Below are 65536 nucleotides of genomic sequence, written 5' to 3'. Positions count from 1 at the left end.
ATGGGGTGAGGTTATGTTTGTGCCTTTACTTTCCGTCTTCCTTGCTTAAAATCTATCTATGATCATTTTATTTTTACCACATATCTAGTTCTCTTCATCACAAATCTATCTATATATGAAAAGATTTTTTTAACTATATTGTTGGTGCGAAAGTATTTACCGATTTTGTTCATGATTGATCTCTATCGTAAAATTTAGTTAACCATATTTAGTGTGTCTCTTCTATTTACGGGATGAAAAATACTTAAATGGTCAAGTGTTTGGTCAGAATATTTGGTCACACTTACATAAAAATAAATATTATTTAATTATTTAAAAAATACATATTATTTAAATTTATTTCAATTTTGTGAGAGTGATGAAATCAAGTGAACACCAAAAAATTTCTCCTTAATTTTGAGTCAGATCAATGGAATGTTGATTTATATGAATAGATATATGCTTGAGTTTAGGTAAATATTTGAAGCATATAATTGAGTTATATATTAGCTACTTACAAATTATCCTTTCCTTTGGTAAAATAAAATATTTATAATTAACCATCCTATATATTTGACTTGGTAAATATATAGTAGGATTATTATATTGCATTGTAGACTTATCAAAATAATATTACATTATATTGTTGTAATATAAAAAACTGATAAATTTTGGAATAGATGTGGAGAGGAATTCCTTGTATGCAGCAATTCTTTGAAATCTATTACTATTTGACTTAATAAATAAGCAATTGAAGAAAGCTTATCACAAGGAATTTCTTTACTTTCACTCTCCCCCAACATTATTATTGTTCACAACAAGTTGGGCTACTAGCAATACTAGTTATAAATTGACATTAATTAGATTCAGAAAAGTAAAAAATTATTATATTGAATTGAATTAATATGTAGCTAAGCTTAGCTGTATTCGGCTGTAACATATATGACTTTGTTTGGTCTTTTCAAAGAATGTATATTCCCTGAGTTCCAAACCATCCATGACAAAATAAATTATAATTTACGCAAGGACAGAAAAAGACATGCAAGTTGCAGCATAATAATAATAATAGTTGTATAGTACTATATTTTGCTGTTGTTCAGCCACATACATAGGGTTTATTTAATTCAATAATATGTAGAGAGAGAGTGTTGTATAGAATCAAAGGCAATATCAAAGAAAAAAATGTCGTCCAGCATGGGTTTGTTTGAATAAATCAGTGGTACGTCTTCGTCAGTTTATGCAAGTTGATGAGCAAGTTGGAGGGAGAGAGAAAAAAAAATATGAGAAATGCCTCTTCATGATCCTCGTGCTGTGTAGTTTTTAGTTTCTACCCCACTTTTATTGGAAGTGGATTGAGTGCGATCAATTCATATCCAGTCAAGTTGAGGTTATCATATTTGCTAAAAAGTTAGTCAAATAAAATTAAAATATTTAGATAAATTTAACTTTTGTAAAATAACATAAAATTACATGATTAGGGGTAATTAAAAGTACAAAAGAAATTGTGTAAAAAAAAAAGTATAAAAGAAATAAAGAAATAATAAATGAGAATAATAAGGGTAAACATTAGATTAAATTAAATGTAAAAAATTATAAGCTCATACGCAAGCTACTTAAAATAATATCTCAAAAAATACTACTAAACAGTTCAATTTTTATCAAACAAGCTTAGACCATCTCCAATGGTGTAGTACTTATTAAGTACTTATTAGGTAAAAACTCTCTCTCCTATTGGATCCATCTTATTTTTCATTAAAATATTTTTTTTATGAGACCCACTTTATTTTATATATTCAATTTGAATTAATGGATATTTATACCAAAACATAATATTTTTTTGGTACATCACAAAAACACAATTTTTGAACATGGTCTTGTCGAGCATATTTGACAACGTTTTGGGCATGATGATCAACAAAATTAAGAGTTTAATTTGTATGCACTGTCAGTGTAATATTTTTTTACACATGCACCCAATGATGTGTTGCCACATCATTTAATGAATGTGACACATCATGTGTTTTTAAACACCATACATGATGTGTTGATATATTATTGGACGCATGTATAAAATAACTTTACACTGACAATGTATATAAATTAAATTCTAAAATTAATTGTTTTTAAAATTATGTAATGTTATTTTAACTTATTTTTAATTATGTAATTCTTAAAATTTGGCAATATTATTTTAAATTAAATTTCAAATTTTAATTATTTTTTCGAATTATAAAAAAATAGTACATACTAAGTTTTTAATTTTATCATTCAATCAATTTATATTATAAAATAGATAATTAAATAATAAATTATTGTACACAAAAAATTCATTTTCGATTACCATATCGCTCCCAACAATGGTGAATACACAACACCCGTGGAATCGATACGACAAATCAATGGCGAACTATGCAACCATTTACACGAAAACGAAGAAAAATTAAAACAACAAAAAATGTAAAAAAAATGAAAGAATATGAGAGAATGTGTGAACTTTTTTTTCCACACAAATGATCCTTTTTTTATAGAATTCACCATGAATTTTGATTGGCTGAAGCTATGTTACAACCACACACGAATGTCTCCACAAATGTCTCGACAATTTGACTGCATGAGAAACTGTTTATTTTATTGCCGACAGGTCCGCTTCCTAAAATGCAAATTCCGGTGTATGCAACAAACACTTTTTTTAATTTATTTATTTTTATCAAATTTTATAATTTTACACACTCGGTGCCTAATCAACGAGGAGAATAAAATTGAAAACTCGAGACTCAAGAGATACGCGAAAAACTCAGGGAGCACAAAAAGAAGAACTCAAGTTGTTAATGTGTATCATTTATGACACTTTATGTGAAAGTTTAGCATGTTGGATCCTCTCGGCCATGGAAGTGGCATTTTGATGTTGGCCTTTTGTTAACTTAAGTTGGATTTCGGATTTGGGCCTATGCTGAGATAATTTTCTCAATGATATTTTCTCTTTAGGCCCTTCATGGTTCTTTTTCACCCTCTGAATTTTACTTTTTTGCCCTTCAATAAAAACTTTGGTTTCTACGAACCGAATTTTTTTTGCCTTGAAAAAAAAATCGGTTTCTGTTAACCGAAATTTTCCTGAATTTGAACTAGAAAAAACTTCGGTTTCTACGAACCGAAGTTTTTATCAAGGGCAAAATTGGAATATTGGGGGGTATAAAAGATATATGGGGGGCCCGGAGAGAAAATATCTTTCTCAATTTGTCCCGAAAAAGTTTATTGGAAACATGCTTACGGTGTATTTTAATAAATTTGAGCATGTATAGACTAGTTTTTTCTCCATAAACTTAACTCAGTTGATAGAGATCATATATTATATGTCGAATCAAAGTTTGAACCTCAAACTTTACTTTTTTTTAATCTCCAGATATTACATTATCGATGGGTGTTAAATATGTTTTTAAGCTTAGACATTAAGGGTCAAATTATAACTATTAGGCTACTCGATAAAAAGAAATGGCTAGTTTACGTGACAAATTGTTGGGTCTTGAATATGTTTCTAAGCCTCAATTGTTGAACTTGACAAAGAAATTATTATTGTTATGATGAAAATATTCTCTCAAGTGAAATATAAAACCATAAGAATATGTACCAAAAAAAAAAAACCATAAGAAAAATAAAAGGGGACATGACCAAAAATAAATAAATAAATAAAGGGGGAAATTAAATAATATGTAAAAACAAGATTATGAATTTATTATTTGAAGTGACAATCATTACTAGAAATTCTCTCATATAAATGTGAAACAATGTTTGCATTTATTGATTGAATTTTACTGACTGAATTGTGGGAATTGATTCTCGATAGAAAAAACATGAGAGATTCACAATAAAAAAATAACTTTGTTTGAGTGGAATTTTTTATTTTTTTCAATCAAGGTAATTTTTTTTTTGTCCATAATTAACTAATTTCTTTTAACCAATATCTATGTGTTCCCTCGTTTGATAGTAGTCATTCAAGTAGTATAAACTAATTTATCTTCGGAAAATGTTAAACAATGCTCCATAACACTTTTTTTTTTGACTTAAAGATGCTTAACATTTCATTCATAATAATAAGGTTGTTACATGTCGGTACATCAATGAAAATATTAGAGCTAGCTAAAGATGTGACTATCCTCGCAAGAGCATGAACTGCATCATTTGTTTGTCTCCTATTAAACTCAACATGAGAGTTTTCAAAATACAAACTAAAAACACGTTTACATTCGTGACACTTGTTAAGCATATGAAAATTTTGTCTTGAAAATTATGCTTTCAATGTCTTAAGGGTGCGTTTGATTCATAAAACAGCAAGAACTAGACAGAACAATACATGACAGAACAAAATAATACAGGACAAGACAAAACTGTACCGAAGAGATATATGGCGATAATATTTTTATATTCGAAAATAAAATGGGTATTTTTGTATTTTTATAGTTGTACTGTGGACAAAAAGTTGTTCTGTGGTTCAGTGAGAGACAAAAAATCTTGTTTTTGTCCTTCCCATGCTGCATAATTTGTCCAGTCCCATCACCGATTTCAAATCAAACAGGGTACAACAAAAATTATCCAGTCCAGTTCCCTAATTTTTAGCAGATCAAACGCACATCATCATTAATTTAGTCTTGTATTTCCTTTTCTAGTATACTTAACAAATGCTCTTAAAGCACCATTTACCACGACCTTTTATCTTTATCATGTGAATTTCGTAGGTAAATTACTCTTGTTCAGGGGTCCTCTTTGTATATATAAGTTAGCTTATTATATTAGCGCTTATTTTATTTTTTTTCACAAAAGCTTATTATATTAACTTATAAATTTGTTTGATAAAAAGGTGTTTGGTAACAACTAACAAACTTTTTTCATTATAGTAACTTATAACTTTTCTCATATACTATATTTTAAGGTCCCGTTTGACCCTACTTATTTTCTACTTTTCTATTCTCCTTAAAAGAAATAGAGAAGTAGAAATTTGTATTTGACCTTATTTTTTCTTAAAAGAATTAGAGAAATAAAGTAAAGAAGTAGAAAATAAGGAGAAGTTGGGTCAAACATAATTTTTTATCTCTTTACTACTTTTAAGGAGAAGAAAAAAAAATAGAAAATAAGTAGGGAAAAACGGACCCTAAATAGCGTTTGAGTTTATAGCTTATAGTTTTTCATAATCCAATTTTAACCTTATTATTTTAAATTCTTTATTATTTTAAATAAAAAACTATCTACTCACCAAAATAACTATCCACTCACATAAAATAAACATCTACTAAGTTAGCTTATAGCTTATTATATTAGGTTATAAGCTTGTTTCATAAAATCAAAGGTGTTTGATAACAAGCTTTTTTCACTTTTTTCAGATGCTATTTTAAATAGCATTTAAGCTTCATAGTTTTTTACCTTTCATTCTAATTTTAACCTTACTATTTTAATTTCTTCGATTTTTTTAATATAAAAAAACTACTCACTCATAAAATAATTATCGACTCACATAAAATAATAATGTACTTTTATGTCATTTTGTACTTGCTACAACTAAATTTACTAAACACTTTAATTTTACTCTACTAGCTAATTTTTCAGCTATCTGCTAAAAATTAGCTTATCAGTTATCAACTAACTAGCTAGTAGCTTTTCAACTATGATAGTTTCTAATATAAAATTATACACAAAGAAAAACAAAATTCAATTAGCCTTTTAACCCATCCGAAGAGAACAAGTAAATCAACCTAAAATCTAAAAAAAAAGTAAAATTAGGCAAAATCATTAAAGAAATCTAAACGATGATATCGAATGCGAAAAACCGTGAAATTCAAATGCAATGAACCGTGAAATCCAAATGACGATAAATTGATGAAATCCGAATGCGACAAACCATGAATCTAAAGTAGTGGTTCACGAAATAGCTTAGAGATGGGAGTGAGAGAGAGGTAAAAATCGATTATGCAGAAAATTAAGAGTGAAAGTTTTGGTCGTTGAAGAGTGACGGTTATGAAAATTGAGAGAGCAAATGTTTTACAAAATTGAGAGTGAAAAGTGAAGGTTTAGGAAAGTGGGAGTATAAATAGAACGAAGAGGAAGAATGAAAAAAATAACGGAGAAAATCAGATTACTTTAGCCACGGTTAAACCGTGACCCATTATCTTTACCTCTGTTCAATTTAACCGTGGTTAATTAAAATACCGTGTGTGTGGCTAAACAGCGAATATTTGTAGTGATGCAACGATCTTTTATATCATTGATAATAATGGAAATTCTAATTTACAAAGCAAAGTAATAATAATTATATAGTCTAAGTTTTATCGCGTCTTTCTAAAAATATTGTTTATATTTAGACTGCAAAATTTTAATAATTGATTTTGTGTTATAAAATATAAGTAATAGTAATAATATATAAGTATAGAGGAGAGAAGAAGAGAAGAGAGAAAGAATAGAATTAGTCTGATTGACCAAGTGAGTAGTTTACATTAGTCATAGGTTCTATTTATAGGCAAATGTAATGGGCCAATAACATGGGTAAGAACCTATATGGACATCCACTAAATATTCATAACACTCCCCCTTGGATGTCCATCGAGGATATGCCTCATTAAAACCTTACTAGAAAAAAACCCAGTGGGAAAAAATTCTAGTGAAGGAAAAAGAGTACAATCCTTTTACAATATATTTATTTCTCCCCCTCAACTAGACAATTTCAGCATTTCCATCACCTTCTGCAGCTAAGTTAATTTCAGCATCAAGGGCCCAAGCCAAACAATTTTTTCCAAATATCAATTTTTTCCTTACGGATCGTCTTGGTACAATTTTTTCCAAATATCAATTTTTTCCAAATATATATCAATGTTCCCAAATATAACAAGTGTGCAGTAATGAGCTTAAAACTGCTCTGCAGAACAACAACTGCCACCGGCAGAACAACAACTGCCACCGGAACCACCAGATAAAGGAGGAAGTGGCAACGGATCTAATATTGATAAGGTGCATGAAAAAAGAGAGATGATATCCTTTAGGGATAAAGTGTTAGGGAAACAAGCTGTTATCGCAAGGGAACGTGTGGATCTATTAGCTAATAAGTTGGCTAAGGTTGAACTGGTAAAAGGAAATCGTTTAATGCCGATGCTCCACGTTGAAGGGAAAGTTATAGAAGAATTGAGTATACCATGGAAGGATGCTTTGGTGATTAAATTATTGGGAAAGAAGTTAGGATACAACACGATGAAGAATAAATTGGAAACTACATGGAAACTAGTAGGAGGCATAGAGTTGATGGATATTGGTAATGCTTTCTACATGGTGAAGTTTGATGGAGAAGATGACAAGAACAAGGTGATAAATGGGGGTCCTTGGATGATCTATGATCACTACTTGGCCGTTAGTCAGTGGTCTCCAACTTTCAACGCGGCTACTGCAACGATCGACAAGACGATGGTGTGGATCCGGGTTCCAAGCCTGAACCTTGTTTATTATGATGAAAGTTTACTTTGGGCCCTGGCATCAATGGTTGGCAATCCTGTAAAGGTTGACCTTCACACGCTGCGAGTAGAACGGGGAAGATTCGCTAGAATGTGCGTTGAAATTGATCTCACAAAGCCGGTAGTTGGTCGAGTAGGAGTCAACGGCGAATGGTATCAAGTTCAATATGAAGGGTTACACATCATATGCACTCAATGTGGATGTTATGGTCACCTTCTAAAAGACTGTGCACAGACAAAAAAGAAGCCAGTTACAGAGGTTGCGAAAACCGCCAATAGTCCCGCAACAGAAGGCACTCCGGTGACACCTCCACAAACTCAAATCGAGGCTAAAATTACGGAGGAGAGCGCTTGGAATATGGTTTCCAACAGAGAGGAAGGAGATCCAGATTTTTTGCACGGTGATTGGATCAGAGTGGAGAGAAAGAAACGGGGAAATAAATTTAATGCTAGCAATAATAGTGGGATTCCGTTTCCTACCAACGTGCAAAATCACAGCAAGCAGCTAAACAAGCCTGTAATTGAACACAATAATGGAAATCATGTTAATGCAAGTCAACGGTCTGAAGCTGGGCCCAATCAAAATTCAAAAAGGAAATTTAAAAAGAAGAGGCCTAGATATGACACCACTGGTACAAATAAAATTAGTCAGCATGTAACTTCCAAGGTAGATGTTTCTACATCAATGGGAGTATACAATGGTGGACATAATACAATAAATGCCAAGGTTACTCAAATTCCAAACCATATACAAATGGAAAAGAATGCTAGCCTAATTAAGAGTGGAATTCCAAACGTGGAAAATATTCATGGAGCTTCCACTAGTATTGCACAAAAGCATCACAAGGATTATGATATTGGGAATGGTAGTGTAAAACAAAACATTTCAAAATCCACACATGTTGACATAGCTTCAGCAACAATAGTGGGTGCTGCGCAAAATATGTCACCTGAGGAAATGAAGAGCAGTTTTGGTGCTGCGGAGGATACAAGCATGCATCTAAATTAATGGGTTTTATTGCTTTTAACTTAGTGTGTTTTATTTATTATTTTTTTATTTATCTTTTAATGATATTGATAAATTGGAATTGTAGAGGTGCTCAAGGAAAAATTTTCCGTCGAGCACTAAATAATTTCTGCAGGAAAAACAAAGTCGATATGGTAGCTTTGCAAGAGACTCGATGTAGTGGCAACACTGCCATTAACACCATAAGAAAGCTCGGTTTTAAAAACCATTTTCTTGCTGAAGCTAGGGGGTTCTCCGGCGGAATATGGCTTATGTGGAATAGAATGGATATTAAAGTCCATTTAATTAAAAATGATTTTCACTTTCTTCATGTGCAGGTGAATGAGCAAAATACGGAACCATGGTTGCTCACTGTGGTCTATGCTAGTCCTCGAGAACAGGAGAGGGAGGGTACTTGGCAACAACTGCGAAATATGGCTGATACCACTACTGAGCCTTGGCTTATGATGGGTGATTTTAATGAGATAGCTAGTCCAGATGAAAAAAAAGGAGGCGCTCAGTTAGATATTAGTAAATGTCAAAAATTCAATTGTTGGATTAATGAGTGCAAATTGATGGAAGTTACTACTGCAGGTACCAGATTTACTTGGAGAGGGCCTAAGTGGAATGGGAGAGATAGAGTCTTCAAGAAGCTTGATCGAGTTCTCTGCAATGTCGAGTGGAGACTTAGATACCAAGAAGCGTTCGGCAGGGTCCTACCTCGTGTGCAGTCTGATCATCATCCCATTATGATTCTTACGGAGGGTGAATCTAATATTAGTAGGAATCGCCCTTTTCGTTTCGAGGCTGCGTGGACTACTCATGCTGATTTTCATCACTTCCTTAAAGATAAATGGAGACGAGACAATAACTTGGTGGAGCAACTTCATCAACTCACTCCCCTTCTGAAGGAATGGAATAAGGATACTTTCGGTAATATTTTCAGAAGAAAGAAAGAGTTACTTGCTAGATTGAATGGTATTCAGAATAGCTCCAGTTATGGTTATAGTGCTTTTTTGGATTCACTTGAAAAAGAGCTTCAAGAGAAACTAGCCATTACTTTATACCAAGAGGAGTGCTTATGGTTTCAAAAATCTAGAGGTAAGTGGATCTCAGATGGTGACCGTAATACCAAGTATTATCACTCGAAAACCATTATCCGAAGAAGAAAGAATAAAATTATTTCCTTGCGTAACGAGGCGGGAGATTGGGTGGAAGATTCTGAGACACTTAAAGATATGGTGCGAAATTTCTATATTGACTTATACAAAGAAGAGCAACCAATCAGGGAACCATTGGTTTCTTCGTCTACTTATCCTATGAATCTTGAGGCGAATCAGATTAGATTGAGTGCTCTGGTTAGTTTTTCAGAGTGCAAACGCACTTTGTTTGATATGGGACCCCACAAGGCGCCGGGTGAAGATGGCTATCCAGCCATGTTCTTCCAACAATGTTGGGATACGATAGCAAATTCTCTCTATCAGTATGTGAACCAGGTTTGGTCTAACCCTTCTCTTTTATCTTTTATTAATAATACTCTTATTGTGATGATCCCCAAAGTTGATAAGCCGGAGTCTGTCTCTCAATTTCGTCCGATTGCCCTGTGTAATGTGACTTATAAAATTATTACTAAGGTTATTGTTAACAGACTCAAGCCTTTGCTGGATGGCATTATTTCCCCTTATCAATCTAGCTTTATTCCAGGACGTACCATTCACCACAACATCATTGTGGCTCAAGAGATGGTACACTCCATGGCTAAGATGAAAGGTAAACGAATGTTCATGTCTATAAAAATTGATCTAGAAAAAGCTTATGATCGTCTCAATTGGAACTTTATTGAAAATTGTATGACAGAGTGTAAGTTTCCCTCTAAACTTATTAGCATAATTCATTATTGCATTACTTCTCCCTCCTTTAGAATTTTGTGGAATGGGGACAAGACGGATAATTTCTCTCCTACGAGAGGCATTCGTCAAGGAGATCCATTATCACCATATTTATTTGTTATTTGTATGGAACGACTCTCCCATATTATTGCTGATCAAGTGGAGGCTAACTACTGGAAGCCAATGCGAGCAGGTAAATCTGGCCCTCAAATTTCACACCTCCTTTTTGCTGACGATCTTCTTCTTTTTGCAGAGGCTTCGATTGAACAAGCTCATTGTGTGATGCATTGCCTTGACCAGTTTTGCCAAGCGTCAGGTGTAAGACCCCGATATTTTACACGGATTTTATTTTGAAATATTTTATCGTTGTGGAAATTAAATTATTATATTTTATAATTTATTGGGTTAGAATATTATTTTATAATATGGTCTAATGTATTTGTTTTAATTAGAAGGAAAAATAAATTAGATGTATCGATAGTAAAAAAATAATATGTGGAGCATATATAATGAGTTAAGGATTTACTAGTAAGTAGTATATTTAGCTAACAAAAACTAAGAATCAATCCCTATATCTGTACTCCAACGTGAAGATAGAAACCACTCAAACATATTACTTCTTGTTTAATTTTTAATATTAAAAATTGATATAGTATGGGTAGACATGAAACATATATAGGTACACGGCTGAAGAAAATAAGATTTTATGTTTTGAAAATAAATTGTAACTTCTTTTCCCCTATTTACATGATCACAATACCACTTTCCACTATGTAGTATAATACCATTTATTTAGGAAAAAGTTAGTGGGAGGATTATCACCTATTTAAGTAACCATCGGTTCTCTCTCCTTTGGATTATTCTTTCCCTTACTGGTTCTATTACGCTTAGAAAATAGAGAGAAAATTTAGAGACGGTGAAACTATAAAATTAGAGACTTAATGGCGAAAGGAGGACGAGCGGAAGGTCAACTAAGAATTAGCAAATAGGTTTTGTCACCAAGTGTGAGCTTATAGTGGAGCATGTGTTGATTAGGAGTTGCTGCTATTAAGGTTAGAGGGTCCTCCGTTGCTTGTTTATTTTAATTATACATATGCTTATGTGATCTTTATGGTGTGCGTAAATGATATATGAATTCTTGTGATGCATAGTTTATTTCCTTGTTGTTAACGTGATTTATTATGTCTTCTGATTTGGTGATTTGGGTTAACAACGGTGTCTTTGGTTGGTGATTGGGGTTATCATTGGAGAGGTCTTGTCTCTAAACCGGTGTTAGAACAAGACTGTTTTGATTAATTGCTCGGCGGAGTAATTTTTTTGGTGTGACTAACTTAGCGGTGATAGGGGGTTCATTTCCTTTTTGGTGTGGTTTGGAATAATACCCAACGGTGGGGTACCGAACCATAATACCCAACGGTGGGGTATTGTGTCCAACGGTGGGACACTGTCCAATGGTGGGACAAATTACTCTGCGGAGCAGTGATATCCGGATCATATAAGGTGCATTAGAATGACATGTAGACTAACCTTTAGGATTTGGTGAAACATTGGAGAATGTAACTATGGTGTTGTGTGGTAAGTGATTAATAACTACTTACTTTATTGTTGGTAAATTATGAGTTTTCCATATGTATATATGCATGCTTAATTGATGTTTTCCTATGTTTTGGAGCGACCCTCATGTATAAATTTGGCCAGGTTACTAAATCAGTAGATCAGAGTTGCGCAGCAGAAACGTGGTGACATGTAGTTGAGGCTCCGAAATTCGTGGACATCGGTGCTAGTCTTGTCGAGAGAGATTCTCACAAGCATCCGGAGTTATGACCAGCTATAGATTAAGTGTTTGGGTAGTAAAAGGCCAATAGTGTTGGTTTAGAAATTTATTTTGAGTTAAAGAGAAATTCAATCTTTTGAAATTACATTACTCTAAATTATTAATTTGGAGAAATCTATTATTATAATACTAAATAATACTAAATATTTAGCATTATGAGTTTATTTTATTCTTTTAAAAAAAAATGGTTCATCGTTTTGGTTAAAATTTAGTTAATTAACGTCCCAAAAATTTGGGATGTTACATCAGGCCAGAGGATTAATAATCAAAAGACTCAAATATTTTTCTCCAAAAATGTTGACCAACAGCTCAAAGGTGACATCTTGCAGCATACAGGATTCACACAAGTTGATAGTCTTGGCAAGTATTTGGGGGCTAATATTGCTCCCGGGAGAACAACAAGAGGGAAGTTTGAACATATTATAAGCAAGATGCAAAACAGGTTAAGTGGGTGGAAACATCAATGTCTGAGTTTTGCTGGTAGACTTACTCTGACAAAATCTGTGTTGAGCTCTATACCGTACTATCATATGCAATATGCTAAGATCCCTAAAACTCTTTGTGATGAGATGGAGAAAATTCAGAGAGGTTTTTTGTGGGGAGACACTGAACAGAAGCGTAGACCTCATCTGATTAGTTGGGATGTTTGTTGCTTGCCAAAGAAAGCTGGAGGACTCGGAATTAAAAGTCCTCATCAAATGAATGATGCCTTCCTTATGAAAATTCTTTGGAACATGATCAACAAACCTGATAACCTTTGGTGTAAGGTCCTTTACAATAAGTATGGTAGGAAGAAGGATTTCCGACATGCTATTAGTTCTCAACCATACGACTCCCCTCTATGGAAATCCCTTGCTTGCATTTGGGACCAGTTCCAGAACCATACTGTGTGGCAACTAGGAGATGGGAAAAATATAAATTTTTGGTTGGACAAATGGGCTCCTTGTGGTTCATCGCTGATGTTGAATGCTACCCAACAGTTTGTTGACACAACTCTCACTGTCAAAGATGTCGTGACGATTAATGGTCATTGGAATATTGACTTCATAAAGGCACATCTACCCCCTGACAAGGCTAATCAGGTGTTGGCCATTCCTGCGCCCATGGAAGCTGATGGTCCTGACTCTCTTGGATGGAAAGGAACTAGTACTCGCCACTTCACAGTTCAAAGCGCCTATGAACTTCAGTGTCAAAATTTAAACCATATTGAAGGGGATTGGCAAAAGATATGGGACTGGAAGGGTCCCCACAAACTCCAAAATTTCATGTGGATAGCGGCACATGAACGTCTCCTAACTAACTATCGCCGAAGCAGATGGGGGATTGGAGTTTCACCCATTTGCCCTAGTTGTGGGAATGGTGACGAAACACTTTTACATGTTTTGCGAGATTGTGTTTACGCAACCCAGGTATGGATCAAGTTAGTTGCCTCAATTCATATTACTAATTTCTTTTCTTTGAATTGCAGGGACTGGATCTTCAAGAACCTCGCCAATCAAGTGTATGGAACACGCAAAGAGGAGTGGCGATCTATATTCATGGTGACCTGTTGGAATCTCTGGACGTGGAGGAACAAATCTATTTTTGAGGAAGACTTTCATCGGCCTACTGATCCTATTCGGGTCATTCTTGATTTGGTTCAAGCTATTGATAGGGGCGGACATCTTCACCTAATAAGAGGGTCGAGACGTATTGACACTATCTACATTGGCTGGAAGAGACCACAAGGAGGTTGGGTTAAACTTAATTGTGATGGAGCCTATAAGGAGTCCTTGGATCTTGCAGGATGTGGGGGCCTTATTCGAGACTGCGACGGTCAATGGCGAACAGGTTATACTCGAAAGATCGGAACATGTGATGCTCTTCATGCTGAGATGTGGGGAATGTATGAGGGGTTAAAGATAGCTAGACGCCAAGGTTTTTCACATATAATTGTGGAAAGTGACTCTAAATTGCTAGTGGACATGGTTACAAATAATTGCCAGATTAATGGGGCTACTCCCGTTCTGATTCGTCGAATCCGAGATCTTATTAATCTTTCTTGGCATGTTCAGGTTAACCATACCTTGCGAGAAGGCAACAGATGTGCTGATTGGTTAGCTTCATATAGTCTAACAAATGATTCATTTTTTCCCATTGTTTTAGAGGCCCCACCGAGGGAGCTGCAGAGTATCTTGTTTGATGACATTTCAGGGGCTTGCATGCCTAGAAATGTTCGTCTAATTTCGTAGTTTTTTTTTTCTTTATTTGGGCTTGTTGCCCTCTTTATGTACCAAAAAAAAAAAAATAACAAGTGTGCAATTTTTATTTTTTTCGGATACCAACCTATTCACTAATATTTTGGTACTTTAAACCAACTTTTCTAAACTTAAGGCTCATCCAACCAAAGTTAGACTGAACTTTACCGCAATATACTCTTTTGTCACTTATTATTATATATACTTTTCCCATGAAATCATCACATTAAATTATCTGACTTATTTAATTTTACAATTTGATATTAGCATCAAGAATGTCCAATCTCTCGAAACTACAATTTGAGGCTCTAGATATTTCTGGAAAAAATTATTTGGCTTGGGCCCTTGATGCTGAAATTAACTTAGCTGCAGAAGGTGATGGAAATGCTATCAAAACAGGAAATAATGCATCAGAACAACAAAAAGCAAAAGCTTTGATATTCATTCGCCGTCATCTTCATGAAGGCCTGAAAAATGAATACCTTACTGTTAAAGATCCACTTGTGCTGTGGAATAAGTTAAAGGAAAGATATGAACATCAGAAAACAATAATTCTCCCCACAGCTCGGTACAATTGGATACACTTGCGGTTGCAAGATTTCAAAACTGTAACTGATTATAATTCTGCAATGTTTCAAATTACTACTCAACTAGAGTTGTGTGGAGAAAAGATAACAGATGCTGATATGTTAGAGAAAACCTTTTCTACTTTCCATGCCTCTAATGTGCTCCTGCAGCAGCAGTATAGAGAGAAAGGGTTTACAAAATATTCTCAATTGATTTCTTGCCTACTTTTGGCTGAACAGAATAATCAACTCTTAATGAAAAATCATGAGGCCCGTCCCACCGGTGCCGCTCCATTCCCAGAAGTGAATGTAGCTTCACACCAATATGATCGCGGTCGCGGTCGTGGTCGCGGTAATGATCGTGGCCGCGGTCGTGGTCGTAATCATAATCATATTGGAATTTTTAAGAATTCATATTCTCGCCAAAAGCGGCAAAATCATGAAAAGGGAAACGGTGGACAGAGTAGTAAGAATAATGAGAATATTTGTCATCGCTGTGGAAGCAAAAATCATTGGGCTCATACCTGTCGTACACCCAAACATCTGATCAATCTCTATCAGCAATCACTAAAAGAGAAAAGGATTGAAACTCATTTTGCTATCGATGATGCTGTTGAAGATGTTCATCCAAATTATACTCATTTTGCTATCGATGATGCTGTTGGAGATGTTCATCCAAATTATGGTAATATGGATGTCACTCATTTAGAAATTGGTGATTTCATTGATGATCCAAATGGAAGAATTGATCACCTTATTGGTGATGGGAGTATCAAGAAGTAGTTTTTTATATATAGTTGTGGCTACTTATTTTGGATTTTATATGTAATAATTAAGCTATTATGCTTAAACTTGCGGACCAGATTTTTTTCATATAACATTGTCATTGGTATTTCATTCTTATTGCTATTGTTATTTCATTCTTATTAGACAATTGATATACTTGCCATAATGGTTGGAAATATTATCTTGCACTAAAGGGTTGCAGGTTCGAATCATAGTCAAGACAAAATTGTATTATTTGGAAAAAATTGGAAAAAATTGATATTTTTTTTATTTTTTTATTTTTTTTAAAATAAAACATTGATAGTTATATTTGGAAATAGTATTAAATATGAAGATTTGTCATAATTTAGAATTTTTTAACGGAAAAATCAATACGGCAATTGACCTTTGTTTTTAAGGTTATATTACTGCAGGCCGTAAAAACAAACGGTGCAATTCATGCTACATGAATTCTGTGAAATTTACTTAGCAATTGAATTTTATAATTTTATCCATTGAGTTCTTCAGGAACTATATAATAAATCACTATCAATTTACAATCCTCCAAGGATGTAGGGATATTGAATTCGTCTAGAATTCATTGAAGAGAAAAAGAAGTTGTTTTATTAGTTCTTCAGGAACTATATAACACATAAAAGTATTTTGATGTGCAATCCATTAGGGATGCATGGTGATAAATGGTGATATTTCGTAAGTTCTTCAGGAACAAAATTAATTTTTTCTAAGTTCTTCGGGAACTAAGATTATGAATTCTTCGGGAATTCATGTATTAAATGTCTAAGTTCTTCAGGAACTAAGAATAGGTTCTTTAGGAACCAAGATTATGAATTCTTCGAGAATTCATGTATTAACTTTCTAGGTTCTTCATGAACCAAGATTATAAATTCTTAAACATGTTTATGTTCTTTTGGATGATCGAAGTGTCGATGTTTCACCATACAGGTGTCGGTCACGAAGCATAATGATGCTTCACCAGACTATTGTCGGTCACGAAACTCAAACAATATCAAATATCCAAGATACATATTATAAATAAATAAATAATTGATCAACATTTTATGTAATATTAATGATCAAAGTGTTATGCTTCACCATACAAATGTCGGATATCACGAAGCGTAAACAACATTGAATCAATTAAATACATAAAGAAATGATGCTTATTTATTTATTTAATTTTTAATTATTATTTGATCTTTATAAGTATACAAGGTTCAAACGATTGATAATCATATAATATTAAAAAAATAAAAACTACTTTTGATTTCATAAAAATAGAATAAGAATTGCGTACCTCAATTGGTTAGAGTGTCGTGCTGATAACGTGTTATAAAATATAAGTAATAGTAATAATATATAAGTATAGAGGAGAGAAGAAGAGAAGAGAGAAAGAATAGAATTAGTCTGATTGACCAAGTGAGTAGTTTACATTAGTCATAGGTTCTATTTATAGGCAAATGTAATGGGCCAATAATATGGGTAAGAACCTATATGGACATCCACTAAATATTCATAACATTTTGAAATTTTATTGAAAATATAAACCTTTTTTATGATAATTTTGAAATTATCATACCTGCCCAAGGTCCACCTCCGATGTATAAATATTTTCTTTTGGAATATCAGAGGTATTGATAATCCTTCTTCTCGGATTACTTTAAAAAGTTTATATTTGCTTCATAAACCTGATTATTTTCTTGCTGAACCTATGATTAGGGCCGGTTCCGAGATTTTGGAGGCCCAAGACAAATAATAAAAATGAATCCCTAATAATAAATACATTTTTTTTTTAAAAAAAAACATCATTTATCTGAATTGTAAATAATATTAACAACATCAAAATTGGTATTTCTTATACCATTTTTGAGGATTTGCAATAAAACTTTTGATGTTAAAAAAAAAATTATTCATCTATGTAACTAACATTAAAAAAAAAGTTATATTTCGCAACGTTAACGTTAAAATTGAACCGATAAATAAAAAATTGAAAGATAATTAATAAATGAAATTATTATAATATCCATTAGGAAACAATTATAAAACAAATAGGCATATTATGCTAAAATGTAAAAAAAAAAAAAAAACTACAGAGTATGGGTAACACGGGACCCCATCATCCTAGAAACTTAGCGACAATCCGCGCGCCACTGAGCCAATGAATTTCTATTGTAATATTATCTCCGCAAAACTATATAACCAATACTATGATTTGTTGGGCTGATAAAAAAAATTGAGGCCCTAATTTTTTGGAGGCCCTGGGCTCGGGCCCTGCTTGCCCTAGCCCAAAACCGGCTCTGCCTATGATATAAATTTTATTTGAGCATGTTCTATCGTTGGTGGAATACTTTGCCTTAGCTCATATATGATGATTTTCGCTTGTATAGATTTGGTTTGGTTGCATTTAGTTCACCAAAAACAAAAAATAAAAATATAAAAGTATTTTGAAAATATTATTTTTAATTCCGAAAAACCTTCTTTAAAAAAAATTTTAAGCCTTTTTTATGCGTTGGACCTATTCTAGATATTAGTCTCCACAATTATACACACATGATTAATTTATATATACAGAAAAATGTTGACGAAAGATTGACAATTTAAACAATAGATTCTCATTGCTCCTTTTTCATTATCTCTAATATACGAAAAGTTTTACAGCTTGCTTAAATTGCAGTAATTGAGTGAGAAAGTTTTCCTACAGTGTGTGGAAAGTGCAGAAGTAAAGGTAATGTAAAAGAAGTGAATGCCTTACAATACTAAAGTTACTCATAACCAAGTTAAGATAAGTGTTTGCTTATTCTTCAAGGAAAATTATTGAACCCTTAAAGTCATTTTTTTTTAAATTTGTATATTTAGAAATACTTTTAGCTTTTTATTCCAACTTCATGTATTAATGTGACGTACCATAGCCAGTCTTCTAAGTTTTCCTTTTTTATTTTCTTGTTATTTATGTGTCAAACCGATCTAAAGTAAAAAAAAAAAAAAACCAACAATTTTTTTATATTAACCCTCTGGTTTTAGGGGAAAGGGACTCCGATAATCTAGAATTCGGCTGCAAGTTAAGTAAAATCTGACAAAAAATTGTTTTCATTATAAATTAAACTCGGATTTTTCCGAACGATTCATCCTATTTACGACATGAGCTTAATGTTTTTGGTTAAAAGCATCAAAATTTAATCTAAAGGGTATCTTATCTGTTTTTCCACTATATCTATGAAGTATATTCATAAGAGCAAAATTATAGTATTTGCTGGAAAGCACAATGAAGCTTCAAGCTTACTTCAAGCAAAGTTATTTGGTTGTGTAAACGTCAACAACATAACCAACTGATATATAGTTAAACAGGGCCTGCACACATAGTCAATATCAAACCAAATTTGGAGATTAAATATACCTAAATATATAGTAAAATGTAATATATGTTTAGTTTACTTGTAGTATACAACTTTAACTAATGGGTCCATTAGTACTTTTAATGTCTAACAATGATTTGGCTGCAAATAATACTAATAATTTCAATACCAAGTGTTGGGGAAAAAAATTTCCAAATGGAGAAATTTACATTTTATTTGGACATGAAAAAGTAAAGTGACTTTCACTATAAAAGAAATTGTAGTAAGAAAGTACACATATATGGATGACTTACATCTTTTACATTATTGCAGTACAATCAACTGCAATAATCCAACAATTTTGAGAAAACACTTTCAAAAGTTGGATTAATCGAACAATTGAGGTAAATTCTAATATGGATCACTTCATCAAGTGGTCTATGGTGGACCAGTCATGAATAACATTATAACGAATTCGAATTTTACAAAATCCACCGTTGAATTGAAAGTTTATATCATATAGATCATCCATAGAAAAATTGAAAATAATTTGATATGTTATTAAGACACATCAAGATTAATGGTTTATTAAATAACGTAAATCTTGATGGGTCTCAATAACATATCAAATGATTTTCAAAAAATTTTAAAAAATTTATGGATGATCTATACAATATAAGCTTTCAATCCAACAGTAAATTTCATAAAATTCATATTCGGTAGATCACTTGTCCACGGTGGACCACTTGTGAACGTGGTCCACCGTATCATTAGCCCAACAATTGATATTTGGCTAAAATAGAATGTAGAACTGTATAGATGATTCAAGTTGCCTTAGATATGGAGAAGGAGAACAAATCAAATGGCATCATCACGCAAGGACAGGTTTAGAAGGGAGATTAACAGAGGCCACAGTCCCCCTTCATACTAGCATGCATGTTGTCATTGTAGTTTTAATTTCACTTTTGGTCCCCCTACTTTGTTAAACTCATGAAAATTGTTCCCGTTTTTTAATTGAACTTTTTGGACTTTATATTTTCCTCCTAAAAATGGTATATTCTTTGTACCAAAAATGGTAAAAAAATTTGGTCAAGTAAAAAAGTGATTTATTATCTCAATATTAAATTTAATGACAATATCTCTTACTAGAATTTACCTTTTTGACGTGAAAAGTCGGAATTTTTATGAGAAAACGCACGGGTTAAGATAAAAAATACAACAAATGTTAAAATAGAGTGGCCAACAATTCCAACTTAAAAAAATGGGGCCCCACAAGTGGACGGTGAGATTGGTCCCCTTGGATTAATCGGTCCTAAAGCTGGATACAAAGTTTAAAAAAAAAAAAAAAAAAACAATTCCAACTTAAAAAAAGTAGCCCTTAAAATACAAATTCACAATACTAACTTTTTATTTATCTTAAATTTGATCCTCCCTAAGCTTAATTCCTGCCTCCGTTCCGGTTGCTCTCAACAGAAGAACTTTAAATATTGTAACAAAAAAAAAAAGAAGAAGAACTTTAAATATTAACTTACTTACTTTAGTAGGTATATTTTATTCTAATTAAATACCTTTTTTTAACATTTCTTCATCAAATCATTAGATGGTACCATTTAGTTAGTTTCACTAGGATCATGTCAACAACAAAAACTTCAAAATGCATCATACTCTACCTACTAATTTTAGTGAACAAGTTGGCTAGATAATATAATAATTAATAATATAATAACAAAATTCTTTTTCACCAACCGATTACAGTGAAGCTTAATAAAGGAGGAAGAAATGATGCAAATGTACCTTAGCCCTTAGGAGATCAAATAAAGAAAAATGACAATAGCAAAGGCATACCAAATAATAGTGATAGGAAACACTTGGGGAATCAAAAATATCTTTCATTCTCTTGTAGCAATCTTAACCACTCTTTTAGTTATCACAACCATTTATCAAACACAAGATAGATCAGGAGTAAAACTATCTCAAAAAATAAATGTCTCTATTGACTCATTAAATTCATCAAAGTGTGACTTATTTTCTGGTAAGTGGGTTTTTGATAATGTATCTTATCCATTATATAAAGAGAAGGAATGTTCTTTCATGTCAGATCAATTGGCTTGTGAGAAGTTTGGAAGGAAGGACCTAAGTTACCAAAATTGGAGGTGGAAGCCTCACCAATGTGACTTGCCTAGGTGTTTCTCTCTTTCTCTCATCATACATAACATTTTTAAGGATTAAATTAATTTTTAGTCCCTATAAATTTGTCACTATTCGTTCCGTGAGTGCATCTCAAATGGTAAAAGACTCTGAAAATATTTGATATGATAGGGTGTAGTACGATACTCCTTTACTACACACTTTAGTGTATGCGAGTTTCACAACCAAATCAATTGTCACTATTCAAGCTTAGTCCCTACATCAATTTCTTTTTTAATTTTAATTTTAGTCTCTACTTTTATTAATTTGTACAAAAATAGTGCTTTTAGAACTTATAAAAGAAAAACAGGAACTAAAATTGTGATATTTTTTGTAGGAACTAAACTTAAAAAATCGCGAATTCTACGAGAACTACAAATATATTTAAGTTTTTTTAAGATTGTAATTGTTGTTATGGTTTATATATACCTATATTTATGATATGATTAATCAGGGTTGGCTATGTTTTTGAGCTTTGTGTGGAATGTGGTTATTGTTTCTATGTTAAAAAGGTTCAATGCCACAAAATTGCTTGAAAGGCTAAGGAACAAGAGGCTTGTATTTGTGGGGGATTCACTCAACAGAGGTCAATGGGTTTCTATGGTTTGTCTTGTTGACTCTATAATACCTTCATCTCTCAAATCCATGCAATCCATTGCCAATGGTTCATTAAACATTTTCAAGATCAAAGTAAGTTTCCACTCTCATAATAAGCTTTACAAATATAAACATGCATGGTCTCTTTAATTATATGTTTCTTTTTTTTTCTTATGTATTTTATATCATATTTTAAGAATAAAAAAATTAGAGGGAAAACCTGATTAGAGATGAATTGGAAATGTTCCAATAGTAAAGTAAATAAAACAGGAGTCAGGAGCCTCCCAAACTTCTTTTTCTGGTGACTTTCAAATTTAAATTAAACCAGGAAATAAAGAAAGAACAGAAATTGCTTCTAAATATATATATATATATATATATATATATATATATTTTAAAAAAAAAATGATGTTTGATTTTCTAAGATAATAAAAAATAGGTCAAATTCATCCACGAGTCTTTTTAGTTTCGCATTTGCAATAGTTAGGTCATTTAAATTTTTTAGGTAATAAATAAAAAGTCCCTTAAGTTTTTTAGCTAAGAAATGAGTCCCTTCTTACAATTAACCTCCCTTCTAGTTGGACATTGACCCTCAAATTCATCATGGTTAACATTAAAATTAATGGTTCACGTGAATGTTTTTGAAAATGTAGGATAACTGAAAGAGTAATGATGCAACAAATTAGAAACTTAAAGGTCCTATTTGTTACATGAAAACTTAAAATACATGTTATTAGGCAAAATGATCTAACTGTTACAAATTGTTGCGCATTTGGCCAAAAAATACATGTTCCTGTTTGATTTTAAACCTTTTTTTGGTACAATGATTTTAAACAAAGTTATTAGGCAAAAGAAAACACAAGATGTATTATTTGAAAAAGAGTCAGGATCCGTTGACACCAACTAGTTTGACACCAAATGTTACACCTCTCAATAACGTTTTAACCGATATAAATTTTATAAAATCCACCGTTGGATTGAAAGTTTACATCATATAGATCATTTGTGTAAAATTTCAAATAAATCCAAAATCATTTGATATATTATTGAGATACATCAAAATAAGTCTTAAAATTTATTCTCAATTAGGAGATAATTGTTTGTCCAAGTATACATAACAGTAACACCAAGATTAAAAAAAAATGAACACATTTTTATTACTCTTGTGGGTCGTTTCCTATTCAATTATTCTCTTCCATCTTTTCTTAATTGTCTCACAAAATTTCGTGTCATCAATTTTTTATGAGTAAGAATTAAACTCGATACCTTGAAATTTACGACACTCACACACACTGCACACTAACCACTTACGCTAGACTCTGGTGGTTAAAGTTATCGTTATCATATTTTTGAACTATTTATGTGTCACTAATAGTTGGTTAATTGACACATTTAATCAAGGAATACAATGCAACCATTGAGAATTATTGGTCACCATTACTAGTAGAATCAAATTCAGATGATCCAGTAAACCATAGGGTACCTGAAAGGACTGTTAGAATCAAGGCCATTGAAAAGCATGCAAAGTATTGGACTGATGCAGACTATATAGTTTTTAACACTTACCTATGGTGGAGAAGGCCTCTTATGAATGCTCTGTAAGTTCAACTAACCCAAACATCACTTTCATTGATCAACTAACCTGTCAACAACTCCCATTTCCAACCACTTATTATATGATACTAGTATGTTACTTTTTCTGTTGTAATATATTAATCACATATACATAGAATCATTATTTTAGTCTATGAAATTGTAGGACAAAGATAATTTAGTCTCTGAAATTAATAATAAAATTTCAAAACATCTCAATCATATATGTTTTAATTGGTATTAGAAATATAAAATTAACTTTCAGAAATGCTAAAATTGTTAGGTCAAACAACATGACCGGATTCGAACCCCGGTCCTTCCACTTTATGTGTGTGAATTTTAAATCGCTTATCATTTCATCTATGTACCAAAAAAAAAATATAAGATTAATTTAATTGGTGAGTTAGTTGCAATTCCTTTAAGAGTTAGTTAGGAGTTGTTAACAAGCACTTACTAGTTAGTCATTCATTTTAATTAATTCCATATGTTTTTCAATGTGCAATCTCATGAGTATAATTAACTAATTCAATAGACTAATACGACCAAATATTAACAAGGTATTGGAGTCAAGTGATTGATAAGTTTTCCTTAAGACAAATCGTTCAGAAGATCTCGAGTTTACTTCCTGATGAAAACAATTCTTGATCAGACTTTACTTACCCCGCAGCCGAATTTGGATTATTAAGGCCCCCTTACCCCAAGAATCAAAGGGTTAACAAAAGAAAATCAAATATTTACAATTTTAGAGACTAAATTAACAATGTCCTATAATTTGAATGCTTTAGGTATCGGACATTTGTTGTATGATGCAGTAGTAACTGTTACATAGAATCCATGTTAGATAGAATCCATAGTTTCTACGACTGCTGCATGGTGCAGCAGTAACTGCAGAGAATCCATGTTCCAAAAATGAGACACTAAATTGTATGATTGATTCTATATAGTTTCGTATGTTATCCTATGCAACCACTTTACAAATTGATTATGAGTGACAATTTTAGTTGAACACATGCAGGTGGGGATCATTTGGGGACCCAAATGGGATTTATAAAAGAGTTGAAATGTTGAGAGTGTACGAAATGGCTATGAGGACATGGTCTGATTGGTTGGAAGTTCATGTCAATCGTAACAAGACCCAGTTGTTTTTTGTTAGCATGTCACCTACTCATGAAAGGTATATACACATATATTCATAGATGCATGAGTTGAGTAGGACACAATCATGACGAAAATTTAGAGGGATAAAATCATTAAAAAAAAATTATCCATTTATTCTTTTGAACATTTTCTAACAAATGTAATCATCAACTTTGGACTTTGACATTGTAGATGATGTACTATTTGACTACTAAAATAAATTAATTTTTAATCCATCGTTGATTTTGTGGCTAATGTGGTCGAAAATTTCTGATTTTAAGAATTATTTTAGAATTTCATTAATTTTAAGTATCAAAATTTAGCCACCACAAAATAAAAGAAAAAGAAGAGGAGAATGAGATTTCCAATTACTCCTAACCATATGGACTTGGTCTTATTCATTCTACATTTTAGAGAGCCAATATTTAGGCACAAACAAGCAAATAATGATATCAAACCTTAACCAATTTTCTTCAACTTATTTTCAAAATTAAATTTCACATATTTCTGTGTTTTTTTTTTTTGACAGTATATTCCTGTGTTGTTAAACTATGTTATAGACAAGTAAACATAGTTTATTATATAGAAGAATATTTACATAGACATAAGCTAATCAATTTGTTTGGAAGAACATTTGTACCAATATTTTACAACAGATGTCAAAGATTTCCCATCAATTTGTTTTGTATTTTAGTTCTTGCAGATATTGAGCTTTTAATCTTTTCCTCCCTCATTGAATTGAAGATATTTACCACATAACCCATATATTCAAACCCAATCACCTATAAGCATATTTCTTATGAGGGTCTTGCTGGGCAATGATTAAGGAAACAAAAGGAAAAGTTTTAATTAGAAAATATTCCTTTATAAAATTTTGAGACATTGAATGCCCTACTTTCAAGATTATAAGTGTTTCGGAAATTTGAAATATATGCATCAAATCACCCCACACTAGTATTGTGCATATCCAATTATCCATCTACAGCAAAAGATGCGTATCGGTGCATCAGTATAAGGCAAAATCTATACTTATAATATATTCAATGGAGATATATTAGATTTGTAAACCCACTTGGGTTGGTTCATTAATATTGGCTTGGGACCTGGGAGTGTGCTCCTCTTAAGGTCTGAGGTTTGATTCTCTCTGGTGCCAATTTGGGTGGGCTAATTTAGCTTCTTCAAAAAAATAAAAAAATAAAAATAGATTTGTAATATAAAAAATATATAATTTGCAGGGCTGAGGAATGGGGAGCTACTAAGGGGGACAATTGTTACAAAGAAACAGATATGATTGCAAAAGAAGGGTATTGGGGGAAAGGATCTGATCCTAAAATGATGCAAGTGGTGGAGAATGTACTTGATGATTTGAAAACAAGAGGTTTGAATGTTCAGATGCTTAACATCACACAGCTTTCAGAATACAGAAAAGAAGGTCACCCATCTATCTATAGGAAACAGTGGGAACCTCTAACTCGAGAACAGATATCAAATCCAAATGGTTATGCAGATTGCATACATTGGTGCCTACCAGGAGTTCCTGATGTATGGAATGAGCTCCTTTATGCCTATATTTTCAATCAATAACAAAAAAATTCACATGGCAAGCTTGGAAAAAGTGTCGTGTGTAAAAAGATACATTTGTACTCTAAGGCTATTTTATAATTTTATACAACACACCTAATTGTGAAGCACATATATACTTCGCTTTTTTTTCTTTAACTAGTAGGCTAAAACCGTGAAAAGGAACGAGACTGATAAAAAATGACAGAAAATGAGGGCTTGATATGTGAAACAAGATGGTCTTTATTTTATAGTAATAGCAGTGAGAGATAATTGTTATAAGTTATAGACACCGCCAATACTAACAAGCATTTCTATCCATAACCTGGTTCGTCGTATAGATAACAGAGAAAAGAAAACAAGATAAACAGAAGTAGATATCATAGATCTATGCCCTTAAAAACAAATAAGCATATACGTACAATATAAAAAAGCCATCAGCAATTTCACATCACCAAGATATGTGAAGTTTACAATTTTAAAACACATAAATTTGGAACAGTTTCACTTGTTAGAAAGGTGCATAAATAAATTACCCGTGACATGGAACAGCAAGCTAAGCAGTGTCTGTTGCTGGTTGGGTCACCCCAGACTTCACCAACAGCTTAGTCAAATTCTCTGGGGAACAAACTTGATACTTGACTTTTCCAGAGGGTGAAAGAAAAACTTCTGCAAGTTCAAGCTTCTCCGAGGTAAGACTAGTACTGTCCATAGTTTTACTCAGTACCTTTAGTGCAAGTTGAACCGCTTCTTCCCTTGTGATATCATCCTTGTAGTCCTGTTTTAGAATTGACTGTGCTGCCTGGTTGTTGGCACCAATAGCACCGGCTTTCCAACCACCATAATTTCCACTAGGATCACTCATGTAAAGTTGAAGGCCGTAATTTTTGTCCCATCCTGCAAATAGGAAAGAGACTCCAAACGGACGGAGACCACCAAATTGTGTGTAACCTTGCTTGGTATCACAAAGAGATTGAACCAACTGCTCAACAGGCATTGGCTCTTGGTAAGCAAATGAGTAACGCTGTGCTTGGATTCTAGCAGTATTGATTAGGATGTTGGCATCAGACATAATCCCGGCAACAGCACATGCAACGTGATCATCGATTTTGTACATTTTCTCAGTTGAAGTTGAGGTTTGCAGCAGCTTGGATGTCACCTTCTTTTCACCAACTAGAACAACCCCATCTTTTGCCAAGATTCCTATTGCAGAGCCGGCATTTCCAATAGCTTCCATTGCATACTCCACTTGGTGAAGACGTCCTTCGGGAGAGAAGATTGTTGTACGGCTATCATATCTTCGAGACATAATGATCTGAGTTTTAAAATCAAAGCAAAGGCAAATGAAAAACATGGAAGAATTTGAATAAAACAGCACTCTTGTAATAGGAAACATAACCACAAGTCGATTTTATATACACTTAATAAATTGATTGCAACTTTGAGTGATACTCTTCCATCCTAGAAATTCTGTTTACATATCAAAGGTAACTTCAAATTTCTCAATGAATTGTTTAAAAACTTTTCAACCTCTACATATCTGCAATCTCAATTAAAAATAATAAGCTTCAAAATATATATAATTACAAAGTCAGAAACTTCAGCAAAGTAACCCTAGACACTGATCCATATTCCTCCGAATCCTTGCTATGGTGATTTTTGTCTGAATTAGAGATTAAAGAACCACTACGGAAGAGTAAGATATAGGTCTATTATATATGTGGTCAAAGGATATAGTGCTTTAAAAACCAAGCACGAAACTAAAGGAAAGACTGAAGCATATAACAACAACATCAAGACTGGTTTGAATTCACATATGTAACAAGGACCATTATATACATTCTAAAAATAAAACATCTCCTCTCTGTCATTTGTCTCACAATTAAAGATCAAAGAATATAGTGCTTCAATATACAAGCAGGAAACAGAAAGCAATACTGAAGTTTAAAGCTCAAGAAGCATTATAGTCATACAAGCATAAATTTACCAAATAAAACAGGCCCTGTTTGGATAAACAGTTTATTTTAAGCTTATAGCATATAAGCACTTATGAATAACCTAATTCTATAAAACAAGATAACACAAAGTCAAACTGTTTTTGTATAATCTATAAGCTGTCTTCATAAGCTATCCTAGAGATCTTATGGAAATAAGCTGAAAACAGCTTATGAACATGTCATAAGTTATTTTCATAAATTCCCTCACACAATCTCACAAGTTTTTATGTCAATATATAAGCTTAAATAAGTCAAACCAAACAGGCCCAAATTCACTATGACATTCACCTCAGAGACAATATGTGAAATCAATAGCACGAAACAACAAACAGTTGCAACATTCAGAAGCTGCATACAATACAAGATTTTCTGAATTTTGTTATAAACAAGCACATAAACTAGAAAATCTGGTAAAGGAAATCTCCCAGAAAATATGGCAGTAATATTAAACCCATATATTAGAAAACCATAGTGATAAAAGTGAAAAGAAATTTTTTTTTTTGAAGAGTTTAAGAGAAAAACCTAAATTTGAGGGACAAACCTAAATTCAAGAAAATCGCAGTAGTACAATTTCAATTGCAAGCTTAAACCACTTAATAAATCTAGCAGCACGCATCTTAATGTATGTTTTGAACCCTAAATAGAGAGAGAGAGAGAGAGAGAGAGAGAGAGAGTTACCAGAAGAGGGGAAGACGGTAGGGGCGATTGAAGAGGCGGAATGCAGAGAGTGTGCGCTTTAAAGTCTGTAGTTTTGAGGTTTTGTGAGACTTGTGAATGAATAATCACTTTCTTTTGGGACAAGTCAAAAAATCAATTAACTCACATCAAATTAAAATATTGATTAATTTTTTTTTTTTTGCAATGTTCAAAAAATTTGCCATCTATTTTAATTGTCAAATACATTTAATGTTAGTATTAGTAATCTATTACTAATATATAAAATTCATTACCACCGAAGTTCCTAAATTATATAGAAAAACGTATATAAAAAGAATATAAAATAAATAAAAAAGCAAATATAAGATAAATACAAGCTTAAAAATATAAGTTTTATATCCTTATTGATTTTTAAATATTTAATTTTAAATTAATTTTCTACGATAATATAGTGACAAACTCAAATATCGGATAAAAATCAATTGACCTGTCCGAATGCACGAGTCTTTAAACTAGTTATTAATATTATTGTTAGTTTTTGACAATGAAGCACGGACACCTCTATGATTAAGCGTGTCGAGGTATCCAACAAGTATCGATGTTTGATACTCGTATGACATTCGTACGACACGTGTCAGATAGTTCATACCGGTGTAAAAAAAAAAACTCAATTTTACTTTGACACTCCTTTGATTGATGTCCGACACCTGTAAGACACTCATACGACACGTGTCCCAAACAAATTATTTTTTCTTTGCTTGTACTCTTCTAAGGCACGTATCAAACATATCTACAAACGTTAAAGATGTGTCGAAACAACAATATTGATCAAAGAGGGATTAAATACATTACATTTTAATTACAATATTTTTAATTTTTTCGATAGTAGATGGATAAATAAAGGTAAAATACTATCGTATCTTGTTTTAAAATTTCTTTTTATGAAATAACTTGCTCAAAATAGATTTACATGTATATATTTTGATTCTCAATTTATATATTTTATAAATATGTAGTGGTGTCGGTGTCCTACACTTTTTACATTGTCTGTGTCATGTCGCGGTGTCTATGTCAAAATCCGTGCTTCATAGGTTTTTGGTGTGGGTGATATGGTGAGAATTAAACAATTGACATTACGTCACTCTTTAACTCATCCACCTGAACTATCAAATCATCCTTATAACTCTCCCTTTGTTTGATTATTGTAAAGTCGTTTTTGCTATAAAATAGTTGCGTTTATGCTTTTTGCTAGAAAATATTATTATAACAATATTTAAAACAACACATTGGAATTATTAAATGGTTAAAAACAATCATGCAAAACTATTTATACTATTGAAGATAAATATATGAAAGGAAGCAAAACTATTTATATGGAAAACTATGAATATGAACAAACCTACAAGGTGACAAAGGTTTTATTTGGACAAACATATATAAAAGGAAGCAACAATAATATTTTAGAGAATGGTGAATGGTCTCTATTGGATTGAGGATACTAAATAGATTCCAAAGCTATTCCTTCATAGCAACAAAGACATTCAAATGGTTGGACTTCTTAAAAATCTATTGAAGCAAGCTCATGATCCCTATGTTCTTTTCTATCATGAACAATCATGACATTAGCAATATAATTCTCATAAAAAGTAAAAATAGTCTTTCAAAATTTAACTACTAAAATTACAAATAATTTCCTATAGGTGCATATGTGTACTTTTTAAGTTTTGGATGTGTACATAGATTATCGAAAATTAGTGATTGTAGTAAGTTAGATACCTTTTCACACTTGCTACAATGATTAAAATGATAGATTAAAAGTGATTCTAAGTGTTAATATATTTTAGAAATAAAAAAAAAAAAAACTAGGTGTAAAATGGAACAATTGGGATTGTTATCATTTTTTACAGAATTTTGCTATGATGATAAATACCACATGAGGCACTAGACAAATTTCCTATGATGATAATTTGTGGCTGGTTGGGTTTCATATGATGGAAATCCACATGACTTTAAATGTGAGCAAATATGAACTCCGCGCTTGAGTATTGTTGGAATCAGTCGGACCATGCATGCTTCCTGAGACCTGCTCGCCTCAGGTCGTCCTCGTAAAAATTGATCAAGATAATTTAATTGTGTGATGCACTTTTATAATTATTGTATTGAAATTCGTCATTTGAAAGTGTTATGTAAGTAAATTACTTAAATGACCAACTTATAGATATATAGGTCTTTCTCCACGACTACTAACACCCTCGATAACGGTGTAGTAGGAATTTGCTGAGACTTATAGTCTCAACTCACTCCCTTTTATTTTTTTCGGGTAAACAGGTATACCAACGAAGAGTAGGAGATAGCAATGATGGGATCGTTATGAGGCTAATAAGTTTTCGTTTAATGATTCCTCTATGTAGTGTGTGAACCTATGTATTAGAATCTAGTTCATTACGTATATCTTGCAATGTACTTAATTATGTTCAAACAATACGATTTGTGGATTATTTGCTTTGAACGAAACATCCTCTGCAATTTTAATATATATCCGAGTATTATTTATTTGTAATGCTTTCAATATTAGTCTAGATTTATATTTGGGGCATTATAGAATAAAATAAAGATAATTTCTCTTTCCACCCCCAAACTTCTCTTTTCGCACAGAAAATTTTGAAAAACATTTTTCAAAATTTTTAATGTAAATTGTTTACCAAATTTTACAATAAAAAATAATTTGGAAAACGTTTTTCGAATTTTTCTGCATGTTTTGCACGAAAAGAAAAACTTGGGGTAGAGCACCATCTAAAATATACTAACATAATGGACCAAAATGTAACTTATCCTTTAGAGTTTATGTTTGAAATCATTTATAAAAAAAATATGCTCTTTGAATCCACAGACGACCATAACGAAATAATGAATATAAATTTATTTCAATCAAAATTAAATTATTAAAAGTTTACTAATAAAAAAAGTTATCACATGTTTAGACCCGTTTTTTTTTACCAGAACAAGTTTAAACCACGATTTTTTTTTTTGAGGGGTGTGAAGTAAAAGTAAATTGTCTTGACCAAAGAAAAAAACTAAAGTAATTTGTTGAAGAAAAATGTTAAATATTCACTTTAGAAATCAGACCAATAAAGTTGGAATTGTACAGCATTATCATAAGAATACCTCTCCGTATCTACGGAGACGACGCAAATCAGACTACGGGTGTGTTTGATTTTGCTAAAGATATTTGAGGCTTCATGTTTAAATACATGCTACATCTCTTCTCAAATGACTTAAACACAAACACAGATATTTCAAATGACATAATAACAAATCAAGAGAATATATAAGATCAACCAAAAACATTACCAGGATCACAGGTTCACAAGTCATTCATCAAAAGTCACATAATCTGAGCAAAGATAATGAAACTAGAAACCATGCCAAGGATTTCTAGTCTAGATAGTTAAAATATAAGGAGATGAAAAACGGAACATAAGGAACGATCCAAACTAACAGAGAGTAACAAGCTTAATGGTGACAAGTTAACAGGCTACTCAACCAGAGAATAATCAACTTCATCATGTTGATTTCGAAAACACCAATCCAGCCAATAAGGTGTTGATCTACTACGAACTTCACGACTACTACCAGCAAGCATAATGCATTCCACCAGTTCATTATTACTTCCTGAATACACTTCACATTCTGCAGAATCCCGATCAATGGAATCCCAATCAATGGAATACACACGGTTGCTTTCAAATCCCCACTTACCCGGGTTTGCTAGCGCATAGCATTTGTAAGGTGAATGAAATAATGCGCGCTCACCCAAAGTTTGTAACTTAACATAACTCATTGTTTCCCAGTCTATCCTGTAGACATCCAATACTTTATTTGGTACAAAGTCAACCACAAGAAGCTCCGCATCACAACTAAGTAAACTATACGACCAGGAAGGTACATTGGGGGTATTCTTCAGTTTTAGAAATTTCAAACTTTCAGAGTTCAGACTAAGTACCCCTATTTCAGCCTTGTAGGTAAGAACATAAATAGTATTATTAAACAAAACAAAGTCCACAACCTTCCATGGATGTCCCCTTTTGGAATATGTTTTCCAACTAGAATTCCGAGAGTGATATACATACAAACCAGGAAACGTTTGCATGAAGCCACTAGGACAAATTCATCAGAGTCTCTGGTAAAAGCAAGTAATACACGACAAGCAAAATATGTCAAATCCTTTCTAACTACTGATATATCAATTATCTTCTGTTTTCTTGTAAATGGATTCATTAATTGAAGTATATTGTTGGCACCTGCCATGACCAGATATCCACTAGACGAACCACAATAGGACTTACCCCTAAAGTAACTCAACTTAGAGCTGTAAGCTCGTTTTTCCGGTATACTATAAAACGAGTAAAACCTTTTTGCATTCCTAGTAGTTTGCACAATCAGCGGTGATTGTGATTCTAGGAATTTTCTCCAATAAATTTTATGCACTGCCCTCCACTCCTTGCAAACCGCCGAAAAATTGAAGAGATCGTCAAAACTTACCAGTTTCTTAGATACGATATCAAGCATATCCCCATCAAGTGGACTGATATCCTTGTCTTCTTTCATTTTTTTCCCTGCTACAATGGCAATGTTAGGTGATTTACAAGGTCAATAGGAGGAGTACATATGCTTTTATTCATTTATTTAATGATATCATGGAAGAACGTGAAATAAAGAAATATTTGCAGACACTACAATAATCCAAGAAAGACATTGTCCTAAACAGAATACAACCACTTAACCACATTGAAAAACAATTCAGACATTTCTGAAGCTTCTCATCTAGTAGCAAGGATTCGTGATGATTTTAAATCAAACTTTCTATCATATAATTAGTAACTACAAAGTAAAACCACATTATGCACATAACATACTTGACATTAACTATGTGCACATAACATACTTAACATTAATTCTGATATAGTTCTCATACAGGAGTAAAATAATCCTTCAAAGTATAACTATTACAACTACAAACAACTTGCAGATTGCGAAGATAAGTATAGTTTACCTATTCCGACCAAATATAATGGTAAAGTCATAACACCTACTGCTAATAGCCTTAGATAGACTAAAAGAGAGTCCAAACTTAGTGTTGAAAGTTACCTCTAGTGTTGAAGTTATAGGGTTTCAGATAAGGAAAAACTGAAGTAGAAGATATAACTTCAAATATGATTATGGTTTGATATGATTTGCTTATAGAAGGGTATGCATCAACCCTTATTTACATTAGTACTACACTACTACTAGACTTTTAATTCTAATCAAAGAGGAAGAGAAATTATGATAGGGCAAAAATATATGAAAACTAATCCCAAGAGATAATTTAACATGCTCTATGAAAATATCTGCAGAAGGTTCAGGCTTCTACCATTGATACTGCAGCAGGTTCACGCTGATTTCTATGGAATTGCTGCAAAACAAACTTTCATTTGAGATAGCCGTGAGGCTAGACTGATTTCTTTTGGATAGCCATTAGTCAACCGAGAAACGCATCCAAGTAAGGAGAGAAAGAAAGGCAACTTAGGTGAGGAAAGAAACAACCTGAGATGGTTTCGTATGTGCTGTCATGCACCCTTATAGTTCAAACGGTGGGATAATCAAACTGAAGAACAGTGTGTGTGATTTGTCCTTGAGCTTTTTAACAGGTGATAGATCGCCAGGAAATGTTATGGTGGTGGTGGATAATGGAAATGGAAGTGGTAGTGGTTGGAAAACAGTTCTAAACACGTTGGAAGAAAGACATGGCAATGGAGTTTGGAAACCAAAGATAATAAAAAAGAATAAAGGATAATGACATTATATAGTAAAGTTCCAGAGCTTGAAGTCAGTATTTTACATAAGGAATAAAAGGAGAGAAATAAACTTGAATATATTGTGTTTTGACATGATTTGAATCAAGATACAAAAGAATAAGCATTAATCCTTCTTTAACTTATACAAGGACCCCTAATTCTTGTCAAATAGGAACAGACCATGAAATCAACCGAGAAATACAGAAATTAATCCTATGAAATTATGTAAGACATTCCATATCATCTAACAACCAGCAAAAGTTAAAGATGATGGAAAAGGGATGAGGACAAGCATCAATCCCTTTTATTTAACCTTAAAAGTTAAGAAAGAATTAACATCTACATCTCATAGTTTGAGTCCTAACTTAACATCTAGTTCATTTTTGTTTATTTTATTTTCTACAAAAAAATAAATTCAGGCAACTTAATATCTGTCACCCCAAATTTACAAATATTGGCTCTACATCAAACATCTATATGATAATAGGTAGCGCATCAAACACGTACACTAAGAAAAAGAAAATCACTTTCACGATGACAGCGTTATTGACATTACAGGACTGCCAAAAATGTGTGAATCTTTAAAGGCCAATATACTTGGACACTAGTTTGCCACTGTAATAAAATGGGGGAATTTGAAAGCTTGATCCATTTTAAGAATAAACCCCTATTTTTGTTATTCAAAGATATAAACTGTAGTCAGGTTGATGCTTGAAATATTTTTGTCATCAATTTAGTTCTCAATAGTGCAAAACATCAGAACTTAATTTGTTAATCGTCCAAAACATCATCATATGAGTCTTCACATCAGGATTCCATTACACTCGCTCTCTCAATCCGGAAAAAAAAAAAATAGCTAAATGACACTTTAAGTGTATTTCACATTTGCAAGTTCATGGAATTTGAGATTCAGGCCTAACTCAACCCTACAAAACCTGTTTGTAAGGTGAGAAAAGGCTAAGACTTATAAACATTACTTGGGCCTTATTTCTAGGCTGTGTGGGACTAAACAAACCTCGTCACACCTAGTATAATGAAGGGTGATGGACGTTGCAATGAAGGCAACCCAAAGTAGTTGCAATTAAGGCTACTTTCCAACACTCCCCCTCACGTACAGGGCTATGCACCTAGAGGATGGAAGGTTTGGGCAACCCAACAACAGATCTAGGATAAGCTTTTATAGCATCTTAGATATTGGACTTAGAATATAACTGAACCCAACAAAATTGACTTGAAAGGTGAAATTCATAAATGCATTACTTAACCTAAACACGTTGATTTGAGATTCAACACCTCACACCAAGCCCAACACAATGAAGATATGCTGTAGGCTGTAATGCTGGCAACCAAGAGTTGCTGAAATTAATGTGGCTTTCCAACACAAGTAAATTACCAAATACCCAAGAAACATGTAATTATTTGAAAGAACGTCAAAAATTTAACTAAAATTTCAACAAAGGAGAACATTGGGGGAACAATAAGGCTTCTGTCTGGTAACCTATCGATCATGGTTCAGCTACTGCCTCAGACTCCACAGTGGCAAAAGTCACACGAGACACAATACATACTTTTTAAAAATTTTAATCAAATAGCGAAAAAACAGTCTCAAAACAATAAATACAGCAAAACTATATGTTAAGAACTTAATGCTTCAATTTAAAAAATATATACGGACAACGATATGACAAGAACGATCATACATCCAAAAAATTAACTAAATTAAAAGATGGAGTATATATGAAACCATACCCGATGATGATAGAGGCAATGCATTGGAACTATTAGATCGGTTAGAATCCTCTTCATTGTTCCCTTGCTCCATTCCTAATTTCGTCGAGGCCATCTTGTCTACTTGCATCTCTGTGTGGTATACTATTGAGCTTAAAACTCTTTTATACAGAGTACATAAAAAGAACTCTCGTAAAATGAAGGGAAAACACGTCAAAGCTCGCCCCCCGTTGGTCACGTCATCGCCAAATAAAGATGCTTTCAAAATTGGAAACAGAAATGCATTTATTTAATTTGTAACATAGAAGTCACTCCCTCCGTCATAAAATTAGTGACCTACTTGTATCAAATCTCACTCAACATTTGTTACTATGTGTTGAACTCTGAATATTAAATTTAAATATTTTAAAAAACTAAGTTGAATAAAGGCAAAAGCCGCAAAAAAGGGAAATCTCATTAAAATAATTATTGCGAATACAGTCAAGGAAATACCGCTAAGAGAACGTATATATCAATAAAGAAAGGAACTACCATTAAACATAAAGGAATAAATAATAATCTATTTTACTATTTTGCATTATTTGTTAACATAAATTAACAAATCAAATAACATTTTATCCAAAAAAATATAATATTTAAATGTCAAATTACATTATGATGCTTTCTGAAATGAATCCGTAACACTGACAAGAATTGTATTTTATAGGCTAACTATGCAAGAAGCACATATATGACACAAAACCTGGATACAATACGAAACCTTCAAGAGGACATGGAAATTCTGAAAACAAAAAGATGCAACATAGTTAAGCATAATAGTAAAATGAAAAATTAATGCTTATAGATTAAAATACATGTGTGGATTAGAATGATAGTTAAATTTTTTAGAAAGATTGTAGTATGTAGATTAGCAGGATTCAATTAATGAATAAGGAGTATCCAACATGGCAAATATCTAACACCAGTAAAGCAACTATTTTGTAATTATCCAATCTTTCCAGTGGACTATTTTCCCCTCTTATGTATCCCTAGTAAAGCAATTATTTTTAAGTATGATTTTGTGTTTTTTTTAAACAGTAACAAATAGAATTAAAGGAGAACCTTACCTAAACCAGAAAGGATTAACTTACATCTTAGAGGTGTGAACCTTCATGAAGCATCTTTGCTTAAGTCAGCAAGAAGCATTCAGGCGGCATTTGACTCATTTAAAATTTTAATTCGATTTAAATGATCTCTAGTCCCTACAATATACACCACTTTTGAATTAAAAGTCCTTAAAACAATTTCTAACTAGTTTTAATCCTTTAAACATAGGAAAAGCTGTTTTTGGTCCTCAATGTTTTGGAACTAGTCACTATATTGTCCATATCAGAATTAATCATTGTAAAATGTGAACTATATCTATTTCTGTCCTTGGAATAAGAACTATATAGACGCTATAGTAAATATTACAAGAACTAAAACAAACAAAAAAGGACCAGAATCAAATTTTCTATGTTTCAAGACAATTTTATTATGGACTAAACTGGAAAAGGTGTATAGTACAGGGATCAAAAATGTATTTAAGCCTTTTGATTTGGCAACATGTAACCTTATTCTAAGTAAAAGTTGATTTACCAAAATTTTGCAACTACCATAAATGAATATTGATCTTAATTATTTCTGGAATCTAACCCAAAGGCACAAATACCTCCACTCCGTTGTGGCTTACAATGACTGAACCAGCAAGGCATGTTTCTAGCTTGGCATTTCTATTGTTTAATTTATGACAGTAGAAAAACACTTGAAAGTAGCATCAAACAAACAATTACGGCGATGAGGGAGAATTAAGAAACAGATTTAGCAATGTTTGGTATCATGTTGGATATATCAGAATCACGGCGACCCACCACGATTTGCCAAAAGTTACACTTAATAGCTTCTGCTAATCATGGTGGATCGCCGTGATTCTAGCATACTCACTGTGATACCAAACATACACTTAAATTGAGACCAAAAAACATAAGCACTCTAGATTTCTGATTTATGAAATGACATGGAAACAAGGGTGCAAAACTGACACTCGAATACGCACTTGATATATCTAATGTTCTTTTTTTAAGAAAAACTCGGTATCCGGCCCAAGGACGGACTAAATTTAACAAGGCTATAAATGCAGCTTATAGCAGCAAACCCCTAAACTTGTTTAAGCACATAAAGAATCATGGGTTATTATTATAAGAAAAAGAGTTGTTACTGTTAGAAATAACTGAGATTTTATTCATTGAGGACTTTCTACAAACACATTGATGTATAAACGAAATAGTAGAAAAGTTGAAGCATAGCTTTGTATAAGGAGAAGGAAAATCTCATCTTGGAGTTGAATCGAGAAGCAGTAGAAGTTTGGGGCATGGTGGTGATGGATGCAAAATACAATCAAAGATCGATCAATGATGATGTTAGTGTTCCGTCCTTAGAATTAACAACTTGTCTTACTCTTTTCGGTGGTTTTCTGTTTTTTATTTTGAAATTCTCTACAACTAAAGTGTGTACATTTTTTTTCATGTAGGTCGGTAATTAGAAAATTTAACTCATTGATAAGTGAAATAGTCAGAATTCAAACATCGATTATTTAGTGCAATATCAACTAAGCTACACGGTATATCCATATCTAATAGGCAAAATTACAATCCTTCATTTTTATTTTTGTTTCCTTTTTTTTATGATTTATCTTTTATCACACCCTCATATAGGTTGTTTTTTCTTAATTTTTATTATTAAAAAATTATTTAGATGGCAATCCACATGGGATACTCTTATTTTTTAAATTTTCTTTTATTGAAATTAAAACAATCCAGAAAAATAACATCAAAATATGGTACAAGTGGTTGATACTTGGGACCTTTAATTATTTGAACCTGAGTTCAATCCCCAACCGGTGCATATAGAGAAATATTTGTTGGGAGAGGTCAACCCCTTAAATCAGTTACCTCGAGGGGGATTAGTCTCTGCAGTTACACGTGGAGGATACATTTGATTTACCAAAAAAAAACAATCCAGAAAATGTATGAATATTCATCACTGTGTTCATATTTCATCTTCATTTGATTACGTAAATTAGTTTCATATCGCCCGTCCCATGGAGACTCTGTTCCCGAACACTTTATAAAATAACATTTATATGTATATATTTATGTATTTTATATGTTTTATTTATTTATATGTTCACACATTCATATATTTATTTATATTATTATTAAACTTTTTTTTCATTTAGTTTGATTGAAAATAATAGAAATTTGATAATTTTTTAATGTTGATGGATCTCTGCTGAAACGGTGGGGATCCGCAAAGATGTGGATGGAGAAAGAATATTCTCCGAAGCGGAAAATGGGGACAGGGATGGAAATCATTTTAAATGGTGGAGAATTGTGTGGTAAAGTATTCACCGCTCATTCTCGCCCGTTAACATCCCTACGCTTAAATATCAACATATATTTTCCTTATAGTGTCTCCCGTACTACTAGGGGTACTCGCAGTTCGGTTTGGATCGGTTTTGAGGCAAAAATTCATCCGATCCAAAAATAAATTCATTTGCGGTTTGGTTCAGTTTTGGATGACAAATAAAAAAAATTCGATCAAATCCGATCCAATATTATGCGGTTTAATTTGGATCGGTTTTTGGATATCCAAATTATAAATTGTAATTTTTTTTAATAAATATAAATATTATAAAAAACAATACAAAATAATAGTTTGACATTTTTGACAAAATAAATATTAAGTTTGATGTAAAATATAACATATAATATATTGAAAATTAATATTTTGGAATGACAATTACCAATTATATTCGAAACATATAAAAAGTAAAAAAAATTAAATTAAATTAAACTAACATATAGTATTAACAAAATTTAAAATGAAAAAAAAAGGTTAATGCAATATATATATATATATATATACTAATAAAAAGATAAATAAATATTAAAATATATGTATGCGGTTTGGTTCGGTTTGGATCGGTTTTAAGAAATCAATCCGAAATCCGATTCGATCCAGCGGTTTTCACAAAAGAACATCCAAACACATCCAAAAAACTTCGGTTTTTTGCGGTTTTCGGTTTTTTTGGATCAATTTTCGGTTTTTATTTGGATTGGTTTGGATTTAAGCACCCCTACGTACTACTCCCTCATTATTACATGATTGCATTTCTCTTCTTCTTGCATTCTTGCTTTGTATCAACAACACATATATCTATCCTCTTCCTCTTGTTTTCTCTATGGTGATTTGGTATGAAATTGTATTTGCTCTAGAAATAATTATTACTCCCTCCGGTCATTTTTATAAGAAACACTTTGAAAAAAACACACAGGCCAAGGAAGCTAATTTTCTCATTAATAATTTTAAAATTTTATGTATTGTTCCAGAAGTAACCTTAGACTAACATGGGGAATATGTCTCTCTAATTAATGCACTATCATTGGAATGAATTATTTGATTTTATTTAATAAGGGTACAAATAGAATTGTGTATTTAATAAAGAATAAATTTAAAGAATATTTCTTATAAAAAGGACCAAATAAAAATTTCAAAGTGTTCCTTATAAAAAAGACCGAAGGGAGTAGTTACTTTACATTATTATATTTAGAAATCTTCATAGGAATTGTTTTGTATGAATATTTTAGATATTAAATAAGAAACTCAATTTTTTTTTTATAATTCAAATTTTTTATACTACATATTAAGTTTGCTCTTATGCCACCAAAATCTTAAAAACGATTTTGTCTTCACAATCTTTATACTAAAAAAAATATCTTTCAACTGTTATCATGACAATGGTAAAATCATTGCTAACTTTAAAAGTTGGTAAAGTACTAACTGATAAACAGTTTGTCATTAATTTCAATTAATATTTTTGAAAGATCATTATTTATTACAATCAAAGATTGCTAAACATTGGAAGATTATCATGCATAAAAACAATCAGTTTTGAGATATGAAATTTTCAAAAACCAAAATTAAATTCAAACATAAAAATCAATTTTCAATAGTATTACTCTTCATGATAAATATATCTTTCATACAAATAATTTATCCATTAGGTTTAAAAAAGAATTGAAATATTAAAAGTATAATAAAATGTACTCCCTCCTTTTCATAATGAGTATATTAAAATACAAAAACAAAATACAAAACACATAATGGAATAAAATAAAACCTAAGAAAACTTGTCCTGTAGAATTTGTTTAAAATCATTTATAAAAATATGCTCTATGAACAAGTCCACATACAACCATAACGAAATAATGAATATAACTTTATTTCAAATCAAATTTAAATGATTAGAAGTTTACTAATAAAAAAATTATAACAACTTTAAACCATTTTTTTTTTTACCAAAACAAGTTTTGAACCATGGCTATTAACTATAAATACATTCTTCATCCACTTAATTGTTTTCAGGGGTGTAAAAATGAAAGTAAACCTTGTAACAAAAAATAAATAAAAAAATAAAAGTAAACCGTTGCAGAAAAACGTTAAATAATCACTTTATTAATCAGAAAATATAAAATTAAAATAAGTATTTCAATAAATTGAATCAAAAAAATTATGTTGAAGTGTATTGGTGGCTGCCTTGTATTGTAACTAAGATTGGAGTGGTGAATTTTACACATCTTGTGCATAATTCATTCTAATAAAATTGGCTTAAATGCAGTTTTGCCCCCCCTGTTTTGATTAAATCGGAATTTTACCCCCCCTGTTTTTAAACGCGGACTTTTACCCCCCATGTTTTATAATTTGTTGGATTTTGCCCCCCCTAAAATTCTGCTTTCGAGTCACAACTTTAAAGCTTCGCACACAACTCAATTTTGATCAATAATTTACCAAAAGGATACCGAAATGACCGTAATCGAGTTATCTTTCCACATAATCAAACCCAACTGAATTTGGAGTTACAAAGAGAGATTAATTACCGTTTTAGTGAAGGTATGTCCCCCAAAATTCTGCAAAAAATCTGCTTTCGAGTCACAACTTCAAAGCTTCGCATACAACTCAATTTGGATCCATAATTCACCAAACGGCTACCGAAATGACCATAATCGAGTTATCTTTCCACATAATCAAACCCCACTGAATTTGGAGTTACAAAGAGAGATTAATTACCGTTTTAGTGAAGGTATGTCCCCAAAATTCTGCAAAAAATCTGCTTTCGAGTCACAACTTCAAAGCTTCGCATACAACTCAATTTGGATCCATAATTCACCAAATGGCTACCGAAATGACCGTAATCGAGTTAGCTTTCCACAGAATCAAACCCCACTAAATTTGGAGTTACAGAGAGAGATTAATTACCGTTTTAGTGAAGGTCTGTCCAATTACTAATTATGCAGAAATCTACTTGTGATCTTCAAATTCAACATCGTCTACCAAACACATCGTAACTCCAAATTCTACGAAATTGAAATGCCAACAAGGGTAATTTCGTTAGATTTCCATACATGTAAATAGTATTAAAAAATGAGCTACAGGGTGAGAGGAATGACGAGAATACCAGTAGTAGTTTCATACGATAATTAATTTGAACAGACCTTCACTAAAACAGTAATTAATCTCTCTCTGTAACTCCAAATTTAGTGGAGTTTGATTCTGTGGAAAACTAACTCGATTGCGGTCGTTTCGGTACTAGTTTGGTGAATTATTGATCCAAATTGAGTTCTGTGCGTAGCTTTGAACTTGAGGCTCATAAGCAGATTTTGTGCAAAATTTTTGGTGGGGGGGCAAAATCCAACAAATTATAAAATAGGGGGGGTAAAATTCCGCATTTTAAAATAGGGGGGTAAAATTCCGCATTTTTCAAAATAGGGGGGGTAAAACTGCATTTAAGCCAATAAAATTTGCTTTTCCAAAAAAAAATAAAAATTATGATGAAGTAGGGCTGCATCATACTATTTGATCTTACCTCGAGTTTGCTTAGATAAACATAATACCTCGCCATATTTGAGGTGACGGCAGACATCAGACTACGGGTGTGTTTCGTTTTGCCAACGATCGCTATGAGACTAAATGTTTAAGCACATGCGACATCTTTTCACAAATGACTTAAACACAAATATTTCAAGTAAATAACATGATAACAAATAAAGACATTCAAATGAAATTTATAAAAGAAATCATACCACCATTTTAAGCCAAAAACCTTCAGAGAATACATAAGATAAACCAAAACATTACAAGGTTCAACAGTAATTCATCAAAAGTAGCATAATCTGACAACAGATAATGAAACTAGAAACTATGACAAAGTTTTCTAGTCTAGCAAGTTAAAATACAAGGAAATAAAAAGCGAATACAAGCAACAAGATCCAAATTAACAGAGTAATATGCTGCGTGGTGCCAGGCTCGCATACTACTCAACCAGAGAATAATCAACTTCATCTGGTTGATTGCGAAAACACCAATCCATCCAATAAGGTCTTGATTTAGAAGGAATTTGATGGTTACCAGCAAGCAAAAAGCTTTCGATCAGTTCATTATTACTCCCTGAATACACTTCATATTGTCCCCATTCCCAATTAATATGATACACACGGTTGCTTTCATATCCCCACTTACCCGGGTTCGCCAGCGCATAGCATTTGTATGACGAATGAAATAATGCGACGTCACCCAAAGTATCTAACTTCACATAACTCATTGTTTCCCGATCAATCTTGTAGATATCCAATACTTGATTCGGTTCAAAGCGAACCACTAGAAGCTCACCATCACAACTAAGTAAATGATACAACCGGGAGGAAGGTACATCGGGAGTATTCTTCAGGTTTAGAAATTTCAAGCTCCCAGAGTTCAGGCTAAGTACCCCTACTTCAGCCTTGTCGGTGAGAACATAAATAATATTTTTAAATACAGCAAAGTCCACAATCTTCCATGGATGTCCCATTTTGGAATAAGTTTGCCAACTACAATTTTGGGACTGATAGACATACAGACCGAACAAACGTTTACATGATGCTAATACGAGAAATTCATCGGACCCTTTGGCAAAAGCAATTAAGACACGGCCAGCAAAATAAGTCCAATCCTTAACAATCATTGAGGTATCAATGATCTTCTTGTTTCTTTTAAATGGATTTATAAGGTGAAGTGTCTTGTTGGCACCCGCCATGGTCAGATATCCACAGGACGAACCAGAATAAGATAAACCCCAAATATTACTCAACTTAGAGCTGTAAGCTCGATTTTCAGGTATACTATAAAAAGAGCAAAACTTTTTTGCATACGTAGTAGTATGCACAATCAGAGGTGAATGGGATTCTAGAAATTTTCTCCAATAAGTTTTCTGAACTGCCCTCCACTCCGTGCAAACATCCGAGAAGCTAAATATATCGTCAAAACTTAGTAACTTCTGGGAAATTACTTCAAGTATTTCCGGAGGAAATGGATTGATAACCATAGCTTCTTTCATTTTTTTCTCTGTTACAATGACAATATTAGGTGATTTCCAATGTCAATAGGAGGAGTACATATGCTTTTATTCATTTATCTAATAGGAGGAGTACATAAAGAAATATTTGCAGACAGTACAATAATCCAAGAAAGATATTTTCCTAAACAGAAGACAACCACTTAACCACATTGAAACACAATTCGGGCATTTCTGAAGCTTTTTATTGAGTAATCAAAGTTTCTAACATATAATCGGTAACTATAAAGTAAAGCTACATTATGCACATAACATATTTGACATGAATTCTAATATAGTTCTCATATAGGAGTAAAACAATCCTTCAAAATATCACTGTTACAACTACAAAGAACTTGCAGATTGCGAAGATAAATATAGTTTACCTATTCCGACCAAATATAATGGTAACGTAACAACACCTGCTACTAATTAATAGCCCTAGTTAGACTAAAAGAGAGTCCTAACTTTGTGTTGACAGCTACCTGTGTTGAAGTTATAAGGTTTTAGATAAGGAAAAACTGAGGTGGAAGAAATAACTTTGAATATGATTATGATTTGATATGCTTTGCTAATACAGAAGGCTATGCATCAAACAGGTTCAGGCTTTTAATTCTAATCAAATAGGAAGACAAATCATGGTAGAACAAAAATATATGAAATTTAATCCTGAGAGATAATTTAAGATTCTGTACGAAAATATCTGCAGCAGATTCAGGCTGATTTCTCTGGTATAGCTGCAGAACCAGCTTACATCAGAGATAGCCATGAGGCTAGAATGATTTCTTTTGGATAGCCATTAGTCAACTAGAAATGCATCCAAGTAAAAGAGGGAAAGGCAACTTAAGTGAGGAAAGAAATAACCTGAGATGGTTTCTAACGTGCTGTCATGCACCCTTATATAGTTCACACTGTGGCATAATCAAACTGAAGAAAAGTGTATGTGGTTGGAAAACAGTTATAAATACGTCGGAAGAAAGAGTGAAAGACATGGCTATGGAGTTTGCAAACCAAAGATGCAGAAAAATGATGGGACAAGTCATGGAGGATGCTACCAAGTTGAAGTCAGTGTTTTACATAAGGAATAAAAGGAAAGAAATAAACTTGAATTATGTGTGTTTTGACATTATTTCAATCAAGAAACAAAAGAATAAGCATTAACCCTTCTTTAACTAAACTAGGACCCCTAATTCTAGTCAAATAGGAAACAGATCCTGAAATCAACTAAAAAATACGGAAATTCCATATCATCAACAACCAGCAAAACTTAAAGATGATGGAAGCTATTACTTATACAGTTTAGGACAGACATCAATCCCTATTATTTACCCTTAAACGTTGAGGAAGAATTAACATCTAGATCTCATAGTAAACAAGATATTTGCAGCCAGGACACCATAATAACCTAACACCTTTGAGTCCTAACTTAACACCTTCATTTTGATTTATTTAATTTTCTACAAAAAAATTCAGGCAACTTAATATCTGTCACCCCAAATTTGCAAATACCGGCTCTACCTCAAACAACTTTATGATAATATGGTAGCGCATCAAACACGTAAACTAAGAAAAAGAAAATCACTTTGACGATGACAGCATGACATTACAGGACAAGCTAAACAGTGAGAATCTTTCAAGGCCAATATATTTGGACAAAAGTTTCCCACTGACATAAAATGGATGAATCTGAAAGCTTGATATATTTTAAGAATAAACCCCTATTTTTGCCCTTCAAAGATATAATTTGCAGTCAGGTTGATCCTTGAAATATTTTTGTCATCAATTTAGTTCTCAATAGTGCAAAACACTTCAAATGAATCTTCAGATCAGGATTCCATTAAACTTACTCTCTCAATCAGACAAAAAGAAACAATTAAATGACACTTTAATTGTATAAATAGAGGATTAAATTGATGTCAAAATTCTTTTGAGTACTAATAAAATGATGACATGAGAGTCATTGGAGAATCAAAATAGGGGCTTACTTAAACTCTAATTAAATATCTAATTAATTCAAGCTAAATTTATCATTCAATTGTTTCTTATTTAAGAGAATAAACAAATGGCAGACAGAACATGTACTGTAAAAATATGCAATATTTCACATTTTCAAGTTCATGGAATGTGTTTGCAAGTTCATGGAATGTGAGATTCAGGGCTAACTCAACTCCACAAAACCAGTTTGTAAGGTGGGAACTGGCCAAGATATATAAACATTACTTGGGCCTTGTTTCAAGGCTATATGGGACTAAACACACCTCATCACGCCTAGCATAATGAAGGCATTGGAGGTTGCAATCAAGGCAACCCAAAGTAGTTTGCAATTAAGGCGACTTGGGGTGGGGCGTAATTAAGGGATTATCCAATAATCCAACACTCCCCCTCATGTACAGGGCTATGCACCTAGAGGATGGAAGTTTCGGCCAACCCAACAACAGATCTAGGACAAGCCTTTATACCATCTTAGATATTGGTTGGACTTAGAATATAACTCAACCGCACAAAATTGACTTGAAAGGTGAAATCCATATAAGCAATACTTAGGCTATATCTTTAGGCGATTTGAGATTCAATGCCCCACCTCACACTGCCCAACACAATGAAGATGTTGTAGACTGTAATGGTGGCAACCCAAAGTTGCTGAATTAATGTGGCTTTCCAACACAAGTAAATTACCTCATGCCCAAGAAACATGTAAATAGTTGAATGAAACTTCAAAAATTTAAGTGAAATTTCAACAAAGGAGAACATTTGGGGAACAATAAGGCGTCTATCTGGTAACCTATCAGTCGTCATGGTTCAGCAGCAAAAACTGCCTCATACTCCACAATACATTGGCAGAAGTCACATGACACGACTGAGACACAATACATATTTCTTTAAAATTTTATTCAAATAGCATAAAAACAGTTTCATAAAACAATAAACATAGGAAAATTATATGTTAAGAATTCTGTGCTTCAATTTAAAAAATATTGAACGACAACGATATGACAAGAACGATCATACATCCAAAAATTAACAAAATTAAAAGATGAAGTATATATAAGAATATGAAACCATACTTGATGATGATCGACGCGTTCGCTTGGAACTATTAGATCGGTTAGAATCATCTTCATTGTTCCCTTGCTCCATTCCTAATTTCTTCGAGGCCATCTTGTCTACATGCATAACCAAGAAACATGTAAATATTTGAATGAAACTTCAAAAAATTAACTGAAATTTCAACAAAGGAAAACATTGGGAGAACAATAAGGCTTCTATTTGGTAACCTTTCAGTCATCATGGTTCAGTAGCAAAAACTGCCTCAGACTCCACAGTGACAGAAGTCACATGGCACGACTGAGACACAATACATATTTCTTTAAAATATTATTCAAATAGCATAAAAACATCCTCATAAAACAATAAACATAGGAATATTATATGTTAAGAATTCTGTGCTTCAATTTAAAAAATATTGACAGACAACAATATGATAAGAACGATCATACATCCAAAAATTAACAAAATTAAAAGATGAAGTATATAAGAATATGAAACCATACTTGATGATGATCGACGCGTTTGATTGGAACTATTAGATCGGTTAGAATCATCTTCATTGTTCCCTTGCTCCGTTCCTAATTTCTTCAAGGCCATCTTGTCTACTTGCATCTATGTGTGGTATACTATTGAGCTTAAAACCCTTTTATAATGAGGGCATACACGGAGCTCGCGTAAAATGAAAGGAAAACACGTCAATGCTCGTTACCCATTGGTCACCTCATCCCCAAATAAAGAAGATTTTGAAATTGGAAAAAGAGATACATTTATTAAAAGTTAATGTTATTGTACCAAATCTAACACAACATTTGTCACTATGTGTTGATCTCTGAATACTAAATTTGAAAACAACTATGTTGATTAAGGCAAAGCCGCAGAAAAGGGACATCTTATTAAATTTTTTTGAATACAGTCAAGGAAAAAAACGCTAAAAACCTACAATATCAATTCTTAGAATTGGGAGTTGGGCCTAACTCATTTTTACAAAACCGGCTTGTAAAGTGAGGATTGTCTCTACTTTATAAACATATATTTAGGCCATCTCACAACTGATGTAGGACTTCTTAACACACCCCCTCGCGCCCAGCACTTTTGGGCTCGGGGCGAGGAAATAAATGGTGAATGGCCCGATCAGAAATCTGATAGGGTAATTGGAAGTTGGGCCTAACTCATCCTTACAAAACCGGCTTGTAAGGTAAGGATTGCGTCTACTTTATAAACATATATTCAGGTCATCACGCAACCGATGTGGGACTTATTAACATCAATAAAGAAAGGAACTACCATTTAAAAATAAAGGAATAAAATAATAATTTATTTTACTATTTCGTATTATTTGTTGACATGCATTAACAAATCCAATAACATTTTACCGGGAAAATATAATATTTACATGTCAAATTACATTAAGGTGCTTTCTGTGAAGAATCCGTAACACTGACAACTAATTATATTTTAATAGGCTAACTATGGAGGAAGCTCGGATATGACACAAAACCTGGATACATTCCCCTCTTATGCATCACCAGTAAAGCAATTATTTGTAAGTATGATTTTATGTCTTTTAAAACAGTAACAAATAGAATTAAAGAAGAGACTTACCTAAACCAGAGAGGTTTGACTTACACGCTAGAGGTGTGCACCTTTGTGAAGCATCTTCGCTTTAGTCATAAAGAGGACATGGCAATTTCAGAAAAGCAAAGGATATAACACAATTAGGTATAATAGTAACAACAAAACACAAAAACATAAAGATTAACATACATGTGTGGCACGCACAGACCCTAACACTTCCACCTGCGTTTGAACATACATTGTTGTGTATCATTGCTCGTTCCTGGCAACAATCTTAAAATTTAGAATGATAGTTCCAAAACAACAGTGAAAAATTTAGCATTCAATTGGTGAATGAAGGAGTATCCAGCATGATTTTGTGTTTTTTGTAAACAGTAATAAATAGAGTTAAAGGAGAGCCTTACCTAAACAAGGAAGGCCTGACTAACATGCTAGCGTGAACCATGTTGATGCAGCATTCAGGCACTGTTTGGCTCATTTAAGATTTTAGCTTGATTTAAATTATTTTTAGTCCGTACAATATACACCAATTTTGAATTTAGTCCTTATAACAATTTCTTACTAGTTTTAATCCTTTAAATATAGGAAACGCTGTTTTTTATCCTCGTTGTTTTGGAATAAGGACTATATAGAGACTTTCAAACATAGATGAATATTACAAGAACTTAAACAAACAAAAGAGGACCAAAAGCAAATTTCCTATGTTTCAAGTAAATTTTGTTATGGACTAAACTATAAAAGCTGTATGTTATAGGAACCAAAACTTATTTAAGCTATTTTCATTACCTACATGTAACCTTATGCCCATGAAAAGTTGATTTTCCAAAAAAATTGCATAAGTAAATATTGGTCTTAATTATTTCTGGAATCTAACCCAAAAGCACAAGTTCCTCCACTCCCTTGTGGCTGCATGTTTCTAGCTTGGCATTTATATTGTTTAAATTCTGAAAGTAGAAAAAACACTTCAAAGTAGTATTAAACAATTGTGAAAATGTATTGCTGAATTGAAATCTATTACAGTATATCATTTGAAGTTCACTTATAAATCATAATTATGATTAGCCAACACAAAGAGGATTATGTTTCAAGCAATAAATTTCAAGGGCATAAATAAAGAGACTTTCTAAAAGGCACACCGGCTCATAACGATTCGAGATATAGATTTCTAAGTTCTAACCTTTGTATCAATGAAATGGCACCATGAGGGTGAATTAGTCACAAATTTAACAGGAAAACATAATATATAATCACATATTTAACAGGAAAACAAAATATATAGCACTTGTTTTCTCTAACCCCAATTGTTAATCTTTTTATTTTTTTATTACCATGATATACCACTGCAGTTAGCAGCGATGAATAATCTCCGTCGGTGAACCTCTGGGACACACAAGGTAGGTTCTCCTCTCCCAACCGAATTCTTTCCATACGTAAGAGCCAAGAATGAACCCCTGACTACTTGTAAATCATAATTATGATTAGTCAACGCAAATAGGATTATGTTCCAAGCAATAAACTTCAAGGGCATAAATAAAGAGATTTTCTAATAGAAACACGGGCTCATAACGATTCGAGATAGAGATTTCTAAGTTCTAACCTTTGTATCAATGAAATGGCACCATTAGGGTGAATTAGTCACAAATTTAACAGGAAAACAAAATATATAATCACATATTTAACAGGAAAACAAAATATATAGCACTTGTTTTCTCTAACCCCAATTTTTAATCTTTTTATTTTTTGATTACCATGATATACCACTGCAGTTAGCAATGAATAATCTCCGTCGTGGAACCTCTGGGACACACAAGGTAGGTTCTCCTCTCCCAACCAAATTATTTCCATACGCAAGAGCCAAGAATGAACCCCTGACCACTTGCTTAAGGGCCCAAGACACTTACCACTTGGACTAATTCATTGTTTGTGTCCCAATTGTTAATCTAAAGCTAGGATATGGAAATTTTATCCCATGAACAACCAATTCACAAATAGTGGAGAATCAACTTAGAAAATAATACACATAAAGAATCATGAGATATTATAACAAAAAGGGTCGTTACTGTTAGTATTAACTGAGATTTAATTCATTGAGGACTTTCCACAAACACATTAAAGTATAAACGAAATAGTAGAGAAGTTGAAGCATGTCTTTGTATAAGGAGAAGGAAAAACTCATCTTGGAGTTGACTTGAGAAGCAGTAGAATTTTGGGGCATGGTGGTGATGATGAATACAAAACACAATCAAAGTTCGATTGACGATGATGTTAGTGTTTTTCCTTCTGTAGAATGCAGAACTTGCCTTTCTTTTCGGTGGTTTCTGTTGTTTATTTTAAGATTTTCAAAAACTAAATTGAGTTTCCTTAAAGAAATTTTTTTTTTTTTAAAAAAAACAACTAAATTGATTGCGTCAAGCTTTCAATTAGCTACCTCTAATGCGAAGATAGTCGGGTCTCTTAATTATTTAATTTTGATTTCGATATTTTACTCGTATTTAGGAAGAAACATTACTTATGAGAGATCAACATTCAACTACATTTTACACGGATTTGGATATTTCATGTCATTTTGATTCAGCCCTCTCTTCTTTTTCTCATCCAAGGGTCATTAGTTTATAAGGAAGAAAAAAATAAGTTTAGAAGAGAGAGAGAAATGAGTGAACGGTTGATATTACGGGGGGTGTTTGTTTCAGGGTTACAAAGTAGATTAATGGGAATATAATATTTTGAAAATATTCATTGAGATGAATCCAACAACATCTTATATGTTAATATTTGTTTTTATTTATTAGTAGAAAAATGTGGTCAAAGAAAGATATGTGAATAATATATATAGTCAAAATGATTCACTCATTTTAGGACGGAGGGAGTATGTTTAGTAAAAGGGATTCAAAAATCAAGCGCCCAAAAATCATTCCCATCAATAAATTACTCCTAGGAAGCTTACATACTCATGTTAATGGGAATTTTATTCCCCAGCAAAGAAGGCTGGAATGTGATATTCTAGGTGGTTATAATGAATTAACATAGTGGTCTTGCAAATTTTCCCCCACCATACCCACGACAGATGTTTTTTTTTAATTATTTAAAAAATACATATAATATATTCCCAACCATTTTAAATGTTTTTTTTTTTTTTTGACATAAACCATTTTAAATGGTTAACCAAACACTTTTTTGTCAAATTCCTTGGAATAGAGGGTGGCATTTAAGATGCACAAATGATTTGTAATTTAACACTAGCCATGGATTTGTAATTTAAAATTCTAACGGCAAGGATTTTAGATGGTAACATGGGGTTAGTAGTAGTATCGGAGTTTCCACCACACAATACCGGCAAGGATTTACAAATTGGTTGAAGTGTAATGTTGATGGAGCTATTTTCATGACAGAAGGGAAATTCGATATCAGTGTATGCTTTCATGATAGTTTGGGTTCCTTTGTTCAAGCACATATTATGATCTTTCCTTTTGTAGTTACTGCCGCTGAATGTGAGGCTATCGCAATGAAGCATGCTCTCACGCTCGCTTTGTCTAATGGCTTTGAGAGAGTTATCATCGAAAGTGACTGTCAACAGGTTGTGAATGTTTTGTCTAATGACTATTTGTATGCGAACGAGGTTGGCACTTTGCTCTCAATTTGTAGTTCCCTTCTCAATTCTAATGTTAATTACAACATAACTTATGTTATGAGGCAAACCAATAGAGTCGCTCACAATCTTGCTAGAGCGTCTTTATTTCAGTCTAGCTCTAGTGTTCATCATTATTATCCACTCAGTTGTATCTCTTCTATCCTAATGAATAAAATGCAATGAGTTCATTTTACTTAAAAAAAAGGTATCATTTTTGAAGCAATAACAACTAACAAGTACTAGTGGGATAATAATGTAAATCTCTTTTTATAAGTGTTCTTCGAAAAAAATATTATTTTTGCGTCTTTTTTTTTTTTACAAAATTTAATCTATACATTTTTTTGTTATAATGAAGCTGATGATTGAACACATGACCTCTAGCATACTACCTAAATCCCTCATCATAAGACCAAACATAGTGGCTTCTATACCTTTTATGTATTAGAAAAATTGAGTTACATCATAAAAAAAAAATGGTTATTTTTTTTTTTGACACAATTAGTTATTATTATATGTTAGAAGTTATATCCTCTCGTTTAACAATGATTGGACAAGATGAGTTATTTTCCAAGTAAATAGCCATCTTTTCAAAATATAAAATGGGATGGAGAGAGTATCTTAATAATTAGGATTAATTATAATTTTGGTCTCTTATCTTTATTTTAGGTTTCATGTTGATTCCTTATTTTTTAAGGGTCCGTTTGGTGCACAGGATAAGAAACAGAATAGGATAACTGTATCATATCCTGTCTTAATCAAGTGTTTGGTGAAACACCAGGATATGATAAATTAATCTTGGAGCTTATCTTATTCTGTCTCTGTAGTTAAAATTTTTATCCTGAATTTGAGCTGGGTTACCAGCAGGATAGGATAAGAAAAAATTTACTGATTTATTCTATAAAATATATTTTAAAATAAAAAATGAAAATTAACAAAATATAAATAATAAAATAATTTGATAGTAAATTAATAATAAAATAATTAATTTTTAAATATATATATGTGATTTTCTCACAAGGGTAATTTTGTAATTTACATAATCTAAAAAATCAAAATTCTACTAAAATTACAATATTTTGAAGTAAAATAATTTTTAAAAAATTACAAAATAGGATATTAGTTTAAATTTTATAATAAATTAAATATAATTAATTTACAATGGTAGTTTTATTATTTACGTATGAGATATATCACATATTTATTTAGCTTATCTATCATGTATATATCATTGAGTTATTTATTTGATCATGATTCATATAAAAAATTAAACTTGATTATTTTCTCATGATTTTTATTTAAAATTATATAAATTTATTTGATTACTTACATTTTCAGAAGCTGAAATCCATTGAAAAAAAGCAAGGAAATCCATCAAGAAACGCCTAGTTCGAAGTTCATAGTGGTTAAGAAAAAGCTTGAATCGGTTAGAACGTTTCATAGCTCAAATCAGGTAGGTTTCACTTAATTCATGATCTAAATGATGTTTTAAAGCTTTTCCACTGATTAATTTTGCTTGGTTGTGGTTGAATCGTGTTTTGCCATTTTTTATGTTCTTGAAACTTTTTCTTCGAAATTTAAAATCTAAGCTTACACTAAAAAATCTAAGTTCGGATTCATGATCAGTGCGAAATTTCGAGTAAAATGGCATATTCATTTGTAAATTTTGAGGTTCGAAAGTGAATTCGATGGCGTCGCCACCGCGTCGAAATCACCTCTAACCGAACTTTTTTTTTTTTGCGTGTAGGAGGAAGAAGAAGAGCTGAGGTAGCCTACTCAGTGCACCCCATGCCTTCTCCACGCGCCCCCTCTTTTATATTTTTAGCTTTTGTTTTATTTTTATTTTAAAATTAAAAGAAATTGATGTGGCACATGACCGGGTAAGTAATCCCATGTGTTTGTCCACGTCGCCACGTGTCCACATCTAACGGTGTTAGTAAAAATTTTACAGGATGGACTAATTTATTGAACGAAAGAAAAGATAAGAGACCAACTTGAAACGTTTAAAATATAAGTGACCAACTTGAAACCTAAAATAAAAATGGAAAATGCTAATCGGTGCCCCCGGGCACTGATTAAGGTAACTAAAGATAGTAATATTATCTTGAAACTTGTTAATTCAACATCTTAAAAGTTTAAATTTATTTTTTCAATGCAATTTTTTTCTTTTCTTTCCCTTTTTAGTTCCTTAACTAGTGCCCCAGCATGACCCAATAAAAATAAAGGACCAAAAGTATAATTAAGCCTAATAACTAATTGTCGTTGTTTGCCGTTGTTGTCGTTGATCCCCGTTATTTATTGGTTTAGGGTGTTACACTCACCGCTTCACATCTGGATATAACATATTTATGAATTTATGTATCAAGTGTTGTTGTTCATGATATTGTATTATGTGTCATATGCACAGTGCTTAGAATTTAATTTAAATATTGTGTACGGAGAAACATGTTTTAACGAAAATTAATTAAATGAAATCATATATTAAAAAGGTGAATAAAAATCACAAAGACAAAGAATACTATTCGGGTACGTAACACAAAGATGAATGTAATCAAAAAATAATGCGAAACATATAAGATAGTGATACCATGTTAGAGCATGAACAATACTATTCATCCATCGCCTATAACATATTTATTGCATATATTTAAAATTAAGAATAAAGTCAACGATTATAGGAACAAAGACAAAGAATCATGTTAAAGGCATCAACACAACTCCCGTGACCAGTTTTGGTAAATCTACTAACACACTTGTTGTTGCAACAATCATCTTGACAGTCACGAGTGCAGAGTCCCATCCCAACATCACAGGCAGGTTGTTCTGATCCTGGTGGTGGTCGATCAAAAGTACAAGTACATAAGTTGTTGAATGAGCATGATGATCCTAAAACACGAGCACCTCTTGCATAGGAATTACAATGTGAGGCACAATTTGCTGCACCACAATCACCCACAACTTTTGTGCATTCACCTTCTACCTGTATTAATTGGACTTCGGGAAAAAAAAAAGTAAAAATTAGTAAGAATTAACACCTATGAAGTACCGGCACGCACGGATACTAATATGTCGACACCGATAGTAATTTTTAAAATTAAATACTTGACATGTCTTCGATCAAAAAGGACAAGTAGAACATATTTTAACAGCGATATGTAATAAGACAATGGTGGAGAAGATTATTACCTGCAACAAATAAAACCAAGATGGCAAAGAAACAGAAAGATTTTGACATTTGATTCACCATTAAAACAATAATTTTTTGCAAGTTTATTTTGCTTTGTTACTCCAATGTTAAAGTTGTGTATTTAATTTATAGTCAATAGGAGAGACATTAGGATACAATATTTATTTTTTGAGAAAATTTATAAAAATTATTCACTATCTTTTTATTTTTTGGTAAAATCTTTGACTTTATATTTCTACATTAATGACAATGATAATATTTTTCTAAATTATCTTACAGAATTCAAACGGTATTTCTAAAATTTATTCATTTTGCTTTTAAAAGTTATCAACTTCTATTACAAGTTATTAATCAAAGTTAAATTATTACAAGTTTACTAAAAAAATTAATACTAGTTTAAACCATGATATTTTTCCACCAAAACAAATTTAAACCACGATTATTAACTATAAATACATTCATTTTAATTAATTCTTTTGAGGGGTGTAAAGTGAAAGTAAATCATCGTAGAAAAACGTTTCACTTAAAAAATTTAAAAATCAGACAAATAAAGTTGGAATTGTGAAGTATTAAAATAAACTGATTTTGCGGTGACGACGCAAATCGGACAATGGGTGTGTTTGATTTTGCTAAAAATCGCTATGAGAAATCATGTTTAAATACATATCACATCTCTTCTCAAATGACTTAAACACTGATATTTCAAATGACATAATAACAGACATTCAAATGAAATTTATATAAAAAAAAAAAAAACAAACCATACAACCATTTTAAGCCAAACCTTCAGAGAACAAACCAAAAAACATTACCAGGTTCATGAAAAGTCACATAATTTAAGCAAAGATAATGAAATAACAGAAACCATGACTAGTTAAAGTACAAGGAAATATAAAGGGAACAGAAGGAACAACAAAATCCAAACTAAGGAAATAAAACAGAAGGAACAAGATCCAAACTAACATAGAGTAACAAGCTGCATGGTGCCACGTCAGCAGACTACTCAACCAGAGAATAATCAACTTCATCATGTAGATTTCGAAAACACCAATCCAGCCAATAAGGTTTTGATTTATGAAGAACATGACGACTACCAGCAAGCACAATGCTTTCCATCAGTACATTATCACTCCCTGAATACACTTCACATTCTGCAGATTTTGAATTAATATAATACAAACGGTTGCTTTCATATCCCCACTCACCAGGGTTCGCCAGTGCATAGCATTTGTAAGGAGAATAAAATAATGCAAGTTCACCCAAACTTTCCAACTTGACATAACTCATAGTAGCGAAGTCTATCCTGTAGACATCCAATACTCTCTTCGGTACAAAGCGGACCACAAGAAGCTTCCCATCACAATGAAGTAACTTAAACAAACGAGGAGTTGCATCGGGGGTATTTTTCAGTTCTAGCAATTTCAAACTTGTGGAGTTTAGGCTAAGTACACCTATCTCAACCTTGTCGGTGAGAGCATAAATAATATTATCCAAAACTACAAAGTCCACAACCTTCCATGGCTTTCCCCTTTTGGCATAAGGAACCCAACTAGAAAATCTTGACTGGTAAACATTCAAAGCAAACGAAATTCCGCACAAAGCCACTACGACAAACTCATTAGAATCTTTGGCAAAAGCAAGTAAAACACGACAGGTATCATAAAAAAAATCCTCTCGAACTGATGAGATATCAACGATCTTCTCTTTTCTTGTAAAAGGATTCATTAGCTGAAGTTTATAATTGCCGCCTGCCATGACCAGATAACCACTAGAAGAACCACAGTAATATAATCCCCAAAAATAGCTCATCTTAGAGTTGTACGCTTGTTTTTCGGGTATGCTATAAAACGAGTAAAGTTTCTTAGCATAAGAAGTAGTCTGTACGACCAATGGTGATTGGGATTCTAGGAATTTTCTCCAATAAACTTTATGCACTGCCCTCCACTCCTTACAAACCGCCGAAAAATTGAAGAGATCGTCGAAACTTAACAGTTTCTTGGATATGATATCAAGCATATCCAAATCAAGTGGACTGATATCCATATCCTCTTTCATTTTTTTCCCTGCTACAATGGCAATGTTAGGTGATTTCCAAGGTCAATAGGAGGAGTACATATGCTTTTATTCATTTATTTAATAATATCATGAAAGAACGTGAGATAAAGAAATATTTGCAGATAGTACAATAATGCAAGAAAGATAAAACCACATTGAAACACAATTCAGGCATTTCTGAAGCTTCTCATTGAGTAGCAAGTATTTGTGATGATTTTTAATCAAACTTTCTAACATATAATTAGTAGTTACAAAGTAAACCACATTATGCACAGAACATAATTGCCATTAATTCTGATATAGTTCTCATATAGAAGTAAATTAATCCTTCAAAATATAACTATTACAACTACAAACAGATTGTGAATATAAATACAGTTTTTCTATTTGACAAAATAGAATGGTAAAGTCATAACACATGCTGCTAATAGCCTTAGTTAGACTAAAAGAGAGTCCTAACTTTGTGTTGAGACTTGAGAGTTACCTCTAGTGTTGAAGTTATAGGGTTTTAGATACGGAAAAACTGAAGTGGAAGAAATAACTTAAAATATGATTATGGTTTGATATGATTTGCCTATACAGAAGCCTATGCATCAACCCTTATTTACACTAATGCTACTAGACTTTTAATTCTAATCAAATAGGAACACAAATTATGATAGAACACACACACACGCGCGCGCAACTAATCCCAACAGATACTTTAAGATGCTCTATGAAAATATCTGCAACAGGTTCAGGCTGATTTCTTTGGAATAGCTGCAGAACAAGGTTACATCTGAGATAGTCATGAGACTACTCTGATTTCCTTTGGATAGCCATTAGTCAGACGGGAAAAGGCATCCAAGTAAAGGAGGGAAGGGCAAGGATAATACATTATATAGTATAGTTCCAGAACTTGAAAACAGAACAATGACGAGACAAGTCATGGAGGACGGTACCACTTAGATACCCAGTTGAAGTCATAGTGTTTTACATAAGGAATAATAGGAGAGAAATAAACTTGAATTACGTGTGTTTTGACATGATTTCAATCAAGATACAAAAGAATAAGCATTAACCCTTCTTCAACTGAGAAATACGGAAATTAATTCTACAAAATTATGTAAGACATTTTCATATCATCTAACAACCAGCAAAAGTTAAAAATGATGGAAACAGGTTTAGAACAGACATCAATCCCTATTATTTAACCTTAAAAGTTGAGGAAGAATGAACATATACATCTCATAGTAAACAAGAAATTTGCAGCCAGGACACCAATAGTAACCTAACATCTTTGAGTCCTAACTCAATATCTAGTTCAATTTTGTTTATTATATTTTCTACAAAAAGTAAAAATCAGGCAACTGAATATCTGTCACCCCAAATTTACAAATATTGGCTCTACCTCAAACATCTACATGATAATAGGGTGGCGCATCAAACACGTAAACTAAGATAAAGAAAATCACTTTCATGATGACAGCATATCGAGATTACATGACTGACAAAACATTAATATATTTGGACACTAGTTTCCAACTGACATAAAATGGAAGAATCTGAAATCTTGATATATATTAAGAATAAACTCCAAATTTTGTCCTTCAAAGATATAGATGCGGCCAGGTTGATGTTTGAAATGTTTTTGTAATCGATTTAGTTCACAATAGTGCAAAATGTCAGAACTTAATTTGTTAATCATGCAAAACATCATCAAATGAGTCTTCACATTAGGATTCCATTACACACACTCTCTCAATCTGATAAAAAGAAACAATCAAATGACACTTTAATTTTATAATTAGAGGATTAGATTGATGTCAAAAAAATTTTGAGGACTAATTAAATCACGACACGTGAATCTTTGGAGAATCTAAATAGGGGCTTACTTAAACTCTTATTAAATATCTAATTAATTCAAGCTCAATTTATCGTTCAATTGGTTCTTATTTAAGAGAATATACAAATGGCAGGCAGAACATGTACCGTGAAAATATGCAATATTTCACATTTGCTAGTTCACTTAATTTGGGATTAAAGCCTAACTCAACCCCACAAAACCGATTTGTAAGGTGAGAAACGGCAAAGACATATAAGCATACTTGGGCCTTATTTCTTGGCAATGTGGTGCTAAAAACACCTCGTCACACACCTAGCATAGTGAAGGTGTCGGAGTTTGCAAATTAAGGGGACTAGGAGCAGGGCGCAATTAAAGCGATTTTTCAACACTCCCCCTCACGCACAGAGCTCCGCACTTGGAGAATGGAAGGTTTGGGCAACCCAACAACAGATCTAGGATAAACCTTTATACCATCTGAGATATTGGACTTGAAATATAACTCAACCCCACAAAATTGGCTTTGAAAGGTGAAATCTATATAAGCATTACTTAGGCTATCTCTTTAGGCGATTTGAGATTCAATGCCCCACCTCACACCCAGCCCAATAATTAGTTCGGCTTTCCAACACAAGTAAATTACCTTCTACCCAAGAAACATGTAAATATTTCAACGAAACTTAAGAAATTTAACTGAAATTTCAACAAACGAGAACATTGGGGGAACAATAAGGCTTCTATCTGGTAACCTATCGGCCATGGTTCAGCAGCCAAAACTGCCTCAGATTCCACATCGGGAGAAGTCACATGACTGAGACGCAATACATATTTCTTTAAAATTTTAACCAAATAGAGAAAAACAATCTCATAAAACAATAAATACGGACAATGATATGACAACAATGATCATTCATTCAAAAATTAACAAAATTAAAAGATGGAGTATATAAGAATATGAAAACATACCCGATGATGGTAGAGGCAATGCATCGGAACTATTAGACTGGTTAGAATCATCTTCATTGTTCCCGTGCTCCATTCCTAATTTCTTCGAGGCCATCTTGTCTACTTGCATCTCTGTGTGGTATACTATTGAGCTTAAAACCCTTATACAGAGGACAAAAACGGAACTCGCGTAAAATTAAAGGAAAACACGTCAAAGCTCGTTCCCCATTGGTCACCTCATCCCCAAATAAAGAAGATTTCAAAATTGGAAAAAGTGATACATTATTTTAATTTGAAACATAAAAGTTAATGTTATTGTACCAAATCTCACTCAACATTTGTTACTATGCTTTGAACTCTGAATATTAAATTTTAAAATTTTAAAACAACTAAGTTGATTAAGGCAAAGTCACACAAAACGGACATCTCGTTAATTTTATTTTTTCTGGATGCAGTCAAGGTAGTCAAGGAAATAACGCTAAAACAACGTACAACTCAATAAGGAAAGGAACTGCCATTTATTTAAAAATAAAGGAATAAAATGATAATCTATTTTTACATTGACAAATTAACAAATTCAATAATATTTTTACCTGAAAAATATAACATTTAAATGTAAAATTACATTAAGGTGCTTTCTGCAAAGAATCCGTAACACTAATTATATTTTAATAGGCTAACTATGCAGGATACTCAGATATGAGACACAACATGGATACAATACAAAACCTTCAAGAGGACATGGAAAATTCTGAACAGGAAAGGATGCTACAGAGTTAAGTATAATAGTAAAATGGAAGAAAAAATCGTAAAAGATTAACACACAAGTGTGGCTCATATAGATCCTAATACTTCCACCTGCATTTAAATATAAATTGATATGCTCTCGTTTTCATTCCTAAGCATAAATCTTAAAAGTTAGAATGATAGCTCAAAAATAAAATTGAAAGATTGTAGTATGTAGAATAGCACGATTCAATTGATGAATAAGAAGTGTCCATAATGGCACATATCTAACACCAGTACAGCAACTACTTTGTAATCATCCAATCTTCTTGTTGGACTATTTTCTCCTCTTATGCATCCCTAGTAAAGCAATTATATGTAAGTATGATTTTGTGTTTTTCTACACATTAACAAATGGAATTAAAGGTACCCAAACCAGATAGGTTTACATGCTAGAGGTGTGCACCTTCATGAAGCATCTTTGCTTTAGGCAGCAAGAGGACATGGCAATTTCTGAAAAGGAAAGGATGCAACACAGTTATTTGGTAACACAAAAACACAAAACATAAAGATTAACATACATGTGTTTGAACATACATTGTTGTGTATTCATTGCTTGTTCCTGGCATAAATCTTAAAAGTTGGAATGATAGTTCCAAAACAATGGTGAAAGATTGTAGTATGCAGGCCAGAAGCATTCAATTGGCCAATGAAGAGTATCCAGCACGATTTTGTGCTTTTTTGTAAACAGTAATAAATAGAGTTAAAAAAAAGCCTTACCTAAACAAGAAAGGCCAGACTAACATGCTGGTGTGAACCTTGTTGAAGCAACTTTCCTTTAGTCAGCAACACAGCAAGAAGCAACTTTGCTTTAAATGATTTTTAGTCTCAATATACACCAATTTTGAATTTAGCCCTTATAACAATTTCTTACTAGTTTTAATCCTTTAAACATAAGAAAAGCTGTTTTTGGTCCTTGTTGTTTTGGATTTAGTCACTATATTGTCCATATCATATCAGATTTAATCATTGTAAAATGTGAACTATATTGATTTATGTCCTTGGAATAAGGACAATATAGAAAGTTACAAACATAGATAAATATTTTCTTTTTTGGTACATAAACATAGATAAATCTTACAAGAGCTAAAACAAACAAAAAAGGACCAAAAGCAAATTTTCAATGTTTCAAGACAATCTTGTTATGGACTAAACTAGAAAAGGTGTATATCACAGGGACCAAAATTTCATTTAAGCCGTTTTCATTTGACAACATGTAACCTTATGCTTACTAAAAGTTGATTTTCACAATCACAAGTGATTTTCCAAAAAATTTGCAACCATCATAAGTGAATATTGGTCTTAATTATTTCTTGAATCTAACCCAAAACACACATTCCTCAACCCCCTCGTATCAAAATTAACAATGCCAGAACTAGCGATGCATGCTTCTAGCTTGGCAATTCTATCCTTTAAATTTATGAATGAAACAAAAAAAAAATTGAAACCCAAACACACAAAGAACTTTAGATTTCTGATCTGTTTTTTTTTTAACAAGCAGATTTCTGATCTTTAATTACAGGAATGAAATGACATGGAGATGAGGGTGAATAAACAAATGTAAAAAGGACAATTTTTTTTTTGAAAACTTGGTATCCGGCCTTAGGACCGACTAATCCAAGGGGACCAATCTCACCGCCCACTTGCGAGGGCCCCATTTAAAGCCAGGTTTTTTTTTTGCTCTGTATGGACTTAGCCCACCGAAATTGGCACCAGCGAGAATCGAACCTGAGACCTTGAGAGGAGCATACTCCAAGGGCCCAAGCCAACACCACTCGACCAACCCCAAGTGGGTTAAAAAGGACAAAATTGACACTCAACATAAGCACTTGATACGTCTAATGTTCTTATCAATGAATTAACCACAAATTTAACAAGAAAGCAAAAAATCTAACAAGGCTATAATGCAGCTTATAGCAACAAAACCCTAAAAATTAGGTTTTCTCTATCCCCTAATTGCTAATCTGAAGCTACAATTTGGAAATTTTCTCAGTTGAACAACCAACTTACAAAAGTGGAGGATCAACTTAGAAATTTATGCACAGAGAGTAAACTTAATGAAACCATAAAAAATTATCTAACCATTCTTTCTAAGCAATAAACTTTGTTACTATAAAATTTTCGTGCAACCAACCAAGCAACATAGAACTTAATCCAATGTAAAAAAGATTATAACTTTAAGAATCATAGGTTATTATAACAAAAAGGGTTTTTGCTGTTAGTGATAACTGAGTTTTGATTCATTGAGGACTTATCACAAACACATTAATGCATAAACGAAATTCTAGAGAAGTTGAAGTTTAGCTTTGTAAAAGGAGAAGGAAAATCTCATCTTTGAGTTGAATCAAGAACTGGTTGAATCTTGGGACATGGTGGTGGAGACAAAATCACAATGAATGATGATGTTAGTGTTCCGTCCTTGGTATTGCTCTTTTCGGTGGTGTTTTGTTTCCGTTTATTTCCCACGTTAGGAAAAATATACTAACAAAAAAATAAAACAGTTTAAAATGTGGAGTGTGGAGTTTAAGAAAAAAGGAAAAAGAAAATTAGTTAAAATTAAAATAAGGATTTACAAGTACAAAAAAAAAAAAAAAAAATTTACAGCATATTCGTTCTTAATTTTATTTTTATTTTTTAAATTGAAGTGTTAATACAAACTTAACTAGATTTTTTTTTTAAGCAAAAGAAGGGGTGAAGAGAAAACTGCAACACCCTCGACATATATAAATAGAATTAAGAAAGTACAAAAAGAGGGGACATAACCAAAACCCTCAAAAAACACGAAAAGCTGAAAATAAAAGATAAAAACATATGACTAACCTCATCTTGTTTTTGCTTGAACTTGTTTCCAACTGAATCGACCATCTGTACAGTTTGAGTCATGTTAGCCCAAGAATTATTCAGAAAATCCATAGTTTGTTTAACTAGCTGATTTGTTTATAAATTTCAATTCTTTTGAATATGTATTTTTTATCACTCAATTGATGCTCTCCATTTTGCCAGAGAAGTAAATGATACTGTTGATACATTCTCAAGAAAGCGCCGATATATGTTCCTCCCTCTGCTTTTTTTGTTGGCAAAATTTTATCCCTTCAATTACTCTATTCTGAATTTATTTGTGGCATTGTTTACTATAATAATAGGATCAAGAGTTGATGTTTTTAAAGTAATATAAATATTTAAAAAATATGATGCACTTGGTAATAAAACTAATTTAACATCAAACATTCAATGTCAACCATTGTTCTATTTGCAGATCACAGTAAAGAAATGCAAGTGGTAGATGCACATGTGTGTTAATTGATCTACCATATGCAGCAAGTGATGTATTGACCCTTATTTTGGAGTCAATTGAGGATATCATTTGATATAAGGGTAGAGAGAAATGAATATGTAGAATAAATACCATTTGCCCACCCCTTCAAAGATTTATTTTCACATACATGAACTGTACATTACTTTTATAGACAATCATCGCCGTCGGTCATCAAAAACCTAGACCGGAGCACACCCACTTAAAAGAAACGATAACCTCAGTTACGTACTAATTTGATTCCTTGCCAGACCAGAGGGGTACGGGATGGGACAAATTCACGAATGCAATATTGAAGAGCGAGATGGGGGAAATTGATTCAATAGTAAAA

General features: G+C 32.4%; 7 protein-coding genes across 17 annotated transcripts; 3 read left to right on the top strand and 4 right to left on the bottom strand.

The window, feature by feature from the left end:
- Positions 1–6503: 6503 nt before the first annotated feature.
- LOC123891955 lies at positions 6504–8472 on the top strand. Its single transcript, XM_045941817.1, has 2 exons — positions 6504–6507; positions 6884–8472. Exons 1-2 carry the CDS (start codon positions 6504–6506, stop codon positions 8470–8472), a joined length of 1593 nt encoding a protein of 530 aa, XP_045797773.1.
- A 6232-nt stretch (positions 8473–14704) lies between these two features.
- LOC123891953 lies at positions 14705–15778 on the top strand. The gene has a single exon (XM_045941814.1). It carries the CDS (start codon positions 14705–14707, stop codon positions 15776–15778), a length of 1074 nt encoding a protein of 357 aa, XP_045797770.1.
- A 5079-nt stretch (positions 15779–20857) lies between these two features.
- On the top strand, positions 20858–26317 carry LOC123891181 (protein trichome birefringence-like 34). The gene is made up of 5 exons (XM_045941022.1): positions 20858–21293; positions 21810–21987; positions 23296–23492; positions 24503–24661; positions 25860–26317. Exons 1-5 carry the CDS (start codon positions 20935–20937, stop codon positions 26206–26208), a joined length of 1242 nt encoding a protein of 413 aa, XP_045796978.1. The 5' UTR covers positions 20858–20934; the 3' UTR covers positions 26209–26317.
- A 94-nt stretch (positions 26318–26411) lies between these two features.
- LOC123891180 (proteasome subunit alpha type-4-like) lies at positions 26412–28979 on the bottom strand. The gene is made up of 2 exons (XM_045941021.1): positions 28860–28979; positions 26412–27499 (listed from the first exon to the last, which is right to left on the bottom strand). The coding sequence occupies exon 2, from the start codon at positions 27491–27493 to the stop codon at positions 26741–26743; it is 753 nt and encodes a 250-aa protein (XP_045796977.1). The 5' UTR covers positions 27494–27499; positions 28860–28979; the 3' UTR covers positions 26412–26740.
- Positions 28980–32373: 3394 nt separating this feature from the next.
- On the bottom strand, positions 32374–33446 carry LOC123891952. Its single transcript, XM_045941813.1, has 2 exons — positions 32973–33446; positions 32374–32853 (listed from the first exon to the last, which is right to left on the bottom strand). The coding sequence occupies exons 1-2, from the start codon at positions 33444–33446 to the stop codon at positions 32374–32376; spliced, it is 954 nt and encodes a 317-aa protein (XP_045797769.1).
- A 2977-nt stretch (positions 33447–36423) lies between these two features.
- On the bottom strand, positions 36424–51886 carry LOC123889399. 7 transcript variants are annotated; one of them, XM_045938721.1, is made up of 7 exons: positions 50259–51839; positions 49877–49937; positions 49662–49734; positions 49500–49558; positions 48401–48511; positions 47915–48013; positions 43535–44860 (listed from the first exon to the last, which is right to left on the bottom strand). In XM_045938721.1, exons 5-7 carry the CDS (start codon positions 48507–48509, stop codon positions 43794–43796), a joined length of 1275 nt encoding a protein of 424 aa, XP_045794677.1. In that variant the 5' UTR covers positions 48510–48511; positions 49500–49558; positions 49662–49734; positions 49877–49937; positions 50259–51839; the 3' UTR covers positions 43535–43793. The 7 variants fall into 7 exon arrangements, 5 of the variants coding, with proteins under 5 accessions (XP_045794677.1, XP_045794676.1, XP_045794675.1 ...); XM_045938720.1 differs by having other exon boundaries at positions 49877–50416; positions 50801–51839; XM_045938719.1 differs by having other exon boundaries at positions 48401–48566; positions 49877–51839.
- Positions 51887–57139: 5253 nt separating this feature from the next.
- LOC123891571 lies at positions 57140–64585 on the bottom strand. Of its 5 annotated transcripts, none has more exons than XM_045941453.1 (4): positions 62613–64585; positions 62299–62345; positions 61128–62192; positions 57140–58350 (listed from the first exon to the last, which is right to left on the bottom strand). In XM_045941453.1, the coding sequence occupies exons 3-4, from the start codon at positions 61234–61236 to the stop codon at positions 57284–57286; spliced, it is 1176 nt and encodes a 391-aa protein (XP_045797409.1). In that variant the 5' UTR covers positions 61237–62192; positions 62299–62345; positions 62613–64585; the 3' UTR covers positions 57140–57283. The 5 variants fall into 5 exon arrangements, with proteins under 5 accessions (XP_045797409.1, XP_045797410.1, XP_045797412.1 ...); XM_045941454.1 differs by having other exon boundaries at positions 57140–58347; positions 62282–62345; positions 62613–64393; XM_045941456.1 differs by having other exon boundaries at positions 57140–58347; positions 62613–64393.
- Between the last annotated feature and the right edge of the window lie 951 nt (positions 64586–65536).

This window comes from Trifolium pratense, linkage group LG6 (genome assembly GCF_020283565.1).
Source record: "Trifolium pratense cultivar HEN17-A07 linkage group LG6, ARS_RC_1.1, whole genome shotgun sequence".
NCBI lineage: Eukaryota > Viridiplantae > Streptophyta > Magnoliopsida > Fabales > Fabaceae > Trifolium > Trifolium pratense.
Note: the sequence above shows the minus strand (reverse complement) of the source record. Positions and strands in the feature narration are given on the sequence as shown.

Excerpts from the sequence above, each read along its gene's own strand:
- LOC123891181 (XM_045941022.1), top strand. The coding sequence starts at position 20,935 with ATGACAATAGCAAAGGCATACCAAATAATAGTGATAGGAAACACTTGG. Across the intron at positions 21,294-21,809 it reads CACCAATGTGACTTGCCTAG|GTTCAATGCCACAAAATTGC; the intron begins GTGTTTCTCTCT and ends TATGTTAAAAAG. Across the intron at positions 24,662-25,859 it reads ATGTCACCTACTCATGAAAG|GGCTGAGGAATGGGGAGCTA; the intron begins GTATATACACAT and ends TATAATTTGCAG.
- LOC123891952 (XM_045941813.1), bottom strand. The coding sequence starts at position 33,446 with ATGAAAGAAGACAAGGATATCAGTCCACTTGATGGGGATATGCTTGAT. Across the intron at positions 32,854-32,972 it reads CTTCATGCAAACGTTTCCTG|GCTGAAATAGGGGTACTTAG; the intron begins GTTTGTATGTAT and ends CTTACCTACAAG.
- LOC123889399 (XM_045938719.1), bottom strand. The coding sequence starts at position 48,509 with ATGCAAGTAGACAAGATGGCCTTGAAGAAATTAGGAACGGAGCAAGGG. Across the intron at positions 48,014-48,400 it reads AACGCGTCGATCATCATCAA|ACAAGATGGCCTCGAAGAAA; the intron begins GTATGGTTTCAT and ends TTATGCATGTAG. Across the intron at positions 44,861-47,914 it reads AACGCGTCGATCATCATCAA|AGAAAAAAATGAAAGAAGCT; the intron begins GTATGGTTTCAT and ends TCATTGTAACAG.
- LOC123891953 (XM_045941814.1), top strand. The coding sequence starts at position 14,705 with ATGTCCAATCTCTCGAAACTACAATTTGAGGCTCTAGATATTTCTGGA.
- LOC123891571 (XM_045941453.1), bottom strand. The coding sequence starts at position 61,236 with ATGCAAGTAGACAAGATGGCCTCGAAGAAATTAGGAATGGAGCACGGG. Across the intron at positions 58,351-61,127 it reads ATTGCCTCTACCATCATCGG|CAGGGAAAAAAATGAAAGAG; the intron begins GTATGTTTTCAT and ends TTGCCATTGTAG.
- LOC123891180 (XM_045941021.1), bottom strand. The coding sequence starts at position 27,493 with ATGTCTCGAAGATATGATAGCCGTACAACAATCTTCTCTCCCGAAGGA.